The sequence below is a fragment of the Poecilia mexicana genome, unplaced genomic scaffold (assembly GCF_051168715.1).
Source record: "Poecilia mexicana isolate PSO_F unplaced genomic scaffold, ASM5116871v1 scaffold_23, whole genome shotgun sequence".
In the NCBI taxonomy this organism is placed as follows: Eukaryota; Metazoa; Chordata; class Actinopteri; order Cyprinodontiformes; family Poeciliidae; genus Poecilia; species Poecilia mexicana.
The window spans coordinates 15,849,208-15,914,553 of NW_028263392.1; the positions used below are offsets into that span (position 1 = coordinate 15,849,208).

The following is a 65,346-nucleotide window of genomic DNA, read 5'->3' on the forward strand; positions in this document are numbered from 1 at the left end:
TTAGCTCCCTTAAATCTCTTGGTATTTTATTTTATTTTTTCTTAATAGTGCTGATTTTAAGCTTTGTATGCTTTATCCAAAATGCCTTGAAACCTAATCGGGGTGTTTATTGGCGAAATTATTTTCTTTTGTTTGAGTCTTTTATGAGTTTGTTTAACTAAATAGAATAATTTATTTTTTCTGCAGTTTTGAACATGCTACTATTACAATTTGATTCAATTTATAATTATATAAATCTATTGTGTTGAAAACCTTTAAAGATTTCAAAGGTTTTCCATTATAAATGCATTTTGAGATTTATAATGGAAAGAAAATTTACTTTAACTTTACACAAAGAATAAAAATGGAACAGAATCACTTTTGCTGCTAATTTCTGACTTTCCCACAATTTTAAATAATAATAGATACAGGGAGAAAATCAATAAAGAAAACAAAACATAGACAGTAACTAATAAAGCTGACATTTAAGGTGTAAAGATTTATAACATTTGTAAAGATTTGTTATTTTTGGTGAGGATTGAAGTTAGTAAAAACATAAAAATTCTGAAGAAAATCTGCCGAAATCTTTAAACAAGCTTTTTGTATCGAAGAGAACCAGAAATCTCTTGCGTCCAGTTTCTCCATCTTCCCCCTGAACATTTTGACTCATTAGATGACATCCTTTTGTGTACGGTTACCATGGTTTCAGGTGTTATTCTCGTCCATGGCGAGGGAAACGGAAAGGACTCGGTGTCAGTGTCCTTCTGGTCTGTGGTGACACGACAGACGCTTCATGTCTCGGCAAATATCCACCCGCGGTTCTCATCTCCAAACTCCGCCACGTCCAACAAAATCCTGTTTAATGTCTGGGAAGATAATTACAGTGACTCATCCCAGCTTGATTTTCCCCTCGTCTTCATCAAACAACTAATGAGAGCAGAATGACAGAAAAATAATCCTCTTCTTTACACCTTCATCATATTATTTAGCATCTTAATTTTGTTCCTGACATGAATCTGAGGGAGTGTTTGTGATGCAGCTGCAACCAAATTTCAGAGATTATTGGCAGCTGCTGTTGAAGCCTTAACACAAAGTCATGTGCAAACATTAGCACACATATAGTAGATGGATACACCTACACTGGAATCACAGCCTGCATATGTCAGCAGCTGCATTATGTGTCAACATAGAGAGCGCCCGGGGGTTCGTAAGCATCCCACGCCGCTGATCTGTGACTCATCACGTTTAAACGTCTGTCCTTTCTGAGGAGCCTCATTCACATAAAGCCAAACTTAACCTCAAACCAAACCAACGTCCACATCCAGTCTAATCTCTTTGTAATTTCAGTTTCATTTCATCTGAACACAAAACTTAAAACCAACCATAAACAAACCAGTTTAGATCTCATCTGAAAACCAGAACATTTCTTAGGAATGTCATTGGTTGCTATGGTGATTCCCGGCATTACTGGGGAAAAAGAGGGAGGGGCAGAACACACATCATTACCATGGTAACCGCTAACTGAAAAGCACTAACCCCAAAAGCACTACACCAACACAGTATTTAGCAGAAGCTAATGCTAACATGCTAACTTCAATTCAAACTCTGCTCTTGAAAGACTGCAACCAATTAAAATTTTAGATTGTATTTAACATATTCTATAATGGTCTTACATGTTGCATTTATATTTATATTTTGTTCTCTACTATCTGAGTACTTTTTTACTTTTACTTAAGTAAAATGTTAATGTGGTACTTTGACTTTTACTTGAGTACATTTTTGACTGTGTATTTGTACTTTTACTTAAGTACATTTTTTTAGTACTTTCTCCACCACTGCCTAAATCTAACCTAATAAAATGTTTAACAAAACTTTCCCTGAGTCTTATGTGGATCAAATTTTTGAGAAAGATTTTTTACATCACAGATTTAATTTAGACTTTAATAAATTATATTAAAAACATAGGCTTCACTTTCACTAGATCTGACCTGAAATATTGTCCCAAATTAATTTTAAACCAAACTTTAAACCTGATATAAACAAAATCTTCCATATATACACCTTCTCAAGGGAAGTGAAACTTTTCCTCCTCCAAACCTAAACCAGAGGTCTATGAAATGTTAAGATGTTCCTTTTTTTAGGGTTTTATTTCCCTCTGCAACGGGAACATGACTGTCCAAAGGAATTTATGTCTCTGCAACATGACTAATACAGGTGCACACTAACACCCACAGCATGAACAGCATCCCTAATTTGTCTCCTGCAGCTACAAACCCACTGTGGATGTGTGTTTGTGATGAATCATTTCTGAGCCGAGGATAATGTCCTAAATAAATAAATCTGCACACACAGAAAGCTGCAGCGTCTCTCTGCAGCTGTATTTGATTTTCTTTCTGTTTACTGATCCGGTGCGCGACAGACGCTCTCATTGATGACATTTTCTATGACTACACCTGCTGCAGAGAGGTTAGAGGCTCTGATTGGCTGCGCTAAACAGTGGATTAATAAAGCAGAAAACTGCATTCAAACAGCTGCAGATTAAGGTCATATAATAAATGGTATCATTCTGGTGTTAAACCAGAACCCCCCACTGCCTTAATCATTAAAACACGTTTGGTTCTTCATGCACAATGTGTGACAGGAAAGGACTTCAGCTTACGGTACAGCAGTGGTGCCCAAAGTCGGTCCTGGAGGGCCGGCATCCTGCATGTTTTAGTTCTCTCCTTGGTTTAATGCACCTGAATAAAATGATGGCTCATTAGAGGCCTAAAGAGAACATTGACATGCTGAAATGGTTGTTACTACCACCAGGGAGAGAACTAAAACATGCAGGATGCCGGGCCTCCAGGACCGACTTTGGGCACCACTGGGGTACAGAGAGAATCAGATAATAAAAAATTACAAATGATCAAATGTGTAAGGAGATGATGTTCTCAAAAAGCAGAGAAAGTTAACTGCTTCATCAACTGAAAGAGTGAGGCATATATTATTTAAATCCATTATCCACAGAATTATTTATTTCAGGGGTGATTTTCTGTTAATTTTAATGATTTTGTCAAAATTCAGTTCTTAGAAACAGAGAATATAGCATTAGACAGATAAAAATGATTTGATTTTATTCAAAAATGTTACATTATGGCTTACACAACTATGTGATCTATTCAAGCATGTGAATGAAAATTAAGTGGAAGGTAGAAAAAATGTTTTTCATCCACAAGAACAGCAGCCTGGTGAAGCAAATGACAGTAAAGAGTTTAAGGGAGTGAAATCTTGTATTTGGAAACTTTTTTCTGTTGAAAGTGAAGGAAATACTTTGAATTTTGATTTCAGTGAAAACATTGTGGAGTGTTCTCTATTCTAGAGTATGTTGCACTTTGTCCATCACCCAGCACAATGCAACACATTTTTGGCAACACTGGCATCCCGTACATTGTTGCTACAACCATTGATACCAACACTTTATCTGGTTTCAAAATATTGCTAAACATCTTTTAACAGATGTGTTCAAAACTATGCCGCATGAGATTTTTTTTAATAGCACAATGTATTTGCAAAAACAAAAAAAATTTGTTAAAAGAATAACTGATGGTTATATTCTTTATCTAGGGTTTGTGTATGATTTCACATTCCAGCCAAAACAACTGGGAACTTATTAAGAAATAACTACAGTGCTTACATTAATCAAAAAAGCAAATAGCTATGCACCATCTCAACTAATAAATGGTGGTTGTAATTTAGAAACACGCTCCTTGGATTTTTGACAGGAATATAACGCCATACTTTATGCTTCACTTTCTCTAATGCCACTCTGAGCAACTGGCACTATTATTGTCCACATCAAAAGCCACCACCGGGTGTGAAAGTCCAAGTCTTTTGATTTATTCACTCAAGTTTAAACTCAATAAACTTGCGAATTGAGTTTGACTCGATTCCAAGTCCTTAGCTCTGTCTCTAATATTAGTAATAAGGTTAAAACAGTCCGATTAATTATATTTTTGCTAAAAATAGAAAAACCAGGTAAGAAAACCATCGTCAATCCTGCCTCCGGCAAATACAGCACTGTTTTCAACAGCAACAAAATGTGGGAGCCGTGACCTTCGACCCCGCTGCGTCCATCCCTGATCACTCCGCCCCTCTGCAGAGAGAAACGGCTGCTCCATTCAAACAAACTCCGCGCCCCGGGATGCGACAGTCGCTGTAGACGGAGAGGACGGTGGCTTCAGCAGCAACAACACACCCTTTTAGTCCTAAAAAATATCACGCACACGCAGAAACACGCAGAGACACGCAGCGGGGCTCGCAGGAACTCTCACTGAGCGCAGTGTGCTAGCGGGAGGCTAACAGCTAACAGCACCGACATGGCGAGCGCCTCGTACCACATCTCCAACCTGCTGGAGAAAATGACATCCAGCGACAAAGATTTCAGGTAAAATCGGCACAAGTGGTTCCGCCTTATGGGTCGGTTCTAGGTTCCTGTTAAACCCGCTGCTGTTGTTGGTTAAACGCAGTGCAGCCTTAGTAAGGCCCGAGGCTAATGTGCTAGCTGCTAGCTTCCACCTGTCTGATCATCGTCACCCGTTAGCCTGGTAGTTAGGCCTGATCCTCGGGTTAGATTTGATGTGACAGCCGGTGTTTTGCTGCCAGCTGCTGGTTATCAGGGTAACGATCGGGTCGTTAAGGTTTTAACCAGCTGCAGATGCTGGTTAACAGTCAGCTGAACTGCGGGTTAACGGCCGTTGGTTAGCAGCTAGCCCGCCTGCTAGATGGTTGCCAGCAACTTCAGTCATGCAGCAGAACTGTGAGGTTCTGCTGCACTACAGCTGGGTCTGAACCCCGAACTCAGGTCCGGGGATGACGTCACCTCCAACGAAACCGTGTTCCGACCCGAAGCCGGTTGGATTTAACCGTGAAGTTGTGATCAGAAGCGATGCTAACTACCATTAGCAACACAGTAAACATGGCTTGTGTTGGTTTGGGGCATTCAGACGCTGTCCAGCTTGTTTTCTGACAGAGGTGGAACAGTTTTGTCTATGGATGACGGATTTAATGAGAGAGAGGTCCACTAGGGTTCAGATAAGATATTTGTTTCTGCAGTAGTCACTGTGTCACATACAGGAGGTGGCCATATTGTATTTAGTATCCAGTGTTGCTCAGGGACCTGACATCTGGGGTATTCCAACTCATTTTCTGACACTTCTGTCACACTTACTCCTCTGAACACTTACCTGACTAGCTCACAGGGAATCCCTGAAGACATCATCACACAGGGATGCATTATGGGTAGTTGGTAGCTTCCTGGCAACTTCTCAGGTGCTGTATAGAGAAGGAGAGAAGTTTATAGTCTGGAGTTTATGACACAAAACAAGGATTTTAAACTTGGTAGAGCTGTGTGAGAAAAGTGGGAAGTCCCAACCATCCCTTCCATTGATCGTAAAGGATCTTATCCCCTACTCTAACATCTTTCTAACTATACAACCAGACAGAGATTTAAACAGGAGCGGCTAAAGCAAAGGTCTTGGTTTAGCGTTGCTTTTGACATGCTAATGTAGAATATCGTCAATTAGATGTTATCATAACCGTTACTAGGCTGTTATATAGCAACATTCTTCAGTCAGAGGCCTATTCAGGTTTGTTCCAAGACTGACTGTTACTGGAGATTCATTGCTCTGTTGGATACTGAATCGCAGTTGTTATCACATGCTAATCAGAGCATGCTGGTAGAGAATATTTAGTTGGATAGAGCTGCACGACGTATCATAGTTGGCGTATTGAAATTGCAGATCAATACAGGGATGCAACATCTGAATGGATATGGGATTTAAAGTTCAGAAAATCAGACGCTGCATACATTTGACCAGGACGGACAACTCATGGGCTGTTTTTGAGAAATATGGCTGAAAATAACATGCCCAAAATGGATTGAATGTATCTCAAGAACTACAGAGTTTATTTTAATTGTTTTGGTATCAAAACAAAGGTAAGACCCTAGAAAATATGTTACAGCTCTAAAAACCACCCTGCCTGTTACTGAGGAAAGAGGAAAGTAAATTAATATGATACACAGCAGAAATCAGGAAAAAATATCTATTTCCGCCTAAAAAAAAACAGTTCAATATATTAAGATTCCTTTTAAAGCATGCAGATGAAATCCAAAACCTGTAGTAAACAACAGTACACAATCCGACCTTTTACTGTGCCAAGTTTCATGGAAAAAAAAGTTAATCATATGAGTTTTAGAGAGGTACTACTTGATAAAAATCTAGGCGGACCTTCCAAATTAGCCATTTTGGCACAATTTGTGCCATTTGAACTTTCTCAGTTTTTTTCCTGTAGGTTCTGTTTCAATCATTTATTCTTATCATAAAATAAATTATTTATCAGAGATAAGTAATTACATCTAATTGTTTTTGGAGGTTCCTTTTAAAAATCCACATTGCATTCATTCATAAAAAGAAAAAATAGACAAATTGTAATAGGCTGAAAATGGAACAGATTAACTCACAATAACATTTCAAATATAATTATATAACAATGAAAATGCAAATAGCAATGAAAACTAATTTGTCAAAATGATATGATCACAGGAAAAAACTAATATTTCTCACAATTACATTACAATAACAATGCACTCTGCGCGTAAAATCAAGCAGTTCTCCATTCAGACGTTCAAAATTACGCTGGGCAGTTTCTCGGGAACCCATTGGCCAATTTTGATGATTGACATGTCTTTCGAACCGTCAGAGCCAATAGAATCCGAGGGCGTTGATATTAATACGGAACCTAAAGCCATTCACCAATTACAGGGCGGAAAACGCATGCGGTGTAGATTGACGATGTTCGCCTCTAGATTTTGTTTATGGTAGCTAGGAGACCTGGGCGGAGCCGAAAACAATATGAGATGGACTTAGGGAAAATGGATTATCGAACCAAGTGGAAGTATTTAGTCTAATAAGGATTATGACCACGAAACAGCAAAGGTAGGACTGAATTTATGCTTTTCGCTTCGTGAAATTAGCTATTTCTTTTTTTCTTCTTTAGCTGCTGGTTCAGTGAGTTTTGCACGTAGCGTGGTGATTCTGGTATTGTTGGAAACGGCAGAGCTTCGGCTTTACTCTGATCGATAGTTTGTGAGGATCGGGCCACCTAGCTCTTTCACTGTTGCGTTTTTTTACCGGGTATGCCTCGTTAGCATCTAATTACGTTATTGTTTTATCAAGCTGGTTAGTATTCAAGCTGGGTGTTATTGAGGTAGAAAATATTGTTTCTGTCATTTAGAAGAGCTTTTTCCCGATCCGTGGATATGCAGTATGCCTATATTGATAAATGTATAGCATGTGTTTTCAATTGATCTTGTTGCGGCAAGCGCCGAGGACCCCTCTCGTGACAGACAGGTTTAACATGTAGATTTTTAGTGGCTAAGATTCTAAAACTCAAAGTGGATGAGATGTCATGGAATGGTACAAAATACACAAGTGTTCAGTTTTCAGTAATAATATCATAACACATTTTTCTGATTTTTGTGCAGTCCTTGTTGTTTGATATTTATGATGGGTTTATATTAGGGATGCTCCGATCAGGTTTTTTGCTGCCGATACCGATCATCCATGAGGCCGATCTCTGCCGATCATCGATCTCTACCGATCACCTGGATTGACTGTTAATTTTTTGCTTTAGGTATAAATAATACTAAGTGATCTGGCAAAATAAAAAAAAAGGTCTATCAATAAATTCACATAATTTAGATATAAAACATGCAAAATACTTGCAGGCACAATATAGCAGCCATTCAGTCAAAATACAACTGAAAAACTTGCAATCAGTAAAACAATATTTAACAGTGAGGTTCTTAACAGCCTAAATTATACATGAGTCAAATAAATCTCTCAGCACTGCCTATATGAAATAGTGTCAAGTAAAAAAGGAAACATTCATTTAAAGTCAAATGCAGGTTGCATCAAAATAAACAATCCTGAGTTACTAAATCAAAACCTCCTGAGAGCATGACATTGTTTTGTTCTGGCTCTGATCTTTCTGACTGAGCAGAGTAATTCTGCAGAATCCCAGGAGGAGGCAGAGGAGATCGATTTTTTTTCAGAGAAAAATTTTTTTCTGAAACTCTTTTAATACATATGCAAAATATGTTTTTATTTGTTACCTGCTGCAGCTTTAAGCAGACGTTCGGTGTGAGAGTTCACTGCAGGTAAAATATGACCACCAGCAGCGCGTAGCGACGGTTCAACAGCGGGAGCAGAACCGGCTGTTGGACCGCCAGATCGTTGACTTAAATTATTTTTCAGGTTATTTGTTTAGCTTTCTGACCGTCATGCTGATCCGGGTGAATGTTTTGCGCTGCTTTACCTGCTTTCTGATCGCTCCGGATCGTTGCTTTGAGCTTCAATGTAGCCAAACTCCGTTTAAAAAAACAAACTCGTTTTTTAAATGTCATATTTTTCGCCGCAACACGCAAACGTCCCCGTTCATTCGGAGCGTTAAAGTTCCACACGACAGGACTTGTTGCCGCGCGCTTGCGCAGTGTGAAGGAAAGAGGAGATAGGCTGCGAAGGGAGACACAGGTGATCGGCAACAACAGATCGGCGATCACCGATCATACACTTTTTCACAGAAAATAAAGATGTTAGGGTAGCTTTAGTCTGTCATTTATTATTATTGACTTGTTGGGCTGTTGGGGTCTCCTCAAATATCAAAATAAATAAAATAATTTAAATGTAATTTTTATGCTGTTAAAACAAGTCAACAGGTGTGAAAATGTATTTTCTGTTTACCTTTTTAGGATCACGATTCAATTCAGAAACCAATTTTTCTATTTAAACAGTTTAAAATGTAATTGTTAATCATGTGATTGACAATAAGAAGACATGTAAATAGAATATTTTTAATACAATTCTATATTGTTTCATACTGGATTAAATTCCATCAGGTTATATTTTAACAAAAATATGTTTGCAGAAATTTATGTAACTTAAATTATTAGTTTGAAGTTAGCTCAGTTGCATGACTTTTTGTTAAATAAAAAAATCTAAGAATTATTCTAAATATAATTTTACAAGACATTAAGCAAACCAAAGTCGATTTTTAAACATTTTGAATCAATTGTGAATTCCTAGCAGTAAGAATTGTGATTTTCTGCAGAATAATTATTTCCTGCGTTTGGACAAAAAGTTTTTGTGTGTTAGAAAATAAGTTGTTTCTAAATATTGACTATGTTGTTACACTGTGGTTCTTTTCTTCAGGGTTTCTTAAATAAATGGCTTTTTAAAATAAATAAAACAAAGAATTATTCTAAATATAGTTTTACAAAGACTTCAGCAGATTAAAGTTGTTTATTAAGTATCAACTTAGAAACAGTTCAGAATTCCCAGGACTAGGAATTGCGATAGTCTATATAGGGAATGGGGGGTGCGATGACATATTCGCGCTTTTAGATAGATTTTTACCCAGAATGCAAATGGAAAAAACCGTGAGTGAAACGGTGACTGGGACCGACTAGTATATATTCCATTGAGGGAAAGTTAGTTTCACATCTGCTCAAGAGTCCCCCTGGTGGTTGAAGAAAAATCCACATATAAACCGGAAAATACAATATATGAAAAAAAAAAAAAACACTGAATGCTCTCTGGTATGAGGAGGCGGGCCGGATCCGGCATTGTTCAGGGGGCCGGACCAAACGACGTGGCGGGCCGGATCCGGCCCGCGGGCCGTAGTTTGGGGACCCCTGGTCTATAGAATAAATTTCTTATAATTGGACAAAAAGTTGTTTTGTGTGATATAAGATAAGTTTGTTGGTAATTATTTGACTTTGTTGTGGTTCATTTGCTTGATGTTTCAGCTGAAACATTAAACAGACGCAGTTGCAGCAGTGAAACTCCTAAAATCTCATCAAACTCTGGGAGCAAAGCCGCCTGTTTGGTGAGAAGCTCCAAGGCGACGTTATCGGCTCCATCGCTTCGACAGCAGCCGCTTCTGTCCCATAAATCTGTGAAGAAATGCGCCTCGGCCGCGCTCGCTGTGGAAATTGCTCGTGACCTCGGCTGAGCGGAGCTGAGGAGTCGTTCTTATCGGAGCGCTTTAATACCAAATCAACGGATGCTCAGCAGGAGAGGAAATGTCTTTTTTTAGGTGGAGTGTCGCTGCTGGAGTCTTCACAAATGATCTTCTTAAAGCTTTGCTGCGTCGCTGTCAAACATATGCAAATGAGTCGCTATGCATGCAGGATGTGGCGCAGAGGGAAGCGTGATTATTGGATTGGACTTGCTGTCAGCAGATCTCATTTAGCATTAAAGGATTTGGATTAATGGCAAAAAAAAAAAAAAGGAAGGAGGCTCCAATGAAGAAGTTAATAAAAAAACAACTTTAGATTTCTTTGATCTGGATTTGAAGCAAACAGAGGAGATCTGTCATCATTTTTGTTGGTATTTTATGTTTTTCTTAAGGTTTCTGCATAAAGACTGATTGTTTTCCCGATGCCACCGAGTTCATTCCTGGAGCTAAAAACAAAAATAATTTGAGTTCTGAATCTCCAGCTGCCCTGATCAGGTTTTCCTCTCAGCGTTCAAAACGTTGGTGCAGAAAACAGAAACTTAATCTCATTCATTTAATTCTTTACCAAGATAAATAAGAAATAAAAAGCTTGGAAGAGTGATGGATCAACACAAAGTAGAGCAAAACTGAAAATAAGAGAAGATCTGAAAAGTGTGGCATGCTTTTGTTTTTGCTGAAGGTCCATCTGAAAATCCTTTGTAACATGTTTGAACATCTAGTGTATGACTATAATAATGATTGATTAATCAATCAACTAACTACTGTATTCAGACTCCAAAAACCCAATTTGCTTATAAAATAACTTATTCAAAGCAGTAAAATTTATATACACTGCTCAAAAAAATAAAGGGAACACTCAAATAACACATCCTAGATCTGAATGAATGAAATATTCTCATTGAATACTTTGTTCTGTACAAAGTTGAATGTGCCGACAACAAAATCACACAAAAATCATCAATGGAAATCAAATTTATTAACCAATGGAGGCCTGGATTTGGAGCCACACACAAAATTAAAGTGAAATGTTCCCTTTATTTTTTTGAGCAGTATATTTATCCAAAACTCCTTAAGTGGCAGTTTTAGCTTCATCCAGTTCAAATTCACTAAAGGAATTAAGCAAATAAAATGTTTATTTTCTTATTTAAAAGAGGAGTTTATTTATTTGTACCTTTTAATATATTTCTAAAATTGCATGTAAAAGTTTCAGAGGTTAAATAAAAAATCTCCGAATGTGCACATTTTTAACTGTTTTATTGTCAGTGAAATTGTTGCTCGTTCTTTATAAAGCAGCTCAAGTTTAGTCAGATTGGATGGCAAACAGCTGTAAACATTAATTCTGGCCTCAGATGTGTGTTTGGACTTTGACTAGGCCATCCTAACACCCGAATCAGCAGCCTGTAACAGGTTTTAGCTTTTTGACTCCATTTATCTTACTTTATTTTTAGATTTTGTGTAAAAAATTAGAATCTTTGACCTTTGAACCCTTGGGATAAACAATTGAACTTGTTTTTGTTTTTAGGTTTATGGCCACAAACGACCTGATGACAGAACTTCAGAAAGACTCGATCAAACTTGACGACGACAGCGAGAGGAAGGTCAGTTCGTACGGATGAAATCCTCTGTGAACGCTTTAGTTTCTGGACTAATCGATCGATTAATTGTGATTAATGACAGGTGGTGAGAATGATCTTGAAACTGTTGGAAGACAAAAACGGAGAAGTTCAGAACCTGGCTGTCAAATGGTAAAAAACCCCCCAAAAAAACCATCTGTTTGTTTTTTAATTGCTGTGGGTAACTGTGGGTGCGTTTGATTCGCCAGCCTGGGGCCGCTGGTCAGCAAAGTGAAGGAGTATCAGGTGGAGACGATCGTGGACACTCTGTGCACAAACATGCTGTCAGACAAAGAACAGCTGCGAGACATTTCCTCCATCGGCCTCAAAACCGTGATCGGAGAGTTACCGCCGGCCTCCAGCGGTAAACATGACACTAAAACTATTCCTAATAATAATAATAATCTTCATTTTCTGTCTTTTGCCAATAAAATGATATAATCTACTTTAATACGAGTCTTGTTTACCTTGTCCGTGTTCCAGGCTCTGCTTTAGCTGCCAGTGTTTGTAAAAAGATAACGGGCCGCCTGACGAGCGCCATCGCCAAACAGGAAGACGTGTCGGTGCAGCTGGAGGCGCTGGACATCATGGCGGACATGTTGTGCAGGTAAGGAAACACCTGGATGCAGCTCAGAGCCGCAGGAATGTAAAGGAACCAGAATCCACTGCGAAGGTTCTTGATGATGTCATCAAAATCAATCAAATAAACAAACAATCAAGTTTATTTGTATATTTGAGCAATAAGACGGTTCAGAAAAATACAAAAATAAAGAGTATAAAAACAAGCTAATTTATTTCAGTAAAGTTAAAATTAAAAACATTTCAGCTTTCAATTTAAAATGAGATAATTTCACCAGATCAATAAAAAAAATCTTTTAAAGATAAAAGTGACTTGATGGCTGATGTACTTCTGTAAATTAGTGAATTAAAAACTGTCTTTTTTTTAGTTCATTTGTATGTTTGAAAACTTACCTTAAAAATGTTTGAATTTACTGTGAGATTAATGTGCATTATGCTCATATTACAGAACATCAACATCCTTTTCACCATGTCCACATTTTTGTGTTAAAAATATGTTTTTATTTGTCTAATTTCCTGTGTGTTGATTGGCTGTGCGCCGTAATAATCAAAGTGAATGGCAGAAATGTGCGCCTGATGTTGCTTTAGGTGATCAAACTTGTTGGTTTTCCAGACAAGGCGGCCTGCTGGTGAATTTCCATCCCTCCATCCTCAGCTGCTTGCTGCCTCAGCTCACTTCTCCCCGGCTGGCAGTCAGAAAGGTGCATTCAGGAACCTCACGTTAAATCCGCTGCCATGAATCCCTCTTGACCGTGTTTTCTTCCTGTTTCCAGAGGACCATCATGGCTCTGGGCCACCTGGTGATGTCGTGCGGGAACCTGGTCTTCATCGACCTGATCGAGCATCTGCTGACGGAGCTGGGCCGGAACGACAACATGTCCACCACGCGCACCTATATCCAGTGCACGGCTGCCATCAGCCGGCAGGCGGGACACCGCATCGGTGAGACGCAGCCCGGAGAGTCCGACCGTTCTGACCGGACGCAGAGCTGACCTTTGACCTGTCTGTTCAGGGGAGTACCTGGAGAAGATCATCCCTCTGGTGGTGAAGTTCTGCAACGTCGACGACGACGAGCTGAGAGAGTACTGCATTCAGGCCTTCGAGTCCTTCGTCAGGAGGTAGAGCGCGACGCGGTGCGGCAGCTCTTCTTCTTCTTCTGTTGGCTTAACTCGTCTCTCTGCAGGTGTCCCAAAGAAGTTTATCCCCACGTTCCAACCATCATCTCCATCTGCCTCCGCTACTTGACCTACGACCCCAACTACAACTTTGACGATGAAGACGAGGACGATAACGCCATGGACGCTGAGCAGAACGATGAAGACTACCAGGGTAACAAATGTTTTCATCGCCGCCACCATGTTGGAACCAACCTGGAGAAACTGGAGCGGTTTCAGTTGAACTGGACGATACGTCTTAAAATACAATCTGATTTCTTTTCTAAAACACAAATTACAAATGATAGAAAATATTTTCAAAAAGAGGCTTTTATACCAGCCTGTGAGTTATACGGCTGCGGGAGCATATTAGAGGAATTTTCAATAAAAATAAAGAGTAAAGGGTGCAAATTTCTGCCAAAATTTTTAGATTAATTTCAGAAAATTTCCAGAAAAAACTTGGGAAATTGCTGTACTTGAAAAGTCAAAAATTTGCTAGAAAAACAGACATTTTCTAGAAAAAAACTTGGACATTTCTGAGTTTGTTGAAAAATCAAAAATGTTCTTAAAAAAATCTCATAAATTTTCTAGATTGATCTCAAAGTTTCAAAAGTAAAAATATTTTCTTTTAAATTTTTTAGATTAATTTTAAAATTTGAGATTTTTCCAGGCCATGCCAGGAGAATTTTTGAGAAAATCTGGATTTTCTTTTCCATCAATGCGTTCCTTGGGTTTCCGTAGCTCATCTATCGAAACCCAACAAATGCAGTGGTGAGAAAAAACAAATCCAGATTTTCAGAAAGTTAAATCTGCAAAAACCAAAAATTTGATCAATCAATAAAATAAAATTTTCGCCCAGCTTTGGGCTTTAGTTGAGCTTGTTTTTCCTCATGCCTGTCCAGGTAGTGATGATGAATACAGCGACGACGACGACATGAGCTGGAAGGTCCGCAGGGCGGCGGCCAAATGTCTGGACGCCGTCGTTTCAACGCGCCACGAGATGCTGCCGGAGTTTTACCGCTCCGTTTCGCCTGCACTCGTCTGCCGCTTCAAGGTAACTTCAAACATCCCGTTACTGCCGCTGAACCTTTCTGACATGAACATTTATCACTGGACAGGACAGCAGCTATTAGCCACTAGCGCTAGCAACGCAGGCCTGCAGACGCCATTACTACACAGAGTCATGTTCACAAAACCAGCCTCTTCTAACGCAGGACGAGCTGGAACCTGTTACAAAAACCATTATAATGTCCTTATTTCTTATCAGATTTCTGTAAAATTAAAGCTGAGAAAATTGCTAATGTTTTGAGGGTAAAATATATATTCTCCATAAAATAAATTTATAAACTTTTTTGTCAAGATGAAAGATAGAACTAAGCAGATTTCTCTTTTATATTGGACAGTTAATTTAACTTTACATAATTGCCCCTGTTGGAGACATAGTTTAAATACTTTATGAAATATTCTATCGTATTTGATTAAGCTAATATTAAGGAATTATTGACTTAAATCAATTTCCTAATCTTGCTGAAAGGTTATCTGTGAGTTTTGTCTTATTTACAGTGTCCTAAGATTTTGCATTAGAGCCTAGATCAAAAGTACTTTGTGGTAAATACATTTACTACACAGAACCGAACATTCGGTCCGTTACAGTTTTATGTTTTTAGCCCTGAGCTGAACAACTTGTCATGATATCAGCGTTTTGATATTGATAATTGATTAGTTATTTTATTTTAAATACCTGAAATGGCGTTACTTCCTGTTTTATCCAGTTTTTTCTTCACATCGTTTTTTATTTTTAAGCAGTTACAAAGAATAGCAGTAAAACTTTCTCTGCTGCGGAAGTTACTCGTTGCTAGGTAACATAAGTGGGGAGGGGACTTGAAACTGCTTGTTACCCAGCAGGTTGTTGCTAGGCAACCGTAGAGCAAGTTGGTTAGTTTCCAGATCCTTTGCGTTATTGGATCTCTCTCCGGACTCGATGCGTAGCGGTGGCGCGTGTCGGGTCCGGTGATATTCGGTTCCCGGTGGTGACGGCCGTCTGCTTCCTGTGTGTTCAGGAGAGGGAGGAGAACGTGAAGGCGGACGTTTTCCATGCCTACCTGTCGCTGCTGAAACAGACCAGGCCGGCTCAGAGCTGGCTGGCCGACCCGGACGCCATGGAGCAGGGCGAGACGCCGCTAACGATGCTGCAGAGTCAGGTGGGAAAAACAAGGCAGGCGACTCAATATGCTCGACTTCGTGGACTGGTGCATGAAATCTCAATAAAACGCTTTGAAGTTTGTTGTTTTAACATGAGAAAATGTGTAAAAGGTCAGGATGCCTTTGAGAGGGACAGTAATCCATCATATAATTATTTCCTCTTCAGTGATGATTCCTAATTAAACTGGGAATTCAGTTTCTTCCCTCTAGATGGCGCCGTCAGGTTCAACTTTGTTTCAAATTTTATCATCTATCTGGACTGGGCCGTGTATCTACAACAGAACTATAGGGTCAAAATAAAGAGATTTTTTAAATTTCCTTTTTTATTTAAGAGTATAAAGTCAACATATTAGCAGAATAAACACAAAATAATAATTAGATGCTGATGTGTTAAAAGATGGAGTATTTTCTTATTTGTAAAATCAAAACCAAGTAAAATCTTCTAAAGTATAACATTACAAGATATTGTACTTTTTCATTTTAACTCATTTTTTTAATGAAAATAATTTTTTTGTCGTATGACTTTTATTATTATAACTTTAGTCTGGTGATATCATGACTTTATGACAACTTTGTCTCGTATTATTCCAAATTACTGTCGTATGACTTTTTCTTGCAATGCCATGACTTTATTCTTGTAATTTAAATGTGTTTTCTTAGCCTGGCCCTAATCCTCTGTTTGTTTTAAAGCTCTCTGCAAATAACACTGAAACATTCAACATCCACTTTAGTTTTGATTTCTTCATAATTTAGAATAAAATCTTAGTAAAAAAAGTCTAGATTTTATGTTTTAACTGGACCACAATGTCTGCAGTGTGGTTTCTGTGCTGCAGGGGGCACTGTTGCTCACTTTGTGATGCTGCTGGGTTTTTCTCACCCGTTCCCACGGTGACAGGAAACCATCAGCATCCTGCGCCGCCGAACAGCCTGAAGCAGGTGACAGGAAATAGCACTCTCTCTCTCTCTCTCTCTCTGTTAATGTTGCTCGCCCTGTGCAGGTGCCCATGATCGTCAAAGCTCTTCACAAACAGCTGAAGGAGAAAAGTGTGAAAACCCGGCAGTGTTGCTTCAACATGTTGACCGAACTGGTAAACGTCCTCCCAGGAGCGCTGACGCAGCACATCCCAGTACTAATACCAGGTAATGAAACCCTGTAGGTTTACAGTGAAATTAAAAAGTATTCACTCCCCACACCTAATAAATGGTTCTGCCACCAATGGCAGCAAAATTTACCATCAGCGTTTGCAACATGATCACTCAGGAGGATTTTTCAGAATAGAGTTTTTGAGAATAAACTGCATATTTAAAATGATATCTTAGCTGGTAAATCTAATTTTGTGACTAAGCGACTCCATAAACTTCTTCTGGACGAGTCATTGATGAGGTTTAGGGTAATTTTCTTTCTAGAGTTCATTTGCATAGAAAGTCCAATTCGTTTGGTGAGGTCTGAATGCTAATCAGACCAAAACAGCAAACTCTGGTCCGCTTAAAAACCTCGGTCACTGCTCGGCTGCAAAGAACTCTGGAATGCATATATGAACACCAAGCGGATTGGAGACTCTTCTAAAAGCAGGAAGTGGACTACAACACCAGGCATTCTGGGTAAATGCAACCAAAACAAACTTGCTAACTAGCACTAGCAGGAGAAATGGCTGGTGGACAAAAAAGAAATTCTACAACTGCTAAAATCTGACGCCGCTCCATTTTTGTTTATGTTTGGTGAAGAAGGAAGTTGTGCTCAGTGTCTTCAGAGGTTTTTGCATTTTCCTTCAGTGGTTCTTGGTACAGCGCCCCCCACAGGCCAGGAGGGGAATAGGTTGCTCAAAGGGACTCAGTCCAGTGAGAAAGAAAACAGCAGCAGCTGAAAATGTAACAGATGTTGCAATTTTGGTCCCAAGTCTACAGGACGATCAGGTGTGAAAACACCCCAAATCAATCAGGTTGGCTTAGTAAAACTGTAAATTTGTTTGATCGGACAAACTAAAATATGACCAAAAAAAGCTAATTCAAAAAAATCTGTAGGAAATACCTGGATGTACCTAAATAATAAAAAACATTCAGATCTAAAGTAGAACAAACATGTTTTCTGTCCATTCCAGCAGAAAATGCGTATTAAACCTGTGATGGTTTTTATGTCTCAGGTATCATCTTCTCTCTGAACGATAAATCCAGCAGCTCCAACCTGAAGATCGACGCTCTGTCTTGCCTCCATGTCATCATGGTGACGCACCCCGCTCACGCCTTCCACGCCCACGTCCCCGCCCTCGTGCCGCCCGTGGTGGCCTGCGTGGGAGACCCCTTTTACAAGATCACCTCAGAGGCTCTGCTAGTCACCCAGCAGCTCGTCAAGGTGGGATTCAAACCAGCGACGGTAATGGATTCGGTGGCTCAGATGGTGTTTATTGACGTGTTTCTGGTCTCCAGGTGATCAGACCTCTGGACAACCAATCAGAAGGCTCGGACAGCTTTGACCCCTCCCCCTACATCAACGACCTCTTCACCTGCACAATCAAACGCCTGAAAGCCGCCGACATTGACCAGGAGGTCAAAGAGCGAGCCATTTCCTGTATGGGGCAGATCATCTGTAACCTAGGTAACGGCCGCCTGTCAATCACATGATGTGACATTAGAAAAAAGAAAGGAAAAATAAGACATAACGCAATGTCATCAAGTGTTTGATTTTTTTGCTCCTACCTGGTTTCGTTGTGCAGGTGACCGTCTGCCCAGTGAGCTTCCAGGAACGCTGCTGATCTTTCTGGAGCGTCTGAAGAACGAGATCACACGGCTGACGACGGTCAAAGGTCAGAGGGCATCAGCTAATTCACACATGAGCTAAAAGAAACACTTCAGTGATAATTCAAAAAACGCTCAATCCTAATTAGTACACAGTTTTCTACTGAATTATAATCTTTGAACTAAATTATGACGATTATTATTCATGAAGGTAATTGCAACATTATCGAGGAAATAGGTAATCTTATAGCTAGCAGTGTTTTAAAATTCACATTTTACACGTTTTTGTGCTTCCATTTGGGTCTCAACTGCTTCTAAAAACAGAGCAAGAGCTTAAAAAACAAATATGCAGCTCTTTTATTTTTTAGCAACAAGTTAATATTTTTTGGTGTCTGAAAAGTGAGCATTTTCAAAAACCTCCTGATTAAGTTACCTTCAACAGCAGTGACCCGTTACCTAGCAACCCAGCAGAGTTTCGCTCGTTACCTAGCAACCCAATCTGAGTTCCACACATCTGGTCAGCTGGTTTTACCCCCATATGTGCTGCACAGTGGCTGCTGGAACAGACAAGAGTTTTGTTGTTCACTTACATCCAGAAACCAATTACTGCATTTCTGTTGGTGGTACGGACTGTGCAGCGTTACCACCAGGCGTAACGTTGACGTTTTGTTTGCAGCTCTGACGCTGATCGCCGGCTCTCCGTTGAAAATCGACCTTCGACCCGTTCTTCCTGACGCTGTTCCCATCCTCGCCTCCTTCCTCAGGAAGAACCAGCGGGCCCTGAAGCTCTGCACGCTGGCTGCTCTGGACATCCTGCTCAGAAACTACAGGTAGCCGCCACACCTGCGCGCCCCGCCCACCGCCGTGAGCTCCGCCCACCTCACCGCTTGTTTCTGCCCTGCAGCTCCGCGGTGACGCCCGTCATGGTGGACGCCGTCCTGGCCGAGCTGCCGCCTCTCATCTCGGAGAGTGACATGCACGTGTCTCAGATGGCGCTGAGCTTCCTGTCCACGCTGGCTGTGACGCACCCGTCCTCACTGGGCCAGCTGGCCGGCGGAAACATCCTGCAGCAGCTCATCGCGTTGGTCCGGTCGCCGCTGCTGCAGGGAGGAGCGCTCGCCGCCATGCTCGACTTCTACCAGGTTCACACTCATTTCTCTCACCTGGCCGTCCGGTGAGAACGGTACCAAAGTATCGTTCTCACCTGATACGGGACCAAAGTATTTGTGTTGGCTGTAAGTCAGAATAATGAAAATTAAGTGATAAATCCTGAACCAAATGAACCTTTTGACTGTAACTTAGTGATAATCACAGGTTTATTAACTCTGCTCAGGCTCTGGTCGCCACTAAAACCCCTGGTTTGGGTTACATGGACCTGCTGAGGATGCTGACGGGTCCAGTGTACAGTCAGAGCGCCGCCCTGCCTCACAAACAGGCGTACTGCTCCATCGCCAAATGCGTGGCGGCTCTGACCAGAGCCTGCCCCAATGAGGGGCCAGCTGTGGTGGGGCAGTTCATCCAGGTGAGACAATAAAACCTCATGGAGGAAGTTTAGATCATTCCACGTTCTGCTTGTGAAATCTGATTTCTGTCTTTCGGATTCCCAGGATGTGAAGAACAGTCGCTCCACTGACTCCATCAGGTTGCTAGCTCTGCTCTCATTGGGCGAGGTGGGACACCATGTGGACCTCAGCGGCCAACCAGAACTCAAAACCGTCATCCTGGACGCGTTCTCCTCCTCCAGTGAAGAGGTAAACACAACCAGTTTTCTGCTGGAACAGGCTAACAAGCTAACAGCTGGACGATTAACAGCCCCAGAATTTATCACGATAAACGATAATATGATTTTGAGACCATTTTCAAGTTACATAATGGTAATAATGCAAAAACACCTGATTTATTTTTTATGTTGGAGTTCTTTTAAAGTTTCTACTTTATTTTTCCAATATTATGATTTTATTATTGTTAAAAAAATTTTAGCCTGACCATAATAAACAGAAGCTGTAAAACAAGATGGCTGCTCACATTTCCTTAAAATTATATTTATCGCCCAGCCATACTTGTAATATTTGAGTGTGTGAAATGAGTTGACCTCTGACCCGGGCTCGCTGTGTCTCAGGTGAAGTCTGCGGCGTCCTACGCGCTCGGCAGCATCGCGGTGGGGAATCTTCCGGAGTATCTGCCCTTTGTCCTGCAGGAGATCTCCTCCTCCAAGAGGCAGTACCTGCTGCTGCACTCCCTCAAAGAAATCATCAGTAAGAAACAGCGTCCGCTCACGCTCTGTGTGTATGGCAGGCCGGTTTATCATATAATCAGATTCACCGCATTTAAATCCCAGAGATCTGATGCTGGTTTATCACTAGACGTATTAGTAAATTAAGACCTCTCTCTAGATTGTTCAGTCGCAAGTACAACCTTGTTACTTAGCAACCTCACCAGAGTACCCAAACTGAGTTCCAGAACATTTGTTCAGTAGGTTTTACTGCTGTACAATGGCTGCTGGAAAAGACAAGTGTTTTGTTGTTGACTTAAAATAACTTGCTGCGTTCTTGTTGGTTATGCAGGAGGCTCCACTTCTGCTTTACAAATCTGTATTCTATGATGTTAGAAAGGCCTGTGGTAGTGTGTGTGTGTGTTTGGTTTTAACATGTGTGTGTCCAGGTTCGGCGTCCGTGTCGGGCCTGAAGCCCTACGTGGAGTCGGTTTGGTCTCTGCTGCTCAAACACTGCGAGTGTCAGGAGGAGGGGACCAGGAACGTCGTGGCTGAATGTCTGGGCAAACTGACGCTGATCGACTCGGAAACCCTGCTGCCCCGTCTCAAGGGATACCTGCTGTCAGGTCAGCAGAACTACAATCACCCTGTAACCAACACCAGTAGTGTTGGAGTCAGACATTCATCCGGTTGTGTCTGTAGGCTCATCGTACGCCAGGAGCTCCGTGGTAACAGCCGTAAAGTTCACCATCTCTGATCAGCCGCAGCCGATCGACCCGCTGCTCAAGAACTGCATAGGTAATTCCTCTGTTTTTATCCTAAATATGTGGGATTTTTATTCCTTTTGAAAGCAAATTTTAACAGTGTCAACACTAACAACACTGCAATACATTTTCATTTTCTTATTTACTAAAGAATGTAATTGTTTTTCATATTTAATGTATTTTTAATCTTTTAGCTTAAATGATTACATGTAAAATCTGCAGTATGTGCCAAAGTTTTTATCCGATTAATCAGAATAATAGATTACTAAAATAATCGTTAGTTGCAACCCTAAACTCAACATTTCTTTATGTTTAAGCCATTTTTCTCATGAATTATTATTTAAGACTTGAACTTTAAAGAAAGAAAGTTCCATAGTGTTTCTAGTAAATACATTATTTTATGGGATTTGTTGCATCTTAACCATGGAAACTGGTCAAGCCGCCATCTTGAAACACTTTGGCACCGTTTTAATTTCAGTGGTCATCTGTTTTTACTTGAGAAGTTGAACTGAATATTTTCAGTAGGTTAAGAGTCTTATCCCTCATTGGTTGCTTTTTCTCCCAGGTGATTTCCTGAAGACGCTGGAAGACCCGGACCTGAACGTGCGCCGCGTTGCCTTGGTAACCTTTAACTCCGCTGCCCACAACAAACCCAGCCTGATCCGAGAACTGCTGGATTCAGTTTTACCGCATCTTTACAACGAGACCAAAGTGAGGAAGGAGCTGATCAGAGAGGTGAGGACAGCCGGCGCCGGGCGGAGACCTGCAGGTGGGCGAGGCCCAGGTGGCTGACCGACTGTTGGCTGTGCGCAGGTGGAGATGGGTCCCTTCAAACACACGGTGGACGACGGGCTGGACCTGAGGAAGGCTGCGTTCGAGTGCATGTACACTCTGCTGGACAGCTGCTTGGACCGGCTGGACATCTTCACCTTCCTGAACCACGTAGAGGACGGGCTGAAGGACCACTATGACATCAAGGTGGGTCTGTCGACCCGAAACCACACCTGTCTGGGTTCAGTTGTTACTCAGGCCAATCAGTACTTTGGTTTGGTTTTTGAAGGTTTAATTTTTTAAAAATATGGATTTTTTTCCCCGTGGGTTTCCATAGTTCACAGTGATGTCAGCACACCTAGGGCGGCCATCTTGTTTTACAGCTTCTATTTATTGAATTCAGGTCAACTCTATGATGGAATATTAGGACCAAGCTATGATTTTTTTTATGTTTAATTATAAAAATAAAGTCATAAAATTTACAAGAATAAACTCCTACAACAATAAAATCAAAATAATACGAGAATGCCACAATATTAACAGAATAATGTCAGGAGAATAAATTAGTAATTTTATGAGAACTCCAACACGAAAAATACAAAATAAAAATTTTGGGATGTTGAGCATCTTGTGAAGTTATACTTTGGTGTCAGTTTTAAAAAATAAGGAAATACTTCATCATTTAACCAGAGTAATGGGTTTTCATCCTGTTTGTGTTTTTTCTTATTTGTGGTCGGTTCCAGTAAGTGATGGTTGAATTCTCGTTGGTTCTGATAGATGCTGACCTTCCTGATGCTGGCTAGACTGTCGTCACTTTGTCCCAGTGCTGTGCTGCAGAGACTGGACAGACTGGTGGAGCCGCTCAGAGCCACCTGCACTACAAAGGTACAGCTACTAACACACCTGGGTACTTCTCAGATTGAACTTCATCCATCCTGTCTGTAGTCGATACTACATTGATTCTTGGATTTGATTCAGTTGAGATGTTTTGGACCAGAGGTGTCTGGCAAATTTAAATTCATCAAATTAAAAATGCAAAAATTAGTTTACTCCGATTTTTGTTGTTGTTTGTTTTTACTTTCTCAACAACAAACAAATTTTTATGAAATCTGTATATAACTGCATACAGTTTCCAAATTTTGGGGGGTCATCAGTTGTTTTCTGTTTTGTTGGCCAAATTTTTTACCACTTAAGGTCCAAATAATAATTTCAAGAGCCACAAATGGCCCCTGTGCCACACTTTGAACATCCCTGATTTGGACTGTATTCAACTTAAACGTAAAATAATTAAACATATTTTCAACAGGAATGGATTACACTGTTCATGACTATTTGTTGAACTTTTACATTGGAGAATTTTAGCTAACTATACATTGATAAATTATTAATTTCCACGTCAATTTAAATGTCTGCGACATAAACAGAAAGTGAATTGGGCTGTGTTGGATGAGATGAGCTGCCGCCTACCAGCAGAATAAAAATGGCGTCCCTCTGCAGGTAAAGGCAAACTCGGTGAAACAGGAGTTTGAGAAGCAGGACGAGCTGAAGCGGTCGGCGATGCGAGCGGTCGTCGCGCTGCTGACGATCCCAGAGGCCGAGAAGTCGCCACTGATGTCAGAGTTCCAGTCCCAGATCTCGTCCAATCAGGAGCTAGCGGCCATCTTTGACTCCATCCAGAGAGACTCCAGCTCCGCCAACATGGAGTCCATGGACACCAGCTAAACACGCGAACAGAACAAATTAACACGATGCACCATCCCGCTGCTGGAGCGCTAACCCCGCAGCATGTTTCCATACCAACATAACACACACACACACACACACACACACACACACACACAAAGTTGTAGTGATACACCCTCTCCTAGCGATCGATTGTTTCCATGATGCATTGCACTGATTTTTGCGTTTGGAAAAAAGGACGGAGACTGACGGACGGCTCACACGGACAAAAAACAAAGATTGAAAAAATGAAACCTAGGAAAAAAAAAAGAAATTTGGAAGCTCCTCCCATGAGTTGAAATGATTGGCTGATCTCCCTGTGCATCGTTTTTTCTTTTCTTTTCTCTCTTTTCTACATAATTCCAGAAAGTTCTGCAGGTACTGTAACCTGATTGGCCGCTGCTGAGTGACTGACAGTTAGCGAGTTATTTGAATGGACCAATAGGAGGAAAATATACGAGAAACCAGCCTTTTCTGCCTCAGGCTGTGGTGACCAATGGGAGAAAGGCCCGCCCTAATCCTTGCAAATGATATAGGCAACCAATAGGAGGGGGAGAGAGAAATGATGGGCGGGGCTTTACTGTTTGTGGACCAATCAGCTTCTCCGTTGTTCTTCTGATTAAGTAGACGTGCCCTTGACTTCTTCAATCCAAGGAGGGAAGAAAGCAAGAAAGAGGAGAGATTACCGGACCAGGTTACTTCTGACCAGACCCGACTGGACCATGCTGGCTGTTGCCATGGTTACATAGAGTAAAACAAAGTATCGATTTTCTGTTGGCTGTTCTGGGAGTTCAGCTGCCTTGGACCGGTTCCGGCCAGTTCGATCTGGTAAGCTGTGGTTGGACTTTGGTTCTACTGTGTCTCGCTTATTTTAGTCTGGCCTAGACCGGTTTAATCCGGTTTGGTCTGGTCAGGACAATCCACTGTTGTTTATCACCCGAGAAAAATAAAAAAAAGGTCCATTTCTGCCTGCCTACGTACTCCGACTGCTTTATTTGTGTTTGAATCAGATTACATAAACAAACACGCATTAATGAGCCACTTATGTAGCAATAAAACACTGGTGGCTGCATTACATGTAGGGAAAAAGGAGCCTAAGAAATCTTATTTGGCTTTTTTATTTTTAGCAATCTGTTACTTTATCAAATAAAAAGCATTCCAAATATTAATTTCTAAACACCTCGGAAAGAATATCTGATTAAAATAGCAGTGAGACGTCGGTGTTTGAAGATAAACATTTATTTTAGCTCCATAGAGGGAAAAAGTGAATTTATAAATAAAAATCTTCATGTCAGTACTGTGTTAGCAGGTCAAAATTATTAGAACTTACAAGTGAAAAATTAAAATATTTACAGTTTTTTTTCATGTTTCATTCCTGAAATATTTTTTTAAATGCAGCTTGGGAAGCTAAATATGTAACCGCAATGCTACATGACATGCTAATAGCTAATATGCTAAGAAGCTAATTTATTTTCCTTAATGCTGATTGGCTGAACCCCGAAGAATGTTTATATAAATAAATGCCTTAAGTTCAGTAGTAAAAATGGCTTATATCCACAAAAGTAACTTTTTTTTTAATGAATCATTTGATTATTAAAGGAAGTTAATTCAAAAAACTTGTAGCTTGTAACCTATCAACCAAAAAGCAATTTTTGTGGAAATATTGCATGTGTATTTCATGAAAATGGATTTTTATGACTTTACATTTCAAAACATTGATCATAAATTAGATATAAAGTGTATTCTAGATAATTATTAAACTTAAAATGCACATTTTGAGTTGTGTACAACATTAACAGCACTGTGATCTAGTTCTGCTTTAGGGAGGAACTAATGTCTTCACACAGGATTCATTTCTGACCTGAGGTGAACATCGAGGAGAAGATATTGGGAAATGTTTTCATGTTGAAACTGGAAGTCATCCTGCTTCACTGAGGTGAGGAAATCCCAGCGTGTGTCAGCACGAGCTGCTAAATTAGATCATTTCCTTCATTTTTGTTTTGTTTTTGTAATGTTTCCACTGAACTGCTAGTCACAAACAGGATTCAGGCAAATCTGAAAATGATCCTGGAAACTTAATACAAAGTTGAGAAATTAACAATTCGGTCACACATTTGTTAAGTAAGGGTGTTCAATGTGGGGCTGGGGGGCCGATTGAGGGCACCAGAATTAATCAGCACAAAACTACAACTTTTAAATAAAAAAATACTCCTTTCTGCAGATCAATATCAAGCAAATCAAACTAGTTTAGACTGAAATATGTTATTGTCCTCCACAAAGCAATGAACCTACTGTAACAGTGAGCCGAGGTTAGAGCCCTGAGGAACTCCGGAACATCAACATTTGATGGCTGTTTTTTCAGAAGAAAGCAATATTTTTTTGTTTTAAAGGTAAAATAGTAGCATCCAAAACACACAAAGTAAACTTTTCCAAGCTTTTTGGTTTTCTTCTACTCTCCACATCTGTCCACTGACTTGTACTCTAAGGTAAACCTGATGACTCATCAAGATCTTGTTTTTATTCTTGAGAACAGTTTCCAGTTTTCTTCAGTTCAGCCCGAGATTTAACAATTTAGCAAAGAAAACAATCCTGTTCCTATAAAACAAAATCTGATTATTTATTTAGTTAAAATAGATTATGCTGAGTTTATTGCTGAGTAGAAAAAAAATAACCTTTTTGGATATTTTGATTTGTTAATTGTTAATTTAATTTTATTCTGGACACATGGCGTTCTTTCTGCTCCGTTTCCGCAGCAGCAGAGGGAGCCAAAGTTCACTTCAGTGCTGAGTTTAATCTGAGACATTTCCTGAGAATAAAACTCAGCTTCTTACCTGGCGCAAAGTTCACCTGAAGATGGATTTTTCCATCAGATGACTTTCTTCTCGTTTGGCTGCTTGCGCCTCTGATTGGCTGCTTAAATGAGGCAGAAACTCGTTAGAGTAAACAATCCCAGTGATGCTCATTCATCTGGTCTCTTAGCAACATGTGAATATCGGTGAGCCCGGATCATTGACATGCTGATGATTTTACCTCTTTGAAGCTCGGTAATTTATTCTGCTCTGATGGGCCGCCTGTAGAAAAGGTGAGAGCTGTGTGGGAGGGAGCAGAATAATTTAATTTGGGGAAAAAAACAAGATCAAATGTCACAATTTAACAGCAAGGAGTTGAAATCTCCTCTATTGTTGCGTCCAGGTTGTTTATTTTTTGTAGTTTTGGGTGAAAAATGAGCAGAACTTTACATGAAGCAAACAAACAGACTTAGAGGAAGTGTGTGTCAGTGAAAGGGAAGCTGGTTGGGTGGAGGGCCACTCTATTCTCGGTGACTCCTTCCTGTTTGGGTGTGGCTTCACAGCAGAAAACGCCTCGTCCTGCGGGGCTTCGGCTGGCTGGACATCCTGCAGATCTGCTGGGTTTCTGAAGATCAGTTTCAGTAACTGAGAAGCATGTGGGGCCGTCGAGGCGTTGGCATCACAGCTACGCTGTGACGCCCACACACAATCGCCACGTCATTTTCGGTTCTTTTTGTTGTCACTTTGACACAAACTGCAAACAGGAAGGACAATTATTTCACAGTTTCTGCCCAGTCATCTCAAAATGGAGAGGAAAAATAGATATTTAAATAAAACACAATTTTTAATTGCCATAACTGTTAAGAGAAATGATAGTTTGCATTATTTTGTTACATTAATAAGCTTTAATTACAACTTCTGTCAAAACATTTCAGATTTTTAATTTATCTTTTATATATGTTTCTATGTGTTGAGTGAAAAATTAGTGATCAGAATCACAATTAAGACTTTATCTGTGCTGTAGAAACATTTTTGCAATAGAGGGAAAAATGGGTAAATTTAAACTATTTGTGAGGGACAACATTTATTAAATTTAAACTGCAAAAATGAATTTGATGTGGTATTTTATTTTTTAAGTTTAACTGCTCAGTAATAAACAATTTTTAATAAAGTTCTACATTTTTGTTATGTAACTTCACAGTTTCTGCCAGCCATCACCATCGGAAAAGAAAACAATTTTTTATAGCTGTAACTGTTTAGAGAAACATTTGTTATTGTATCATTATTTTGTTTGTTTAACTTGACAAAAGATTTGTTAAATTCTTGAAATTATTGAATGTATCGTCTTTTTTGCATGTGTTGAGTGAAAGTTTAACAATCAAAATCATAATTAAGACTTTAGCTGATAGGAGTAGAACATACCAAACACTGACATATAACAGTGAGCCGAGATTACCGCCCTGAGGAACTCCACTAAGTAAACTCGCTCAACCAGTGAACTACTGAAAGATTCAGGATCAAAATCACAATTAAGACTTGAACTGAATAAGAAAAATCAGACTGAAACATGTTATTGTGTCATCCACAAAGCAACGGATATCAAAGAGAGCAGAGAGTCGGGCCCTGAGGAACTCCAGAACATTAAATTGCAGAACCTGAATATTTGATAGATATTTTTTCTGAGTAAAAGTTTTAAAGTTACACGAAGCTGAATAATCAGCAACCAAGAGAGCAAACAACTCTGGTGTTGCTCTACGTTTCCTTAATTGTTAGTTTGGGAAAAGCCAAACCAGAGTTTTCTGCTGTTTATCATAATTAACCTGTTTATGTTTCTGTGTTGCTCCACTGTTTAACACTTAGGTTCATCGATGTGTACTCTGATGCAACTCACAGAGCAGCAACAACGTTTGCCAATATTTATTTTGGTTATGTTTTCTTCCTGAAAGACCTGGCAGGAAATACTCGGCCAGGTCAAAAAGGAGCCTGCAGTCATCTTGGAATATCCCCGTGTCATCAGAGAAGAAACAATCCATTTATGAAATTAATGAAATAAATAAGGTCGTTTAGCACTTTCAGGTAGCCTGCTGACCTCATGATGTTGTTGAACTTTAACCTGACCAGCTGTAGACACCTCAGGTCATAGCGTTGACCCCACAGGAAGCCACAGTATCAGCCTTTCTTCTAATCCTGATGTGCCCATCAGTGTGGAAGAGGGTAAATCTGGATCACATGACTTTTTCCACGCTTTCTTGCAAACTGAAGCCATTTTATACACTTAGCATCACTGATTAGTGGTTTTCTTGTGGCTAAACAAACATCTTTTCCATGCCTACAGTGTATTTTGACAAGGAAACGTATTTCTGTTTTGGATTTTTAAACATTGGTTGTGTTAATCTAATATTTGAAATTAAACTGAACCAGAATAAAAGTAATTTATGCTTCAGGAAGCGGGAACCAGCTGTAAAAGATTGAAAAAATATGTTACAAGACAGAATTAGAGCAAAACCGGAAATTAGACATTCTGCCTTCAAAATAAAGTGTTACCAAACGACAAAAACCAGCCAGAATAACTGAATCTATTGGCGTTACATATAAAAGCAAATTCTATCAATGCTCATTTTAAAGCAAGATGCTAAGGATTTCCTGTTTTAGTTTTATAGATGTATTTTAAATAATAATAAAAAAAACAACAACAAAAAACTATGTTGTCATCCAAGCTAATTTCTGAAATGTACAAACAGAAGTATCTGGAATATAACTAGTTGCTCCGTGATAAAATGAAATTATTATATAATATTTTAAACAGTTTTACTTTCATTTGATCTTACTAATTATGTTTCAAATTAACATGTCTTAATTTTGTCAAATAGACAAGTTTGTGGGTTAAAACTATTTAGTTTGGGTTTTGAACGGCAGACTTTATTGCAGTGAAGTAATAATGCCATTACTTTATCTACCAAGCAGTCTACTAATAATTTTAAAATGTAAATTGTCAAAAAATTAGTTAAATATTGTATAATTTCAATGTAAAGTTTCTTTCTAAATTACTTTCTGAACACATCACCTGTCCATCACACTCATACTTAAGAATAATTTAGAAACTAATCAAACTCCAAATAGAATATTCAAAGCAACTGAATTTAAAATAAGCTCAAAATTATTTTTATTGGTATTTTACTGCTAATTTTATTGTCACTTTTTTCAATTAATGTTAATTTTATTTATTTTATCTTGTATCTACCTCTGTTGATGTGATTATTGTGAAGCACTTTGTTGTAAATGTACTATATTAATGAACTTTTGTGGCTTTGAGGACATGTTTTCCTCCCTAGAATATGTTCTGGTTCGTTGATGGTTTTATTTTGAAAATATTTTCCGGAAGCTGTCACGTTTACGGCGTCTAGCTTAACGTCAGCGCACAGGAGCGGCAGGAGGGAGCGGCTCTGGTCGAGAGAGCTTCACAGAAAGCGGGAGAGAGAGCGACGCGCAGCACAGCGGACGGGTGGATGACTGTAAGTAATGTCGCTGCTGATTTCCTCGTTTTTCTGCCTTTTCTTCTGATTCCATCCTCATTTATTGGACGGAGGTTAACCTCCGGTCGTATGAAAGCTAGTTTAGACAGACAGGAGCGGTCAGGGAGGTGGACAGGCCGGTGCCGAGGCGAACCGAGCTGGGCTGGGTTTGCGGAAGCGACCGACCGGCGGACAGACCGACGGACAGCTAACGGATGTTAGACAGCTGGGTGGCATCAGGGCGGCTGTCTCCCCGGCTCTGTATCCGATCGCTAGCGGAATGTTGGGACTCTAGCTTATACTTTGCATCAGGTTCTCCATGGGAGCGGGGCCTGCCGCATGAGCAGCCCGGGCAGGGAGCGCTGTGGGGCGGCCGCGGCACGGAGGAACCCCCGCTGCTCTGCTGGAGGATAAAGAAAGGAAGTGAAGTGAGACTGAGTGGAGGAGTTCAGAGGATCCTGTCTGCCTCACACTGGGTCTGTTATTTCCACACAAAGCTCGGGTTTATTCCCTTGCTTGTTGTAATGTCAGCAGCAAACAGAGGAGTATTGACAGGCCCCACCTAGTTCTGCTGGACTCAGGGATCTGTGGCGGTTCGGCCCAACTTCACTCCAGCAGATTAAACTGTAGTCAGGAAACAGGAAAAAAGGCAGGTTGTTTAATAAAGCTGCCTGTTGATGAAATAAAACAACAGGTTCTGATGAAGTTCTGATTAATCAGCGGTACTTTCACTAACTGGGCCTCTTGTGTCACATATAAACAAACTGCAGATGCTGGTTCAGAAACAACAAACAACACAAATAAAGTCTGGTACCAACATGTGTGGGTATGCAGGCGAAGAAATGCTCTGTGTTAAAATTCAAGTCTTTTTATATTCATATCACAGCAGCTTAAACTGGATTTAATCTGAAACAGTAATAAAATTAACAAATAATCAAATCTTAGGGTGTAAAAATAGAAAATTCTGCTGTAATTTATGTCTGTCAACAATATTTACAGAAAATAATCCCAATAAATCCTGAATTTAATTTTAAATGTTAAGCAAAAGTATTCACGATGAAGTTTGTCCAGTTAGAAAATCACATTTAAGACAGCGACAAAGTTATTTAACAAATAAATATTACAGCCAAGTCCTGAAAATGAGAATAAAAAACAATGTTAAGTTTAATTGGTTGATTAAGCAGAAATAGATGAGCATTTTAAAGTGTTTTTATTTAATACATTAATCAACCATCAGGATCTTACGCTCCAGCTAAAGCTGAAGAAAACATTTATCTACAAGATCTTATCTGAGCTTTTATTTATTTTAGCAAATTAAAAATGTTTCTTATGCAAGGACAGAGTTCAAATGTCAGAGTTGGGTAAAAAGATAGAAAATAAAGAGGAAGTTGTTGACTGAAAACATGAACTTGTCACAGCTGAGCTGAGAAACGAGGTCATCTCAGTTTCTTTGCTGCAGTTTGAAACTAAACATTTGATAAATTAGTGAAGTTAAACTTTCTGAGCTGCAGAGAAGCAGAAGTTAAAAGTTTCCATCAGTCCAGTGCAGCTCCAGGCCTTACTGGACTTACTGGTTTTCTGTTGCTTTAATTACAACTAAAAACACTTTACAGTCTGATATAAGAGACATTTTGTTTCAAACTACCCAGAAATCATACAAAAATACATTATCTTGATATATTAAGGTGATTATTACACTAAGTGGAACCAAACAGTTTAAAGAAGTTATTTATATTAACCTTCACGTCTCAGCTGCTTCTTTATCCTTCCATCACTGACATTAATATTATTAACGATCACATCGGATTAAAATAATTTATCTTTTTATAAACAAGGCCTTCCTTTTATCACTTGATCACAGAAATGAACAAAAGACAGACAGACTTCCTCAGATCTCAGTGACTTTTCCAGCTGCTGGTTTTGGTTTTATTGGAGATATTTGAATAAAATATCCAGCAGGAATCACCCAAATCTTCAAATATATAATCTGATGAGTCAAAGTCATTCTTTAATCAACTTATTTTATTGTTTTTCAGCTTTTAGAGAGTTAAAGTTGATCGCTTTTCTGAGACTTCTGGTGTTTGTGGAGCAAAGAAAACTAAAAACTATTAATTAGTGAAGAGTTCTGGTTCCGACTGGGAGAAATTCTGATTGATTGATTGATTTTTTAACAAAGAAATTACAGGATTATCCCCACCTCTGGATTATACTGATATAGTTTATTATGTTATTAAACTCAAATTGCATGCTGCTGTTTGATTTTATGTTAAAAATGGTGAAAATTCTCAGTTTTGATGCATTTACTGACTTAAAAAGAAAATCAGGAATTTCATTACCTTGAGGGAAAACTGGCTGATTCTGATATGCAGTCTCTATTTGGTCTTCTTTTTAACTAAATTTAAATGATTACTTCATGTTTTACCCTTTTTATTAAAAACTAAAAAGAAAATTAAATTTCTATTGGGGCTAAACTAAAAACAAAAACCTGTTTACTTATTTACCTGTGTAAATATTTGCTTTTCTTTTGACTTATTTCTGTAATTTCTTCTAAACTGCATGAATTAAACATTTATATTCAAACGAATGATGAACAGCAGCAGCAGCTGGTGTTTCAGACTCGACTGAAAACTTAATGTAGGTTTTTGATTGGATTTAAATCACAGTTTAAATGGCAGCAAACATCGACGTAGCGCCTCATCTAAGCTTCCTGTTGTGTTTATTGTAATTTAGTGGTAAAATGAGGCGTTTGGGACCTTACCTCTGATCTTTAACTTGCCTCCTGTTGTGACGTGTTTTAGTCGTGATGTTCTGGGAAATTTCAGATTCCTGAGTCCTGACTCGTCTAGACTTGCAGCATCGACATGCGGCGCGTCATCGAGAAACAAGCCCTTTTTACAGAGCCTGAGGCAACAAAATCTGCCTCTGCTGATGCGTTCAGGAGCAGTCCGAACATTGAAACTCAGAGTCATGGATGTCTAGTTCGGGCTTGCTCGCTGAGATTCCTGTAACGCTCTGCAGATGGAGAAATCTGCAGATTTATTTGAGTTTTTTAATGATTTATTTTTTCCTTACGATCTCCTGAACGTCTCTGCTCCACAAATAAACGTCTTCAGGAACAAATCAGGATTAAAATCTGTTCCTGCTTCATTTCGTGTGGATATGTTGGAGCCTAAAAAGCAGGAATAACTCTAGGAATACAACTAACGATTATTTTGATGATTAATTGAAAACATTTTTTACACATTCTGCTGAATATTCATTTACACAACATTAGAAATGCATTAAAGGATCCAAATAAACGATTGTTTCTTATTTAAGTAAGAAAATAAACATTTTATTGCTGAAAATGCAATATTACAGAATTCAAACCAGATGAAGCTAAAACATTGACAGACAAAGAAGGTTTTTGTCTTAAATGTAAATATATTTTATGCAGTTTTGGTTGTTTTTTTCACCCATTTTTCAGAATCTGTATGATCCAGTTAGTGATTAATCGATTGCTAAATTGGTTGGCGATTATTTCCATACTTGTTACGTTACAATTAATCGACCCAGGCCTACTAATTTTATTACTAATTTGAATTGGTGAGAATCATCAGGATTAATCGGATTAATCATGACGGCTCAGCATCCATAACTCTGGTTACGATTTTCTCCAATTAAGTTAATGTGACAATTATCGTAATTTTTTGTTCAAGTCAGCATTTTCAAACTTTTACTAATTTCTCTCATTTTAGGGTTTGGAAAATCTAGTTTCTAGATTAAAAATCCAGATTAAATCTCCCAAGTTTAACCTTGCAACAGCAGAGTAGGTTGCAGTTCAGCCTTCGCACCACTAGATGTCACTTTATCCCCTAATATCGACCTTTAAAAATGTAAAAAAACATTTTAAATCGGCTGTTTTTCTCTGATTCTCAGCTGGTGCTGAATTTAAACATCAGAGCAACACAAGGTTTAAATGGGATGTTGTTGCTATGCAGCAGTGCAGGAGTTTCTGGGTAATTTGAGAATGTTGTCGAACAGTTGCCTGGTTACCGTTGCTAGGGGATTAGATGAAGATATGAGTAGCCATCAGCTAATCAGCCAAGTATCACTTCACAGCTGGACTCTGTTGTGTTTTTAAAGTAATCCTACAAGAGTTATATTTAAGTTTTGGAGTGGTCTAGTCAAAGTTTAGAGTTAATGACACCCCACAGTGGTGAAAATGACCACTAAATGTAAAAAAAAAATGAGAGGGAATGGAAATGATTTCTGAGTTTATTTATAATAAGCGAGAAAAATCAGATTTTTTTTCTTAGTGTTTGATCAGTTTGTCTCTTAGATGTTTTGGATGAAATCTCTGTTTTGCTGCTTTAAACATGGTTACCTCATCGCCATGGCAACCTCAGTGGCCCTCGTTAGCTGATTGTGAGCGTTTTTCTATCCGTGTGAGGACGGTGAGGCCGTTTCTTATTTTAGATCTAAGCTGAACACTTTAAATGATCCCGAAAAGGCGACAGATTTTCAGTTTGTCTTCACTTTATTTTTACATTTACTTTAAAAAAGCAGCAGAAATACTGACAGTATTAATGCCAGGTGATCAGTTCCTCTCAGTTTCTGCACCTTTTATGAACTTTGTGTCTAAATTCAGCCAAATAAAATTGAACCAGAGTATTATGGGCTGTCAGAATGATAAGCACTGCATGTTTTAAGTGTTAAAGCTCGTCCTCCTGCTGTTAAAGTGACTTCTTTCACATATCTTCTGTTAAAACAGCTGATCATCGTAGTATTGTAGTTATTAATGTTGGTAAAAGTAGGACATTGTTTTAATAACAAAATTACACAATTTACAAGCATAAAATCTTTATCAATTACCTGTAGACATGATAAAAAATAATTTTTTAAAGTATTTAAAGTTGAGTTAACAGCCAAACTCAGCTCTGAGAAAAGATTCAATATCTTACACAAAAAGCTCTTTAAAAATGTTACTTTAGTAAATACAAATCCTCTAATTCTACTCAACTATTAGCATTAAAATAATAAATATATATTACAGAATGTTAAATAGATTTAGTTTTTAATTAAAAGTGATGAGGTGTTTTTGGTTTAGTTTACTGAGTACTCTGAAACTATCAAGAGGCAGAAACATTTCATTTTAACAGCTTCCTTTTAAAAATATATTTAATATATATTTCATGAGTTTTTTAAAAGAATAGTCCAGATTTAGTTGTTTTAATTAAATAAAAACATCTAAAGGTTCAAAACATTTTAAACCACATTAAAACTTTTATTTTTTTCAGCCTTTTGTCATGGTCAGATCTGTTTTGACTCTAAAGTTCTTCTGCCTGCGTTGCCGTGACGACGCTGGGCACTCACATGCCTGCGCATAGCAACCGTAACCAGGAAGGGGAGAATTCTGCCAGCTGTGTGATCACATGACCTGAAGCTGTTCTGAGTTTACCTGAGGGCTCAGCTGCAGGTGATGTGAGCTGCGCTCTGATTGGCCGCTCTAACGCTCCTCTCTCTCTCTCTCTCCGTCTCTCGCCCAGCAGACAGACAGACAGTCAGGATGCGTGAATATAAACTGGTTGTTTTAGGATCAGGAGGCGTCGGGAAGTCAGCGCTGGTAAGTCCTGCTAACACTTCCTGGTTGTTTTCCTGACAGTAAACATCTCAGAGCTGCTCTGCAAACAAAAACACACATTTAAATCAACATTTTACTGTTTAAAGTTCATTACTTTCCCCAGATTAAATTCAAAACATTGTTATGGACATTTGAGTAAAATAAAAATTGGGTGATATGGCTTAAAAATAATGTATTTTCAGAGTTTAGTACTTTTTTCGGCTTGTTGTCTCTCTCACCTTCTGTGAATTATTTGGTGAAGTTCTACAAAAATTTCTGTTTTATTACAGAAAATAGTCATAATATTAGAAAATAATTAAATTACGATAAAAACTTTCTTTGTTTTAATGAGAGAAAAGTGACCAACTCTGTCCTGATACTTTTATGCTAATGTGTTTAAAGAAAGATTATATGCTTGTATTGAGTATTATTTTAAAACTTATACCAAAGTATAATTTCACAGGATGCTCAACAAATCAAAATTTATTTTAAAATTATTTTAAAATGTATTTAAATGTTGCAATTATTGTAACATTCATATTTTATTCTCCTGATATAATTACTTTGTTTTTATAACAATAATATTAAACATTATCCTAGCTTTAATGCTCCATGGTAGAGTTGACGTGTAAATAAATAGAAGCTGTAAAACAAGATGGCCGCCTGGCTGACATCGCATTGGTGACAAAAAATCCCAATTTTCCAAAAATCAAATTCATCCTAAAAATTCTGATCCAACGATGTTGAAGTTGGGTTTTAACCCAGTAAAAGCCTGTGGTTTATTATTTACTTCACAAAGTTGACAAAGATTTAAGAGTAAATGGTCTAAATTACATACAAATCAGAGTAAAACTCATTTTATTGTTTAGAAATTCAGATTTCACCTTTTGATAAAGGACTAATTGTTAACCAGACCTGGAAAATGAAGCATAAATACCTGTAAACATTTGGAAATGATGTTTTTTAATCAGTTTCCATGCTGATGAAGCTGCTCTTCATCTCCTCCTCTTCCTCTCTCTGTGCAGACGGTCCAGTTTGTTCAGGGAATCTTTGTGGAGAAATATGACCCGACGATAGAGGACTCGTACAGGAAGGTAGGAACCAGATTGTTTCTGATTGGCTGAAAGCAGAGAAACTGATATTATGGGATGTCCTGACGCAAGACCAATGCATGGCTTAATTTGTTTTATTCATGTATTTTATTTAGAAATAAAATGTCTAAATGTCTTTCAGTTATAATTATTTTCATACATATTAAATTAAACATTTTATATTCTATTTATCAATAAATTCTATTGATTCATTATATTTACACATTACTGAATAATTTCTTTGCTATACATATATTTATGTCCTTGTTTTTGAGTTTTTCTACATTTGTATTTTCTTTGTTTTTATTATGTTAAGCTAAACATATTTCAATTTATAGATTTTTAAGAAAACAATAAAATGTAAAATTGGGTGTTAAGCTACATAAGTTTATGTAAAACGTTGGAGAATAACGTTGAGTTTTGACTTCCTGTCCCTGCAGCAAGTGGAGGTGGACGGGCAGCAGTGCATGCTGGAGATCCTGGACACGGCTGGAACAGTAAGAGCTGGTCAGAGGTCAGAGGTCAGCCGTGTGTTTGAACGTCTCCTCACCTCCGCCGGTGTTTCCACAGGAGCAGTTCACGGCCATGAGGGACCTGTACATGAAGAACGGCCAGGGCTTCGCTCTGGTTTACTCCATCACCGCTCAGTCCACCTTCAACGACCTGCAGGATCTGAGAGAGCAGATCCTCAGAGTGAAGGACACCGAGGACGTACGACACACACACACACACACACACACACACACACACACACACACACACACACACACACACACGCATAACTTCAACACGAGCCCACAAACCAGGATGGTCACAAATATTCAGCTGTCAGAAAGTACTAAAGTATTCCTGAAATAAATAAAAAAACTACTTCCTGTGAAATATTTAAAGCTACAAATGTCAAATTATAATCCATTTCTAAATAATTAATGGAAGATTTAGGAAATATGGCAAGAAACAAAATCTAATTTCAGTCTTAAAAGTCTGAATTATGCAGCTTTAATTTTTTTAACTCTGTGTGTAAAAACAAATTTTAAAGGTTAAAGGAAAAAAAGATGTTAAAAATAACTGACCTTTAGCTGTGCTGCCCCCTGCTGGTCAGTTTTCCCTCTTCCTGTTTCCTTTCACCTGTAAATGATTTAAAGGATTTATTTATTTGGGATAATTAACATGGAGTCTTTGAAGTAATAAATGACCTCAATTAAAACATCTACCATATGTATTTATTTATTTTGTAAGACTATAAGAAAATAATTTGCTATAAAGTTTTAGAATTAGGTTTTATTTTATTTTTTAAAACATGATTTAAACATTTAGTATTTTATTGACGAAAACACACGATTTTATCAAATAATAAGTGTTTATATTACATTTTTGTAAGATTATAATAAATAATTAGGATTTAAATGTAAAATAAGCCAGGATAGTCTTAATAGTTTTTTTTAATAATTAGATTTAAACGTTTTGATTTTTTTTAAACTTTAAATAAAATAAATTCCTGCACAAACAATTTTAAGAAATATTAAACTCCAGCTTTACTAAATAATATTTTTATTTGCTAATAGTAAAAAAACAAACAAATATTATTAGTTATTTCATTTTTGTCAGATTATGGGAAAATAATGTGATGTAAAAAAAATTAAAAAAAAAGTCAAAATTGTCTAATAGTGTTTTGAAGAACTAGACTTTGATGTTCAATGAAATAAACTGAATTTTAAATGTTACATTTATTGTTTATATCTCACTTTGTCAGATTATTTGAAAGCAAAAGGAAAAGGTCAGGATGAAGTAATTAGAAATAAGGAGATTTAATCGTCTCTGCTGCAGGTTCCCATGATCCTGGTGGGGAACAAATGCGACCTGGAGGTGGAGCGCGTCGTGGCCAAAGAGTCGGGCGTCGGCCTCGCCCGCCAGTGGAACTCCTGCGCCTTCCTGGAAACATCGGCCAAGAGCAAGATTAACGTCAACGAGGTGAGCGCACCTGAACCAAAAACCAAACGGCGTCTTCGCCCTCCAGAAACCGACGACGCGACGTTTGTTTCCGCAGATCTTCTACGACCTCGTCCGGCAGATCAACAGGAAGACTCCCGTTACAGGAAATACTCGCAAAAAGCCCGTCTGCCAACTTCTCTAATGACAGGTGAGTCAGAAACGCTTTCCACGCCAAAATGTTTCAGACCAAACAGCTTTTAGTGCCAGTCAACGGAAAGGAAAAAAGCTGTTTTCATTTATTAACCCGGCAGGAAGTCAATTTGCCTCTCATCGTGTTCAATTTTCTAACTGTCCTAGTTAAAGCCCCCCATGGTTTAAACTTAGCAGCTCTTCGTTTGCAGGATAACTGAATTAAAATGGCAAAGAAGAGAAACAAAGACGAAGCCTAGGAGTTTGTTTCTGCCTGGTTTGAAATGTTTTGACACTAAATATATATAATATGTAACTGTATTTACAAATTTCGGCTAAAATTTTCATTGTTGGCTATAATTAAATATTTTAAAGAAACATTTCTATCCTGTTCAGACTCATTTTTGTGAACTTTGTTGGCCTTTTTAGAGTGGAATTTATTAACTTTATATTTATTTCAGAAATAATTTATTTGTATCGATCACAATTAATCGATTATTCAAATAATCAACTAATTAATTAAACATTAATACCCAAAGATTCGTAATATTAACATTAGTTTGATATTTAAATGTTAAACTCTTCATCCGTCACTTCCTGTTTACATTCTGTCTCTTTTTCTGTCTTTTAGTTCTGACTTGACCGACAACCTTCAAGCCAACCAATCACAGAGCATCTTCCAGCTGGCCACGCCTCTTTAACACAACCACGGCATCATCGATATCAGCTAAACCCTCTGTTACCGTGACAACCATGTCCCATCCCCTCAGCGGAGACTGTTGCCTTGGAAACATTAAAAAATCCCTCAAAAAAACATCTGATGATGATGACGGTGATGGAGGAGGGCGGGCTTTTCCAAACAACTTCCCAGATTAAAACTCCAGTTCCCATCATGCTCTCTGCTGAGGCTCTGCTCCGGGCTGGGGGAGCCGCCTACAACTGTTTTTATTTTTATTTTTTTGTTCCTTATCATTTATTTTTCTTTCACTTTTTGTTTTCCAGCATTTTTTTTTTTTTTCAAATTCAACCGCATGCAGTTTGACCGTCAGCCATCTTGGCACTGCGGTTGCCATGGTGACGACTGTCTGTGTGTACCGCTCTGGTTAAACCTGTGGTTCCTTACAGTGGTTATTATTATTATAATTATGGCAGTGCTTATTATTATAATTCTGTGTAAAAAGAAAAAGAAAAAAAAAATTTAAGTCAGTTGATGTTTTTTAGTTCTAATTTCCGGGTGGGCGGGGCTAACTGTGTGCAGCAGGTCAAAGGTCAGCTCACTGTGTTGCTAAAGTTCAAACCGGTTCAGTTCAAAACTAAAAGTTTTATCAAGTGACGATGCAGCAGTTTAAAATCCAGGTTTCAATAAAGCTGAGGAAATTTTCAGAGTGAATCATGTTCCACACAGGACAAACGTCAATATCAACAAAAATAAATACATTTATAAACTTAAAGTTAAGTTAATGTCTTAAAGCAGATCAGCTGTCATTTATGGTTCTACTGGGATTTATTGGGAAACTGAAAAGAGAAATAGGAAAATGTGTGAATTATGGAAGATTTGTTGGTGAATTCAGATTTTTTGTTTTTGATGGCATCTTAGCTTTAGCATTATTCCAAAGAAATAATTGATTTAGCTAGAAGTTATGCTAACAGCATTCTTCTAATTCAATGTACTGTAATTTTAAGAATAATTATAATATATAAAATAATTTATATCTATAAACACTAATGCTCCACTATTTGGAGGTATTAGCTTCATAAAATAAAACAAAATTAAATGCTTCCTGGCTAGCCTACAACATTAGCGCTACCTTTAGCTTTTAGCTAAATTAATGCAACATTATCTTTAAGCTCTTGAAGCTACATAACTTTTAAGCTGTTGTTGCTAAAGTTACTACCTACTGCCACTTAAAGCTAATCGCTAATGTTATTAGTGCTAATACTAGCTTTAATAACTAACATTACGCTCTTGAAGCTACTTAATGATAACTTTTAAGCTCTAGTTGCTAAAGCTACTGCCACTTAAAGCCAATAGCTAATGTTAGCATTAATGCTAATACTAGCTTTAATTATTAACTTTAGGCTCTTGTAGGTTAGGTTATAGGTAAAAGGATATACTACCAACGAAACTATTAGTTATAAGTAATACTAGCTTTAGCTGTTAGCTTGAAGTGCCTGTAGCTGAAGCTAATTCTAAAATTAGTTGCTAGTAAGTTAGCATTTGTAACCGTTCTGTGTTTATTTTTGAGTAATAAATATTTGTACGTTGCTGTAAACTTGTGGATAAATATCAGTTGAGGAAGAGACAACTTTGATGAAAGGGTGAAGCTAGTGAGTTAGCGAACGTGTTAGCAGCACAGTGAGCTCAGTGAGAACCTGCAGTGATGGGCGAACATGTTGCCTTCAGACAGCAGACTCACACTGGTCCAGAATATTTATTTGGGAAAAATAACTGAGATGGAGTTACAGAAAACAGAAAAAGTATTTGTAGTTTGGGTTTAAAATTCATTCCCCAGGTGAGGATTTAGCCTGTGGAGCCGCACAAAGTTGGTGATCAGCGGATTATTTTTGTTTTTAATGAGTGTGGTGGCGTTACAGAACCAGTACGTCGGACCTCTGTGAGTTCTGCTGCGGTGTTGTACTGTGGTACGGCGCGGTACTGCTGCCAGTATTCTGCTTCTCCTCCAGTACGTTCAGTCATGTAGCATGTTGATGTTCAGTAAGTACTCGGTCTGACCTCCAGGAGATGCTGTGACGTTTGCATGCCGGTCAGAAGAGACGGAGGGTCTGTTTGCAGCCGCAGTTATCGGACCGCTATGTTTCTGCCAGCAGGGGGCATCAGCGTGCTTAAACAGAATCTAACACATTGTCTCGTTTTTTCAGTGCTTGATAATTTAATTTCCCCAGCTTTCTAAGAATGTGTTTTATAAATGCCTATGAATGTCCTTTTACCTCTTTGCAGCTACTTTTACACTGATTTCCTCGGATGTTTCAGTTAGTTGGTGTGTTTTGTGGGAGCCGCGGCTGCAGGCGGACCTTTCCGGCCTCCAAACATCGGGCTGCAGGGGCTTTCGTCATTTGCCAAACTCAGATTCTGGATGTCTGTTTGGAAATCTCTTTGTTTTAAAGAATATTGAGGCCTTAACAGTAGTAGTTGTACTAATAATTAGCATTTTTCAGTTGTGGGGTTTGTAAAAAAAATGTAATAAATGGAATAAAACTTTGTGATGTAGCTATAAGCAGATATGTTTGTGTGATGCTTTCAAAGGAAATGTAACAAAAGTTCAAATGGTGTGCAATAATAAACTTCTCCTGTCCATTTATCTGCTTACACCCACATTACAGTGTTTTATGAACCATTTTATACGTTTAATTTAAATTGTTGGAATCCCCTAAAACTCCCAACTTTACACTGAAGTGATAATTGCAACTGCAGCTAAATGCAAAGTGGAAAAAGTTCCCCATGATTGAAATAACGCCTTTTTTTTTTTTTTTTACACTGTATGGCACAGTGACCAGTGAAATGTAAAAGAAACCAGTTCAGCCAGTGAAGCGCCGGGCTAGAACTGGTATGGAGGTCGTCTGAACTGGTTTCTTCGTTCCAGAAACCCGCAGCAGCAGGAGAGGCAGCAGAGTGGAGGGGGGCGAAGCCAAATGTAAAAACAACAAAACTAAGAAGCCTTAAATGAATAAAACTGGTGCAATTTTGTAACAGAAACACGTGTTGGTCGGTTATTCCCTCTTATTGATGGATAAGGATGTATTTCAAAGTTTCATATTATCCTATAAACTGATTTTTATTGGGGACAAGTTGACAAAATAATATATTAGGTGGTAAGAAAAGGATGCATAATTCTCCAAAGGTTTTAAAAATAAAAATCTGTATTTAGCCCCTCAGAGTCCATGAGTTTTCCTGAATTCTCATTAATTACAAAATGATTAAATTTGATGGGAGGGGGGAAGAAAAAAAAGGAAAACGATGTCATAACGCGCTTGCGCGTAACGCCTGGCTGCCATGGCAACGCCGGTGTTGAGTCGGGAAGAGTTCCACCATAAAGATGTGATTTCCCATTTGGTCTGTCCGGCTATTCCGATTTTGCGCTTCTACACTGTCCTTTACGGTTAAGGGTGATCTCACGGTGCATTCAAGTACACCTCGTACATTGGAACATCTACATTAAGATGAATCTACACATCATTAATACCGTAATTTAATTTTATTGTAAGTTTTTATTAAAGGGTTATGACGGCGTAATTGGGTTGTTGTAGACAGAAAAGAATGAGTAAATTTCAGCCAAGAGTTTTGAGATTTTGAGAATAATCACAGAAAAAAAAACATTTCTGAATATGAAAAGTTACAATTTTGCTTGGAAAAACTCAGACATTTTTAGGTTAATCTCAAACATTTCTGAATTTCAAAAGTCAAAAATTTGAAACTAAGTTTTTTCCCCCTTTTAGAGAAGTTTTGAGATTAATCTAAAAATTTCTGAGTTTTTTGGCAGATTTTTTTTCTCTACAATGGGTTAAATCTGGCCAAACAATGGAAAAAAATTCTGTAATTTCTTGACATTTCACAACTTAAAAATATTTGAAAAATATAATGAAATCATTATTGTTTAGCAACAAAACGCACAACATGGAACATTTGAAAAATAATCACAGATGATGTTTTTTATATATATAAAATATTGATTAACACCTCAGTGCTATCTGATAGTAATAAAATAAATTTATTCATTTTAAGAGTCATTTCAGTATAGATTTTCTAATGTACGATTTGACTTGAATGCACCATATTATCAACCGCTGCCGTAGCTCTAAGTGTAGAGGCGCAAATGTTAGGGAAGTGATTATCGAGAGGGTAACTCAGCTCGACACAACACCTATAGCTTGACGCTTGAAGGTAGCTCGTAGCTCCGGGCGAATCAGCGGTAAACCGAACTAAAAGGGCCCGTTAGGACGCGAAGTTTGGGGTTTTGTTTCGGGGGAGCGACTTTTCCCGGTGTTACCTCAACAAGCAGGAGCGCCATGACGGTCCGCTTCAAGGTAAACAACAGGTGATGTAAACAGATTGATGCTAGCTGTCGCAGCTGCTGCTAATCACGATTAAAACCTGCTGGGAATCAGATTAAAGACTGCTGTGAAATAATAAAATGCATTATATTAAGGTTGAGATGTCGTGAAGCGTCGTTTCGGTTTACAGTTCAGCAGAAACGGGATCAATAAGATTTTAATCTGTTATGATAATCCAATTTATCAGGTTTGGATTCCCTCTGATTAATTTTTTTTACCCCTCTAGACCATTTTGGAAAGTTAAATGTTGTCTTCACTGTACTTTATTCTAATCTGAACTGATTTTTACAGGGACAGAGGTCGTTTTAGTTTGTAGTCTAGCAGTCCGAACAGGGGCGGTCCGAACCTTTTTGGGGCCCTAGGCTGATTTTTATTTTGGCCCCGCCCCCCATTAAAATTTAAACTGAGACATTTTTGAATTTGAATTGATCCCAAAGGGAAATTAAATAAGTACAAACAGGTCAACACCAGATACTTCATTTCAAGACTACTCTAAGTGTGTAATATACCTGCTATCATTACTTATATTTTAAACATAATTTATGATTAAATTTGTCATTTTCCTCCAGTATGGAAATAAGGACACCCTTATTTCCACAATCACAATCAATTGCAAAAGCCAAGGAGCTCGATTAACAGAGCTTTTTCACCAGGACAATGAATTCATTTTATTATTTCAACTTTAGAGAAACTAAATTCCTTCGATATATTTGCTTGTCTTTGGTCTGAGATGTTGGTCATTTTTACTTTATTATAGTTCAGAGCTAAACTGTTTCTGTTTCAGAGTCAGAGTGAATACCAAAAGAGCTACGGTATCCCTCGCTCCAGGAGTGTGTCGCCTCAGCGCTGCCGCCCGCTGGCCGGACTTCGCCCTGATCAGAACCGTAAGAACCTCTTATGACGTTTTTATATAAAAACAACAAAAATTCAACTAGAAGCAACAGAGATATTTTAAGAATCAGTATCTTCTTGCTGTATGTGTTTGCAGGGATCAGCAGACCTCCGGGTCTCCAACGACTGAAGAGACCCGGTCCACCCGAGTCCGGTAACTTCCTGCCTGGTTCTCCAGCAGATCCAGTTTGCAGAGCAACGCCCTCTACTGGCAGGAAAGGTGAGTGTCTGCAGGGGAACAGGAGACGATCGTTTCAGTCTGGGCAAAATTATTTTACGGTTTGTTTTTTTTTTAAACAATTTCTTCTTAAAAATTATGAAAACATAAAAAGGAGTAAAAGGGGGAAAAAGGTAAATTTCTAGAAATTTTGGAAATAATCTCTTCAATTTTCTAGAAAAGAAGGGATTGTTTTTTTTCTCTGGCAAAGCATCTTAAAATCTCAAAAAGCACCAAGAAAAAAAAAAGTGCCATTATTACTATTATTCATTTTTTACATTTTAAGTCAAAAATTTGCTTGAAAAAACTAAAAGAAAAATTAAAAGATTTTCAGATTCGTCTAAAATTTTGCTTCTAAACTTTTCCCACAGTAAAATTTTAATTTTCAAGTTTTCAAACTTTCTCTGCATCACACTTTGGCAATAATAATAAAAAAAGAAGCTAACTAAAAAAGACAGTTTCATTTCACTATAATATAATTTATTAATGCTATTAATAACCTGTTGTGGTAGGACTCTAGGTAAAATAAAATATTTTATGTTTTGAGTTATCTGAGAACCAAACACTAATTTAACAAAAAATCCCCCAATTTCAATAACGCTTAATTAATTTACTTCAAATAAACAGATCAGATCAATAATTCACTGAGAAATTAGGAATAATAAATATTCATTACATTCAAGCAAATCATGATAAAGTAAATTACCTTCCTGCTCAAATTAAATGTTTAAATTAAAACACTAAAAAATATTCTCGCTAAGTTTTTTAGCAAATAAAAATAATTTTATTAATGCTGACTAAACTAAAACAAGAAGTTTAATCTGATTTAACTCCAGATGATCTGGTTTCAACTGTAAACACTGTTTACAAATTTCCAAATGTTTTTATTAAAATGTCAGATTAGATTTTATTACAAAACTGTGCAGTTTGAAAACCAAGAACTCTCCAAATTCAAGGATTTTCCAGGTTTTTAATAATCTGGATGAGGCTGTTTCACATGATTCTCTGCCTTAAATCACAGATTCTCCAGTTTCTAAACCACCAAATGTTTCTGGATCGGAACCAGAACCTGGATTCAGACCAGCAGCTGATGGAAAATCCGGTAAATGTGCAGAACTTTGAGGTTCTGTTGTCCCAGGTCGCCGCCGGTCTCACATCTGCTCTGTGTCCCCAGTGAAGCTCCGCCCCTCTGAGCCCGGCGGACCTGCAGAACCGGAGCAGCAGCCGGGAAACCAGGTGAGACCATCTGGAACGCTGAACCGGAAGCAGCAGGATGTGACCGGTTTGTGTTGCAGGTCGACAAGGCGTGGGGTCAGAGGTCAGAGTACCACAGGCAGTTCGGCTGGAAGAAGCCCGTATCTGCAGCCTCGCCGTTACTGACAGCAGAGCAGGTGAGAAAGACGTCTAAGCACGACGACTTCCTGTTTTCCATCAGGAAGCATGAACGTCGTTGGCTTGGGGAGGCGTGAATGCTAACCGACTTTAGCTTAGCGCTAACGGGAGAAACGACTCGTTTTTTGTTTTTTTTTACCAAATACAAAAGAAAAATCCTCCAACTGTAAAACCTGACGCCACTCCATTTTTGTTTACGTTTCACGAAGAAACAAGTTGTGCTCTGTGTCGATTGGTTTCCTTCTGTGGTTGTTAATGCAGCGCCCCCGCAGGCGAGGAGGGGAACAGGTTTTTCAAAGCGAACCACAGCAGCTGAGTAACAAATGTTCTCCAAATCTCACCGGAGGGATTATTAATCCCATCAGACCTTAGAATGAGCTGAATGGGATGAATGAATATTAATTAATCAGTTAATTTCACAAAAAAGCTCAGAGCATTCTGGTTATTTTATTATGAATATCATTAGGATTCATTTCTGATTTATTAAAGGAAACAAAACAGAATGACGACCTCAGCGGTTTAGTAAAACTAGAAATTTAAACTACAAACAGTAAACACAGAAATACAAATATCAAAATAATTGTGATAAAATGTAAAATAATGTCCAACAAAATACAGCTAACTGAATTTGGATAAAATGTAGAATAATGAAATATTAAATGTAGAACAGAAATTATGGCTGAATTCAGGAGGTTTTAATTAGCTTTTATTGCATCACAGAAACTTTCTCTTTATTTAAAAGCAAAATTCTGATTTTTATCAGATTAATTCAGTTCAGGCATCATGATGAGGTAATAAAGCAACTTCAGTCGCTGTCACCATTTTGCCATGTGATTCCTGAAGCTGCGTTTTATCTCAATCAGATTTTGTAGATAAAAAAGCAGCAAATGTTTTACCTAAACATTCTCACCAGGGGGCAGCGTTTTTAAAATCAGACATTTTTTAAAATTATTTTTCACCAAAATGAATCAAAATCATCATATAGAGAACCTTAAACACATTCACTAGGGAAATAGTTGTTTTTATCAAGGCAGATGTTTTTACTGACTAAATGAAATAAAGTTGTATTTTAAAATTGTAATTTAAATGCAAGTTTGATTTATCACATTCTGATTCAGTTTTATGTGAAATGTTGCACTTAAACATCAAATAAAAGTTAGTCATTTTAAAATTGCATTCTGGGTTAAAAAAAACAAAACAACAGACAAACTGATAGAGTTCAATTGATTATCAGTGAACAATAACTGTAATTCTCCTGTTTGTCCACCAGATGGCGGCGCACCAGCCTCATCCAAACCGATTAGATCGCAGCTCTCTGGAGGTTTTCTCAGTAGTTGTTCAGGTGCTGACCTTTGACCCCATCTTGCAGGTGTTGCACTCCAGCAGCAGGTCCATCCCGCCCTTTAAGAACATCCCCGTTCCCATGGAAACGGAGTACCGCCGGAGCTTCCAGGGTCTGGTTCCGCCATCCGGTCCGCGCCTTCGGAGAAATCTGGGACATCCGGTGTTTCACACATACAGAGTAGGTAACACACACACACACACACACACACACACACACACACACACACACACACACACACACACACACACACACAGTAGGAGAGGTAATTTTCTTGCTTCTAATTGATCTTATCTAATTTTTGATTCTTTAAGATTAAAATTTTTTGAAAATTTGTCATCTGTAATTTCTTTTTTAGAAAAGAAATCAAGCAGAAAAAAAAGAAATAAAATCTTACAAAGAATATCTTTTTTTTAATCTTGAAGCCACTCTGATCAGCTCTGCTCTTTGACCTTTGCTAACTGATCCTCTCAATCTGCTGACCTGTTTTACCTGCAGACTCACAGAAGGAAAAGTTTGGATGCACAGAGTAACGAACTTCCTGTCAAACAGGAAACCGGGTCCCAGTTGCCCCTGACGACGGCCCCCCCGCCCGCTCAGGTGCGGCGGAGACACAGGTGAGTTCCAGGCCGAGTGTGTTCCAGCGTCTGTCAGGCCGGTGAAATGATGTGTGGAACCGTTCCTGTGTGTCTGGCAGGATGTTGACAGAGTATCAGTCCAGCTTTCGTTCTCCTCTCTGCAGGAACCCAAAAGGGGGCGGAACCACAGACGATCTCACCGAGCAGGTCAGAGGTCAATTTACATTCATCACACTGCCTTTCACTTTCTGTGACAGTCAGCACTTTTTATTCGCTACTGTAAAACATTTTGGTAGAGAACAATTGAACATCAGAGGATGCCTTGGAGGAAAGTTATAAAAAGACTTCAAATGCTGCCTCCGATATCGAAACTCCACCTACAAGTTTCAGCTGAACTTTGAAGTTAGAAATTCAATTCAATTCTAAGGTTTCCTGTAGCAGTCAGTCTCGCAACGAATCTGAAGAAGCCTCTGACTGAAGAATGTTGCAGTATGGTAGTATCCTGACATGCTGACAGCTCAATATTCATAAGTAACACATCCTGGATGATATCAGCAGCTGCTATTCCACCTTCTTTGCTTTTGCTACTCATCTTTGAATCTCTGGAAAGTGGTTAGACAGATGTTGGAGTAGGGGATATGATCACTGTGCAATATGAAGGAAAGAAGTGATGGTTTGAAATTCTTCCCTCTCTCTCTCGGCTGCAAAAACAAAATGCCTTGTTGCCATGGTTACATGTGTTAACAACTGTCTGAAAGTAAAAAAAAAAAAGAAAAGAAAAAAAGAGAGAGCAAAAATCCTTCCAGACACAAAGGAGATAATTGTCCAAACATAAAACGACTCAATTAAAGAAATTATGAACAAAAGTGTAGAAACAGGAGATTAAAGTAACGGAGCTAAAGGTGTCGGATGATTTAAAATGAGATCTCAGTTCCAGACTGAAGCTGTTTGGATTCACAAAGATTAGAAACAGAGGAGATAAAACGATCAGACAGAACTGGTTAATTAGTTTAACTAAAACTTGTAAGAACTGAGGTCTGATGGAAACTCTGCGTTAGGTTTAGTCACAATGGCAAACAAACGGAGATCTGAAGTGGTCTGAAACACATCTCTGTGGAACACCGCTGCTCTGCTGAGAGGCAGTGGTGAATGAAAATGGCCCACATTGCTTCCCCCCACAAGCTTGGTCACTGCTTGTGTGGGCGGCTACAGCAGAGCTCAATGGAGGCGTATTCTTGATGCGTAATGCGCTGCCATTTTGTTCCAGATCTCTGAAGGGAGGGAGTGAGTGTTGCTGGGGTAAAAATAATTGATTCATGGTGACGGTGTTTCAGGTTTGACTTCAAACAAATGGATGAAACTCAACTCAGCCAGAATCCAGATATGATAAACCAAACTTAAAATACATTTGCTTAATGGATTTTTGTGTATTTGCAAAAAACAATGGAATAATTTTTTCGCGTCACGCTAATGGACAAACTCATTTTCATGACTTTTATTGTATTTCTTATTTAATGAAAACACCATTTATTTTCCCCCACATTAGTGTAGTTTTGCGCACAGTTTGTAACGGAAACTCGGCTACAGACCTTTGTGGTATTACAGGGTTTCTGCAGGTTTCACATTTAAGACTTTTTAAGACCATCATGAAAGGAATTTAAGGTTGGCTTGGCAACAGAAGTGAGCCAACTGGCGATAAATTTGTACTTATCCATAATGGACATAAAAAAGCTAGCTGGCTTTTTATATTAGCAGCTAGCTAACCTGCTAGCTTTACATTTGTTAGCCAGCTGGCTAGTTACCGTTAGCTTAATGTTGATTATTTTCTCCACCCTAAGCCCAGTGGTGGCATGGGGAGGAAACAGCTAACAGAAACTATCTGCTAACTAGCTAGGTTTACCCATCTTAGCTAGCTGGCTAGTTACCATTAGCTTATTATTGATTATTTTCTTCACTGTAAGTTCAGAGGTAGCTTAGGGTTGAGGAAGAACTTTATTAATCAACTGATCCACCTCATTCGTGATAAACAAAATGTTCCTAACGAAGATGGTAATTAACCGGTGTGAACACTTCACAGTTTTAAGCAGCAAAATTTTTCTCCTCATCCTTTGGCAGGAAAGATAGTTTTGGTTTGACTCACACAGGAAGTTTAAATTACCGTTTCTGCCTTTAATCAAACAGAATAAAGAAAATAAAAGCTCCGCCTCTTTTAGAGAGAACAGGAAAGCAGGTCAGGTGGAGGAGGGGGCTTGAAGCAGCAGGACAGTCCAGCGCCTGCGGTGAGTTCACTGTCAGCAGGAGAAGCAGGAAATCTCACTGAAGTTGTGTTTTAGGGGATTGTTTCGGTCGGTGTGTGTTTTTCTGTGTGTTGCTGATGAAAAACCAAAGTGCTGAGTGTCAGCAGAAGAAACCACAGTGGTTCATTTCAGGGAAATTTCTCTGCGTTACTCACAGTCAGGTCGGTTCCCAACAGCCCTGTGGAAAATGTTGTTGAGGAGGGGGGCAGCCGTTCACACATCAAAGATTTCGCCTGAAGGCATCAAAAATACTAAGAAAAGCACCTGCATCTGTTTGCTTTGCAGGAAAAAACCGTTTTTGCAGCTGCTGGTGTGTTTTGCTGGTTTGTTTTCAAACCACCAGCTGTTAATCTGCTGATGTAATTAAATAGAAAAAAAATCAATGCAGCACCAATAACAGGCCCTAAAATGACCAAAAAACCAAAACAACACCAGGCGTTTCGGCTGAATTTGACTTTTAACGACAACTAAAATGTTCCTAGAGATCCAGTTGGAAGAATTAAAGCCAAAACGAATCGTTGCTGCGCCACCTGGTGGCAGAAGCAGGAAGGTGAGTGCAGCAAAACCAGGGCTGGGCGATGTTTAAAAACAAAATCTGATTTTTTTTAGATTAAATTCTAATTTATTTTTATATTATGGATGACAGAAAAAAATTTCAAAAATTAGCTTTTATTTCAGCTATATGACAATTAATCACATTTTTAATTAAAACAATAATTTTATCATTTCCATTTGCATCATTTATAGTTTTTCTCTTTCTACCAGAACTAGCTTTCAGGCGTAGCTATCTCTCTTTTTTGAATAATTAATTTTATTTGTTGTTTCTGTTATTTTATTTATTTTGGATATTTAAAGAGTCTTCCAGTTCCAGTGTCAAATGTTCATTTAACTTTAAAGTTTATTGATATTTAATACTCTGTTCTTGCATTATTATTATTACATTACCATTATATTACCTGAAAATGGTCTCAAAACAACAATAAAATCGTTTATCGCGATAATTCTGGGACAAAGCAAAATGTGTTATTGTGAAGGGACATTTTTTGTTTAATCATGAGAATATAGTCATAATTTTACCAAAAAAAGTCTTAAAATTTTCAGAAAGTTCTAAAAACCTGATGTGAAGTTGTTCAATCATTTCAAAGTCTTATTATGAGAATCAGGAAACCCTGAGAGAAAATGTGAAGCTGCTTGTAAAGAAGCTAAAACTCGAGGAAAATCACTGTAAAGTGAAAAATATTATGAAATATTCTTGCTTACAAGTCGATCTGGTGGGAAAGCAGAGGGGGCATTTTTCTGTCCGTTGGGGTTTTTACATTTTCGGCGGCCATCTTGTTGGGTGCGGCCCGAACCCGTCAGCCCGTTATTCAGTTCTACCTTTCAAATGGAAACAATGCAGATGCAGTGAGTCACCTGCTGAGACTCAAATAAAAACTACCGAGTCCAAACTTTTTTAAAGTAACCTCTTTTATGTGTTTTTAAATATAGTCGTCAAGTTTTAATCCTCTAAATGAATCACATCAATTTTCTCTCCGTCTTTTTGACCCAGTCTTTTTTTTTCTGAGCCGACGTCACGAACAAACCGGTGGGAGGAAGTGATGAAACGCTGACAGGTGATTCCTGTCGAGGTTGCGCCGTGGACAGACTGAGGTTAGCTTCACAAACGGGGTCAGAGGTTATCCAGGGTCCAGCGCGTCGGGTTTACCAGAATCTACGACTTCAGCTGCAGTGACACGACTGGAGCGAAGCAGCTGAGGTTTGACGGCAGAGACGGAATAATTAACGCCTCAAACTACCAGATTTCTCTGAGAACTTCACCACAGAATATCAACTTTTTATTTCTCTTTTAAAGTCAATATTTTTAACATAATAAATAGATTTTGACCAATATAAATGGAAAAATGTCTGTTTTGAAGACATATTTTATGGCTCAAAATTGCCTCAGTGTTTCTGATCTTATTTAAAATTCACCAGTGGAAAAAAGTTATTGCATCTCCTGTTTTCTGACATTTTTAAAAAGCCAAATTATTTATTAATAAAGTTTCAAAAGCAGTTCAAAGTGCTTTGCATCATAAAAACACAGAAATAAAAAGTCATAAAAGCATCAAACTAGTAACTAATATTTTGTCTGTGTTGCACTCATCAATATGTTGGTCAGTGATTATTGGGTTTTAGGAGTTTCACCTGTTTGTCCAGGTGAAGGAGCGCAGGCAGCAGGCCCAGGCGTACCGACGCAGAGCCTGGGGAACCAACTTCTCCAGGGACCATCTGAGCCAGCTGCTGTCCGAACACAACGCGCTGTGGGAGCCCGCCGACTCCCACTCCGACCCCTCCACCCCGCTGCCCAACCGTGACCTTTCACCTGAGCCGGACAGCCGCAGAGCTTCCTGTGTAGAAGCCCTGGACCTGGCCAGGTGAGGAGCGATGTAGGCGGGAGTGGAGCTGGGCGATAAATCAATTTTAGCGATTAATTTAGAGAAAATCTGGACTTTTTTCCCCACCAATGCAGTCCTCAAAGTGATGTCATCACACCCAGGGCGGCCATCTTGTTTTACAGCTGCTATTTATTTGGACTTTGAATTCAAGTTAACTCTATGACAGAATATTAGGACTAGAGTACTTTGATTTTCTTCTAATTATGAGAATGAAATGAGAATCTTATGGAAACGCCAACATAAAAAAATCACAAAAATGAGGCATGTGGAGCATCTTGTGAAGTTATATTTTGGCCGTCGCAACATAACTGCACAAAATCCTGCCCCATCTCTCTGCAAGAGGGCAAAAAACTGCTAGCAGATGATGTTAGCTTTGGTTTTAGCTAACAGCTAACTTTCTCTGCTAAATCTTAAATGCGCTGATATATAAAATAAAAAGGGACGCAGTGCTTTGCTACTGATTGTCAACAATAGGACAGCTGGACCAACAGGTCCAGGTGTGGTGTAGCTGACAGAGAGAGGGAGAAAAAAGTGGTTTTGAGTTGTTATTTTCGCCGTTATTTCTCCCTTTGCAGTGACACACTGCAGTGACACACTGCAGTAAATTAATGCCTTCATCTCCAGGTTTCATTTTGTTAATCGTCTTTTTGCCATCCAGCGTCGTTTGCATGCGCAGAATCTCCAAAGGTAAACAATGACATGCAACAGGCTCCATAAGTTTTATAAATAAGAAATGCTTATTCTTTTAACACACCAGCATCAATTTATCAGCAGCAGGACTTTGAATCGATCCTGCAAACAAAGAGTTTATTTTGAACAAAGATCTATATGAACTGAGCTGTTCGCATCCCATCCTGATTACAAAATGGTTTTTTGTTCAATAAAAACACTTTGTATTGTAAAGTTTTTCTGGTAAAATTGTGCCTTTTTTCTGCTAATATTCTGAATATATTCTCATAATTAATCCCGATGCTCAGCTGTCCGACTCACAAAAGAGATGATTGAAATAAAACCACTTCTTGAAAATAATTTCATTTGTAGAGAACAAAAAAAAACGGATTAAAATTGGATTCAGTGTAAATAAAAGAAATGTGAGCTTTTATTCTTTAGCCATATTGCCCAGCTGTAGGCAGGAGGCTGCAACCTGATGTGACCTCTGACCTGAACTGGTTTCTGTCTGGTTCTCCAGTATGTCCAGCAGGAGGTCGTCAGTCAGCGGAGGAAAAACTCAGAGGAGCGCTGGGAGGGAAACGCCTCCAGGACCCGGAGCTGAACGCCACTCAGCCTGGGCAGAAGAAGAAGAAGAGACGGAGGAGTCGGTTTTTTCTTTCTCTGATAGCAGTTTTATATTCTTGACTTTGTTTTGAAGTGTTTTAATTAAGCAGGTGTAACTTGAGTCTATTTTGCCTGAAGATAATCTCCAGCACTGACAGAAAGTGTGTCAGAAGTGTGAAAGTCAGATCAAAGCCACCTCTGGTTTCAGGAACCAACCGTGTGTTTTCAGAGAGGAGGGAAGGTTACCGACTCCCAGACTGAGAACGAGGCCGGTGCAGAGGACCCACCACGACCTGACCACACCTGCCACAGGTAAACGTACCTGCAGGACACGGAAACCACCCAGCGCTGTAAAACCCGATGCTAATCTTTAATCCACCTCAACGTTTCTCATTTCCAACAAGGAAAAAATTACATGCAATCCAGGTTTAGAGTTAAAGACAAAGTTCTTACAGCTTTGGCCATTTTAAGAAGCTGCATCTGCAGCTGACAGAGTCGAGTGTTTCCAGGAAGATCAGAGGTCAAGCTGAGGTCTCAAAGACCTCAGAAGACCTAGAAAACTTTCCGAGAAAACGGCTCAGAAAAGAAATGACACTTCTGCTAGCTGGTAGAGCAGATCGACTGCAGCTTGTGCTGTTTGTTCTCTGAAGGATGCTCTTTTCCTGCAGAAACATGCAACATTTCCTCTCTTTATTGTGCTCACTGCAATTAATAAACCACTTCCTCGCGGCGCGCTCAGATGCAGCAAACGCTGAACTGACTTCTGCAGAAACTGTTCAGCTAATATTGGACGTTTTTCCTCATACGGCCTTCAGTAGTGATAAAACATCGCAATGCAATAAGCAGTCACACTGCATAACAGAAGGTTTCATACATGCAGAGGGCATGGCAGCAGATGGGTTTCCATTAACAATATCATTGCACAATTTGACATTTTGAAAATAAATGTTTTATGGAAACGCGTCTTTTTCTTTAAACTCTCAATTCTAGATAAAAAGTTTTTGTGCTGGAATGAGAAGTTGATTTATTTTGCAAAACTGCAATGGAAACAATTTTTTAATCATATGGGTCACATGATCAACAGCCAGATGTTACTACTGCTGGAGACGACAAAGACGAAGTTAGTTCACTTATCACATGAACTAACTTGTTCACATGTGATTTTAATCACATTTCTTATTTGATGGAAAGATCGCAACTGCAAAATGTTATTTTTTCAACGTTACCCAGAATGCCCTGCTCTTTTGGAGCGATCTGGTCAGCACATATGCATTCCAACCCATAATTAAATATCCAGGATGAGTTAAAATTGCAGCATGAACTCAGATCTGTCATCTTTCCGTTGTTGAGGCTCGTACATGCAGCGCCGCTCTCCCTCATGTGTATCAGCATTAAAATTCATCCAAGTCAAACTTCTGCAGACGTCCTGTTGGTATTTTAATAATTACTTCCTTTGTATCCATTTCATTTTAGTTTTTCAGTCGTATTCTACCACCAAACATATGCCCTGTTTGCCCTCCAGGGGGAGCTATACTTGTTGGAAAACCAACCAACAGGGATGATTCTTCTCCTATCAAACAAAAACAGGTAACTTGGTTCTAATAAAACATTTTTTATGAATGATGTCACACAATAAAGGGTCATGTGACGTTTTATCTGGCCAGAAATTCGCTTCACCAGAGTTTGGGTCAGAGGTCGGCGTCAACAAGCCGGTCAACCTGAAGGAGGCGTGGCCAGAGAATAGCCCCGTGTCTTTAAGCCCCCCTCCTACCAACCAGCAGACGCCCAGCCCTCAGCCTCAACCAATCAGGACGAAGCAGGCGCCTCCTTCCCCAGCAGCCCCGCCCCCTCTGGGCTCGCCGCCGCAGCATGGGATCCAGGGAACGCTGAGACATCCGGACTTCCAGCACAACGGTGAGCTTCAGACTCCTGTGCTGTGTCTGCATCTTTCCTTCCACTAAACTTTCTACTGAAATGCTTTCGTTCATATGCATATGTGATGTTTTTAAATCTCTTTCTCACTGTTTACTACATGCTGTTTTTATTTTAATTATGTAAAGCACTTTGAAATGCCTTGCTGCTGAAATGTGCTACACAAATAAAATTTGATTGATTGATTGATTGATTGGTTCAATGTGTGAACAAATAGTTTCTTATTTATTTACTAACAAATCAGAAGTCTTCCTCCTGAGACCCGCTTCCTCTACGGGTTCATAAACGGTTCTGGAAAGTATTTAGAGATGAGTTTCAACTTGGAGGTTTTAATTTGGGTCATTTTTGTGCATCAGGTTTCCTGATGATGCAACAGCAGAGTCCAAACAAAAACGGTGAAATCAGACCAACATGGGATTAACCTCCGGCCGTACAAAAGCAAAGAACTGCAACTCCAGACTCATCAGAAACGATCGCTTTAATCTGCATCTCAGCTCAGATTATAAAAAATATTCCAACTTTACTGAGTAAAAAAAGCTTTCATGAAGCATTTCTGGTACTGAAGGCTTCCCATAATTAAAATTTTATACTAAAGTTTTCTGATTTAAATAAAATCAAAATAATTAACTTTATTTTTATTGCACAAAAACACAACGGTGAATTTGGAAACAAAAAATACTAAAAAATATTAACTAACTATAAATATATGTAGAAGTGTTACTGGTGCAGATAATAAAAACCAAAAGTAAATATACAAATAATAATAATACTGAATTAATGTTTGTTTTATAGTTGATATAAAATCTAAAATTGAGGAAGGGACTAATGTAGATCATGCTAATGTAGATCATGCTCACTACAAAGCTCCAGTTGTTTGGGTTGCAATGATTTAATTTTTGTCTAGTTTGCCAGCATTACAAACGCATCTTAAGATTTAAACTTTAAAGATGTAGAGCTAAAAGGATTTAAACAATATACTTCCAGGAGTAAACCCACTGGTTTCTGCTTAAATTCAGGAAATTAGAAGAGAAAGGGGTTAAAAAGTTCCTCCTTCCAGTTACAGAGAATTAAAGAAAGTCGATGCTCTGCAGCTGAATCAGTAGAAAAACCCTTTTTATTGTCATGCTATGCCGTGCAGCCCAACAGCCGAGGCATTAGAGGGAAACTAAACCCAGACGGACAGAGGGGAGAGTGTCAGATAACAACGCGGGTTTGTCCCTCTTTACTTCCTCCTCATCTTTTTTTTCAACGGATCAGTTTTCATATAAAAAATGGAAGATTTGACAAACAGGAGAAAAGAGGCAGGCGGTGATTGTTGTGGTTCTGAGACTAATCAGGTTTTTCCCTCTTCAGGTGATTTGGGCTTGAGGTTCAGGGAGCTGCCATGTTCCAGAGGAGGCTGCGGTTCTGATGAAGGTGAGAAAACCACTTAACGGACTCTGATCTGAACATTCAGAGACACATAAAGACGGTTACAAAGTTGGCCTTTTATCACTTGAAAAACATTCCCAGGATTAAAGGACCAATGTCACAGAAAGGTCTTTACTCGTTTATCTTTAGCCACATTGATTAATGCAACAGGTCTGCCTAAAAGAATCAATCAGATCCAGATCGCTGCTGCTGGAGTTCTGACTAAAACCAGAAAGATGGAGAACATCTCCCAGTTCTGAAGTCCTTCCACCGAGAGAACAGACTTTAAAACACTTCTCTTACTGAACAGCTTACCATTAAAATACTGACATATTTGGACCTTCAGAGACACATAAAGACAATTACAAAGTCGGTCTTCTATCACATTAAAAGTCTGCTGTTCTGGTTCTGATCTACAGAATCAGAACCAGCAGCATTCAGCTTCTATGCACCACAAATCTGGAACAAATTTCCAGAAAACTGCAAAACAGCTGAAACCAGGGAGGCACTGATATGAACATTTAGACCAATATTGATATCTGATATTAATATTACTGTTTTGGCCAATAACCAAAACTTAATGATGCTAAATATTATATTTCTAAAAAAATGACCAGAAACAGAAGCAACAGGATGAAAATAAATATTGGTTGCTAATATCAGCCCCAATACCGATATGTCAAATAACGACTAATATCGGCTGATACCGATGTTGGTGCCGATATATCGTGCATCCTTAGCTGAAACAGAGAGTTCTTTTAAATCTAGACTAAAAACCCAAATGTTGCTTTTGAACATAATAAATGAAACATTAACCAACATCTTTGAAGTGTAACGACAGCAAAATGTTTCAATTATTGATTTTTGTGTTTTTATGATGCAAAGCACTTTGCCTTATTGCTGAAATGTGCCTTACAAATAAACTTGATTGATAGAAAACATTTAAAATTAATCAAATCAATCAAATTTTATTTGTATAGCACATTTCAGCAGCAAGGCATTTCAAAGTGCTTTACATAATTAAAATAAAAAGTAAAGATAAAAACATTTAAAATTTAAAACTCTGCAGTAAATCTTTTTACGATTTGTTACCTAGACGACCGGCTGTCAGTGATGTCATGGCGCTCGGCGGCTTCGTGCTCGGCAGTGTCCGCCGTCCTTGAGCGCGCTCAGAAGAGACGGGAAGACTTCTGGGGAAAGAGATGACGTCGAAAACTCAAACGCTGTAGACATTAGAGATCTTTATTTTTGTAGCAAATGTAAATTATTTTTAACAGAATAGTTTTTATCTTATAAGTTTCTAAGTAGAAGACAGCAGGACTTCTCTTGCTTGTGGCTGTTTTTACACCCAGGTGTTGAGTTTGTGTGAAGCTGCTTCCTGTCTTGGTGCGACTCGGTTGCAGGAACCGGACCAAAGCAAACTGGGGCGGTTTGTAGTGAGAATGTGATCCAGAGTTTGGTAGGAACTACGCTGCAAAAGCACAAAACATTACCGAGTAGTTTCAGTCTAGTTTCTACTGCAAATATCTGAGCACACTCTGTTTAGAAATATTTGACCTAAATTACTTGGTAAGATTTTTGCAACATTTACTTGAGTAACTTTTTTGAGTGTTTTTGTATTTTATCATGAAGTATCGATTCTTGGAGTAAAAGTATCTGAGTAACTTCACTGAATGAAAAACAAACTTATTTTAATCAAAAATTCAGAAAGAGACAAACATGCAGCTTTTCTTAATGTTTAATGAGTTTTAAATCAAAAGAATTTGATTTGGAAAGAAAATCATTTGTCTGATTTTGCTGTGCTATTTATATGAATAATGATTACATGTTATCAATATGATTAATGTTTTAATCAGTCAGAACTTCAGTCGCCTTTTTACCAGGTACTTTTTTACTCGTTTGAGTAATTTCATGGACGGTTACTTTTTACTTTTACTTGAGTAAAATCATGCTGCAGTAATGAACAACTGATAAACTCAGCTGATTTGAGCCAACAGGTGTGAAAACGTCATAAAGCTCTTATGAATGTGATAAATTTGTTTGTGTTGTCCCTCCTACATGCCAACAAGCCTGATCAGTTCATGTTTAAGGATTTAAATTATTACATTTCTTCTATTTTCCAGATTTGTTTCTCGTTTTCTGATAATTCTTGGCAACAATTTTCTTTCCTGTTCAGTTTTAATTTGTTGTAATGTACCGGGAAAAATGTAGTGCAAAATTGTAAAGTTGAAGGAAAATTATTCAATTAAATGATTTTTTTTAAAACTAATACATTTGTTGAATTTTTTCTGGTTTTGTGATTTCTTTGGTCATGTAGACAACCTGAGTAAACGCAACCAACAGTTTCTATGATTTTATTTTCTTTCTGAACCAACCTGGCACTTTGTGGAAACGTAATTCACCTTTAAAAGTCATGAACTGTCATGTTTTTGGAAAGTTAGGTTTAATTTCAGCAGCACATTACGAATAAATCCATCGTGTTCCGATATAAAGAAATTCAAAAACAAACCAAGCCTGCTGTATGAATACTTTTGGCCTGTCTGTGCTGAAGAAAATAAAATGCATTGGTTTGATATTTAGATTAGCGCCACCTGCTGGACAGAACTGTAAACTTTAAACTGTTTAAGTTTAACATCAATCTATGCAAAAACGTCAAGCGTTTTTTGTTGTTGTTTCAAATGCTGCCACAAGAGGGCAGTAAGCATCAAAACCTGACAGTGAAGCGGATAAACTTTTAAAAATTACTCCGAAGAAGAACATTTTACGGGACGATAAACTGCCTCACATTATTGCAATAAACAAACAATAATATTGTTCTGAGACTATTTTCAAATAATGATGGTGCAAATTTGCTCTCTCAAAAATCTATTTATATTTTGTAAGCAGAAAGGCATTTTAAATATCCAAAATAAAACAACACAAAACCAAAACAATAAATAAAATGGATTATAACAAAATTGTCCTTCACAAAATAATCAGAATTGAAATTATTGAGCTGATTTAAATTTACTTTGTGATTAATTGGTTGATTATTGCAACAGGCTTAGCTGGGACAATGTGTAAAACATACAAACAAAAATGATGATGAGCAAAACCAAATATTTGAAAAAGACATTTGAACATTAAATATCTCGTCTGTATTCAGTTTTTATTTATGTTTTCACTGGAACTGGAGACGAATGAATGCAGTAAAATCCAGAGTGTGTTCAGAGATCTTAATTAAAGCAGGAGTTTCCAGCAGAATCACTGGGAACGTTTTCCACGCTCCGCTGTGAAGCTGCGGCAGAGCAAACAGCGCTGAACAAACACACCTGGCCACACCTCCAGGTGTGTCCAGGTGCAGCAGAGCGGCGGCTGACCGTGAATTCCCCTCATAAACTCGGAGCAGAACAAACAGCGCTGAGCTCACGGCGGCGCTCCTGTGACGTCGCTCAGTCCGTCAGGCTTCATCAGAGGAAACACGAATCCTCGCCGCAGCCGTTTGACTAACGAGAGGACTTTCACAGATTTCACTAAATCTCCCACAGACGTAACAGAAAACGAAGCATTAGTCACTAACTGCTTTGTTATCCTTCATGAGAATGGACTCAAGTTAAATTCTGCATGTAATCTCTAATAATATTCATGACCTAATTCTGGGAATTAGTCTTATTAATCAACTTTTCATGAGCCTGAACAGAAAGTTTTACTGTTTCTCCCTTTCTAAGCCTGTGACAATAAGAAATTAACTGCAAGATAAATTTAAATGATCTCAATAATTTCCATTCCGATGATTAATATTTTTTGATAATCCATAGTACTTATGGTTTCAGTTTTGTTTATTGTTTTATTTTGGTAGTTCTTTACAAAACTACAGTTTATAATCTTTTGAGAGCAAACTTGCATTACTATTTCACTTTCATTAGATTACTTGAAAACTCAAAACATTATCTTTTATCGCAATAATTATTGGGACAATTTATCATCCAGCAAAATGTTTTCTTAAATTATAACAGTAATCAAGGATAAATGTGTTGGATAATGGATGGATATTATAGTTATTTGTATTTGTATTCTGTTTTCACTCATTTTTGTTATTGCACATCTGTTCTTCTGCAATGCTAAACTTCATCCTTCTTTGAGAGAGCGATAAACGACAATAAATATCGTTTATTGCAATAATTACAGGAGCAATTTATCGTCCGCCTTAATGCGCAGGCCAATCATTTCAGGTAAAAAACTAAACAAAACTAACCAAACAACCAATTGTTTGAGAACTTGTCATGTTTTCTGTTAATTATTTCATCCAAATGAAAAATGACCAACATGAGCTCAACAATCTGGCTGTGTTTTGATGTTTAGGGCAGAAAAAAACTTGAAAAATGTTGGGAAAGAAACACAAAAGAGGGGAAAGATTCACTTGAAAACAAAATGCTTCAAATGGACTAAAACAGAAGCCAAACCACAGAACAAATAATGCCCTGTTTTCACCGTTTCAAAACAAAGATGGCTGCTTTCCTGCGTCCCAATCACAAAAATATTTATAAATAAAAGCAGCTAAAAAAGGTGAGGAGCTTGAGCCCAAGAAATGGTTAATCTACACTGTAAAAACTATCACTTAGATCACATGTGTCAAACTCAAGGCCCGCGGGCCCCACAGCATTTTATAGACCGATGATTGACTTAAAATAGGTTTTGAGCACGAATTGACTTCAAACTACATCTCCCACAATGCATTCCGATTGTTACCAGCCAACATTATGGCTTCTCGCCACTAGAGAGCAGCAGAGTCACCTCAAGCTGCTGATTGGTTTTACCAGCGAATAAAACTGAGACATGGACAAGCTAACATCAAAACGTCCAAGAAAAGAAACATCGATTTACAAGTAAGACTATGAATGAAAATGTGTGAGTTGGTGTCAGGGCGGCAGGTGGCGCTAGACGTTATCTTGACCGACAACATAAAAAAAATCTGTCATGTACTATTTTTATCCGTGAAATTACAATCATATTAACATCGACTATTTATTTGCATTTTATGCGGTTTAGTTAATATTCACAGTGAATCCAGATCCCATCACAGATTAAGCAGATAAATGCATCTACATTTTTCTCCGTAGTGACAAAAACCACTGACTGAGGCCCCAATAACTTTTAATAAATTAAATTAAGCGACTTCACTTAAATTAGCATCACTTCACCCGCTGGGGTCTGAACAACTTCCTCCTGGTTCCCATCTGCAGAAAAATCTGCGCTAATTCATCAGTCAGTTGGATCTGTCTGATCCAAACAGATCGACTGAACTCTGAGTGTTTTACCCTGTGCGGTCCGGTGTGAGCTTTTACCAGGATTATTTATTTATTTATTTATTTTTTTTTTTTTTGCGTGGTTTCGGTTCTCCGAAACGGACAGATGTTACGTCTGCAGGTCCTCCAGAGCGCCGCTAGCCTGGGTAACATGAACCCAAAAGGCTCCATTTGTTAAATCCGCTGGATGAGTTACTTCCGCAGTGGTTGAGCAGCGGACTGCGCATGTTACAGTCTAATTAACTTCTGCATCGTCATTTATTTCCTCCAGATAAACTACCGGCTCCTCAAATGGATTAACACAACGTTGCATTCTCTTTAGTTTTCTCTGGTCTGTAATGGAGACTTGAATTTAACGGCCATTTCAACCAAAGGTTTGTAATGAGCTTCCTAGCCATTTTTTATTTGTAAGTATTGATTTTATTTTTGAAACCTTATTTATTGTAAAGTGTAGATTTTATTTTTGAACCCTTTATTTTGAAGTGTTGATTGTCTGAAAAACCTTAAACATGAATTTCCCCATACGGGGTTTGAACCACTGACCTCAACATTACCAGCACCGTGCTCTAACCTGCTGAGCTAACCTACCTTACAAACTGTTGAGTTTCCGTGGATTTAAGAAGAACTTACATGATCTTACCACAATGATTTGATAAAGTGCTTATATTCCAATGTTTTTCAAAACAACATACATAATATTTTCCAGAGATTTTGTATTTTGAAGTGTTAATATTATTTTTTAACCATTTTTAATTTTCAAGTGTTGATTTTATTTTTGAACCATTTTTAATTGCAAAGTGTTGATTTTATTCTTGAAACCTTATTTATTGTAAAGTGTTGATTTTATTTTTGAAACCTTATATATTGTAAAGTGTTGATTTTATTTTTGAACCCTTATTTATTTTGAAGTGTTGATTGTCTGAAAGATGTTAGACATGAATTGCCCCATACAGGGTTTGAACTGATGACCTCAGGATTACCAGCACGGTGCTCTAACCTGCTGAGCTAACCTACCTTACAAACTGTTGAGTTTCCATGGATTTAAGAAGACCTTACATGATCTTACCACTGAAGATTTGATAAAAGTGCTTATATTCTAATGTTTTTCAAAACAACATACATGATATTTTATTTTCCAGAGCTTTTGTATTTTGAAGTGCTGATTGTATTTTTGAACTATTTTTAATTTTTAAGTGTTGATTGTATTTCAGAGATATTTCTTATTTTAATGTATTAATTTTATTTTTGAACCATTTTTTATTTGTAAGTATTGATTTTATTTTATAGCCATTTAGCCAAGTCTCTGTAGAACCATTTGTCTCTGCTAATGACATCTTCAATACAATTTTTTGATCCCAGGCTTAGTTTATGGACTGTAATGTGAAATTGGGCACTATTATAAGTCTGACAGTTTGTTCACCAAGTTACTGTGCTCTCTGAGACGATCTGTGGTTTAAGTATTTGATATTGTTCCATGCCCATCGTTGACGTTAGTCTCTAACAAAATGTGGATCATCTACCAGGAACACTGCAAAGAGCATGAGTTCCTGTAGTGTAGTGGTTATCATGTTTGCTTCACATGCAAAAGGTCTCTGGTTCGAAGCCAGAGAGAAACGGATTTTGCAAAGGCCAACAAGGGTTCTGTGGTGTCATGGTCTGTACTCTGAATCCAGGCATCTGAGTGCAAACCTCAGTTGAAATTTTCATTGCTTTGCATCTCACATCATCAACTTTGGAACCTCAAACTGAAACAAAGCAGAGAAGTTCAGTTCCTGTAGTGTAGTGGTTATCATGTTTGCTTTACATGCAATAGGTCTCTGGTTCGAAACCAGATAGAAACGGTTTTTGTAGGTTCTGCATCTCTTGGGGTGCAGTGAGACAACAAGAGCCTTCCTCTTTCATGATGGTTCATTTGCTAATCGACTTCAATGTCGGCTTTGAAATCGAAGCTACTTTACTTCCATTGCCAATTGGCAGTTCAATGGCGCAATGCACATGTGTCAAACTCAAGGCCAGTGGGCCACATGTGGCCCCCCAGCATTTTATAGGCCAATGACTGACTTAATATAGGTTTTGAGCAAGAATTGACTACAAACTACATTTCAATCAAAGGTTTGTAATGCGCTTCCTAACCAGACGCTCCAAAGCGTCCGGTCCATAACTCTTCAACACGCTGTCAGCTCTGGTCAGAAAGACGCATTTAGTTCAGAGACCATGCGATGATATTCAGAAAGGATTTTTTTTAATTAAGTGATTTCAGTTGCCTCTGAGACTAAATCTTTGCGTAAAGTCTATAATGTCTGCCCATGTGACTTGTTT

At 38.4% G+C, this 65,346-nt stretch overlaps 3 protein-coding genes across 9 annotated transcripts; all 3 read left to right on the forward strand.

Moving 5' to 3' along the window:
• Positions 1–4,084: 4,084 nt before the first annotated feature.
• cand1 (cullin-associated and neddylation-dissociated 1) lies at positions 4,085–24,768 on the forward strand. The gene is made up of 26 exons (XM_014986179.2): positions 4,085–4,405; positions 11,561–11,636; positions 11,716–11,783; positions 11,861–12,015; positions 12,135–12,258; positions 12,844–12,931; positions 13,004–13,172; positions 13,243–13,348; positions 13,414–13,559; positions 14,287–14,438; positions 15,445–15,585; positions 16,585–16,726; positions 17,728–17,936; positions 18,011–18,179; positions 18,298–18,387; positions 18,996–19,149; positions 19,224–19,461; positions 19,653–19,841; positions 19,927–20,070; positions 20,439–20,574; positions 20,981–21,157; positions 21,234–21,329; positions 21,861–22,030; positions 22,109–22,273; positions 22,844–22,951; positions 23,564–24,768. Exons 1-26 carry the CDS (start codon positions 4,338–4,340, stop codon positions 23,786–23,788), a joined length of 3,705 nt encoding a protein of 1,234 aa, XP_014841665.2. The 5' UTR covers positions 4,085–4,337; the 3' UTR covers positions 23,789–24,768.
• Positions 24,769–29,984: 5,216 nt separating this feature from the next.
• LOC106917317 (ras-related protein Rap-1b) lies at positions 29,985–42,618 on the forward strand. Of its 2 annotated transcripts, none has more exons than XM_014986183.2 (8): positions 29,985–30,089; positions 35,621–35,694; positions 36,717–36,785; positions 37,223–37,279; positions 37,353–37,493; positions 38,610–38,753; positions 38,830–38,922; positions 39,535–42,618. In XM_014986183.2, the coding sequence occupies exons 2-7, from the start codon at positions 35,638–35,640 to the stop codon at positions 38,914–38,916; spliced, it is 555 nt and encodes a 184-aa protein (XP_014841669.1). In that variant the 5' UTR covers positions 29,985–30,089; positions 35,621–35,637; the 3' UTR covers positions 38,917–38,922; positions 39,535–42,618. The 2 variants fall into 2 exon arrangements, with proteins under 2 accessions (XP_014841669.1, XP_014841670.1); XM_014986184.2 differs by having other exon boundaries at positions 29,994–30,089; positions 35,618–35,694.
• A 1,160-nt stretch (positions 42,619–43,778) lies between these two features.
• saxo6 (stabilizer of axonemal microtubules 6) lies at positions 43,779–60,011 on the forward strand. Of its 6 annotated transcripts, none has more exons than XM_088003244.1 (16): positions 43,779–43,946; positions 44,758–44,857; positions 44,962–45,084; positions 46,103–46,183; positions 46,256–46,317; positions 46,377–46,472; positions 47,843–47,995; positions 48,314–48,432; positions 48,513–48,600; positions 52,866–53,104; positions 54,315–54,440; positions 54,609–54,712; positions 55,923–55,987; positions 56,065–56,314; positions 57,686–57,748; positions 58,839–60,011. In XM_088003244.1, the coding sequence occupies exons 1-16, from the start codon at positions 43,929–43,931 to the stop codon at positions 58,946–58,948; spliced, it is 1,797 nt and encodes a 598-aa protein (XP_087859370.1). In that variant the 5' UTR covers positions 43,779–43,928; the 3' UTR covers positions 58,949–60,011. The 6 variants fall into 6 exon arrangements, with proteins under 6 accessions (XP_087859370.1, XP_087859371.1, XP_087859372.1 ...); XM_088003245.1 differs by having other exon boundaries at positions 54,630–54,712; XM_088003246.1 differs by having other exon boundaries at positions 52,887–53,104.
• The last annotated feature ends 5,335 nt before the right edge of the window (positions 60,012–65,346 follow it).

What these genes read in the sequence shown, in the direction of transcription:
- saxo6 (XM_088003244.1), top strand. An exon ending in AGCAGCTGATGGAAAATCCG is followed by an intron (nt 46,184 to 46,255) that starts GTAAATGTGCAG and finishes CTGTGTCCCCAG; the next exon opens with TGAAGCTCCGCCCCTCTGAG. An exon ending in CGGTGTTTCACACATACAGA is followed by an intron (nt 47,996 to 48,313) that starts GTAGGTAACACA and finishes TTTTACCTGCAG; the next exon opens with ACTCACAGAAGGAAAAGTTT.
- LOC106917317 (XM_014986183.2), top strand. Translation starts at nt 35,638, where the DNA reads ATGCGTGAATATAAACTGGTTGTTTTAGGATCAGGAGGCGTCGGGAAG. An exon ending in TAGAGGACTCGTACAGGAAG is followed by an intron (nt 36,786 to 37,222) that starts GTAGGAACCAGA and finishes CTGTCCCTGCAG; the next exon opens with CAAGTGGAGGTGGACGGGCA. An exon ending in GCAAGATTAACGTCAACGAG is followed by an intron (nt 38,754 to 38,829) that starts GTGAGCGCACCT and finishes TTGTTTCCGCAG; the next exon opens with ATCTTCTACGACCTCGTCCG.
- cand1 (XM_014986179.2), top strand. Translation starts at nt 4,338, where the DNA reads ATGGCGAGCGCCTCGTACCACATCTCCAACCTGCTGGAGAAAATGACA. An exon ending in ACGACGACAGCGAGAGGAAG is followed by an intron (nt 11,637 to 11,715) that starts GTCAGTTCGTAC and finishes GATTAATGACAG; the next exon opens with GTGGTGAGAATGATCTTGAA. An exon ending in TAACGATGCTGCAGAGTCAG is followed by an intron (nt 15,586 to 16,584) that starts GTGGGAAAAACA and finishes CGCCCTGTGCAG; the next exon opens with GTGCCCATGATCGTCAAAGC.